Below are 55,299 nucleotides of genomic sequence, written 5' to 3' on the forward strand. Positions count from 1 at the left end.
TAAAACATGTATCTTTCATCAAAGTTTATGATGAGTATTTATGTTATTTGACGTGGCTCTCTGCAATTTCTCCGGATATTTTGGAGGCATTTCTGAACATGGCGCCAATGTAAACTGAGGTTTTTGGATATAAATATGGACTTTATCGAACAAAACATATGTATTGTGTAACATGAAGTCCTATGTGTCATCTGATGAAGATCATCAAAGGTTACTGATTAATTTTATCTGTTTCTGCTTTTTGTGACTCCTGTCTTTGGCTGGGAAAATGACTGTTTTTCTGTGATTTTGCGGTGACCTAACAAAATTGTTTGTGGTGCTTTCGCTGTAAAGCCTATTTGAAATCAGACACTTTGGTGGGATTAACAACAAGATTACCTTTTTAAAATGGTATAAAATACATGTATGTTTGACGAATTTTAATTATGAGTTTTCTGTTTGAATTTGGCGCCCTGCACTTTCACTGGCTGTCATATCATTCCGTTAACAGGATTGCAGCCATAAAAAGTTTTAATCAACCTACCAGGGTGTTTTCAAACACTACAGGAACAAGATCATCCACATGTATTGATCACATCTTTACTAATACTGTAGAACTGTGTTCTAAAGCTGTATCTGTACCCATTGGATGCAGTGATCACAATATAGTGGCTATATCCAGGAAAGCCGAAGTTCCAACAGCCGGGCCTAAAATAGTGTATAAGACATCATACAAAAGATTTTGCTGTGACTCTTATGTGGATGATGTTAAAAATATTTGTTGGTCTGATGTGATTAATGAGGAGCATCCAGACGCTGCACTTGATGAATTTATAATATTGCTTCTTCCAATTTTTGATTAACATGCACTTGTTAAGAAACTGACTGTTAGAACTTTTTAGGCTCCATGGGTTGATGAGGAATTGAAAAACTGAATGGTTGAAAGAGATGGGGCAAAAGGATTGGCTAATACGTCTGTCTGTACATCTGACTGGCTTCATTTCTCAATTTGCAGTAAGTATGTGACAAAACTCAACAAAAATAATAATAAACTTTATTATGAAGCCAAGATCAATTATATAAAGAATGATGGAAAAAACTTTGGCGTACTTTAAATTAAATTATGGGCAGAAGGAACAATTCAATTCCATCTTTCATCGAATCAGATGGCTTAATCATCGCAAAACCATTTGATGTTGCCAATTATTTTACTGATTATTTCATTGGCAAAGTGGGCAAACTTAGGCAGGAAATGCATATGACAAACAGTGAATTATATTCATGCATCACTAAAACAAATAATTAACGATCAATAATGACAAACCTGGTATTGACAACTTAGATGGAAAGCTACTGAGGATGGTGGCTGACTCTATTGCCACTCCTATCTGTCATATTTTTAATCTGAGCCTAGAGGAAAGTCTTTGTCCTCAGGCCTGGAGGGAAGCCAAGGTAATTCCGCTACCCAAAAGTGGTAAAGCGGCCTTTACTGGTTCTAACAGCAGACCTATAAGCTTGCTGACAGCTCTTAGCAAACTGTTGGGGTAAATGGTGTTTGACCAAATACAATGCTGTTTCTCTAAACAAATAAACAAGACTTTCAGCATGCTTATAAAGAAGGGTACTCCACATGTACTGCACTGACACAAATGACTGATGATTGGTTGAAAGAAATTGATAATAAGGTTGTGGGAGCTGTACTGTTAGATCTCAGTGCAGCCTTTGATATTATTGACCATAACCTGTTGAAAGATAAATAGCTCTTAAGTTATCTATTAGAACTCAAAGGGTTTTCTTTAATAGAAGAGTCTCTGTCAAACGTATAAAGTGCTGTGTACCGCAGGGCAGCTCTCTAAGCCCGCTACTCTTTTCACCAATGACCTGGCATTAAACAAAGCATGTGTATGTGACAAATAAAATTTGATTTGATTTGAAGCATGTGTGTCCATGTTATGCTGATGATTCAACCATATATGCATCAGCAACCACAGCTAAGGAAGTCACTGAAACCCTTAACAAAGAGTTGCAGTCTGTTTTGGAATGGTTGGCCAGTGATACAGTGCTCTTAGTTTTAGAGATATTCAGGACCCAGTTTATTTGGTACAAATCATTCCTTAAGTACTAGACCTCAGCTGAATCTGGTAATGAATGGTGTGGCGGTTGAACAAGTTGAGGAGACTAAATTACTTGCCTTAACCTTGGATTGTAAACTGTCATGGTCAAAACATATAGATGCAGTGGTTGCAAAGATGGGGAGAGGTCTAGCCGTAATAAAGAGATGCTCTGCTTTTTTGACATCACACTCCTAAAAGCAAGTTCTGCAGCTCTAGTTTTGTCTATTCTTGATTATTGTCCAGTCGTGTGGTCCATTGCTGCAAGGAAAGACCTAGTTAAGCTGCAGCTGGCCCAGAACAGAGCGGCACGTTTTGCTCTTAATTGTAATCGGAGGGCTAATATTAATACTATGCATTCCAGTCTCTCTTTGCTAAGAGTCAAGGAGAGACTAACTGCATCACTTCATGTGTAAAAAAATCCCTAATTGTTTGCATAGTTAACTTACATGCAGCTCTGACACACACACTTATCCCACCAGACATGCCACCAGGGGTCTTTTCACAGTCCCCAAATCCAGAAGAAATTAAAGAAAATGAACAGTATTATATAGATAGAAGGAAGTTCCATCTTATATTGCTCAAATAAACAGCAAACCTGATTTTTCTTTTTAAACAGATAAAGCAACACCTCGTGGCACAATGCCTCTCCCCTATTTGACCTAGATGGTTTTGTGTATGCATTGATATGTAGGCTACGTGTGCCTTTTTTAAATGTATGTAGTTCTGTTCTTGTCTGATGTTTTGTCTGGACCCCAGGAAGAGTAGCTGCTGCTTTTGCAATGGCTAATGGGGATGCGAATAAAATGCAAAATACCAGTGTGCAAAAACAGTGCAATTGCCACATTCGAACACTTTGGAGAGGTTGAAAGGACACTTGAATGTCTGAGTGAGGTTGATATGGTAGAAAATTGTTTTTATACTGAACTAGCATTTAGGGATTGCAAATATCTAATAGCACTGGAATTTTAATTTACAGACATGCCACTTTGGAGAGGTTTAGGGACTCTTAGCAATGTCTCGTGACCACACCTGACACCACTTACTAAAACATCTGCCCATTTCTAGTTGTTAGGTCTATCAATCCTATTTGTTTTTCTCATATTGTTCACGTGTTGTGGAAGCCATCTGTTTCCAGCTCTGGGCATCAATAATTCACTTAGCTTGTCAATGAAAGAGCACTTTCAACAACAACAAAACGGTTATTTAGTGTGTGCTTCATCTTGTGTATTCTGAACTATGTAACGCCTATCTTCTGATGATTTCCTCATCTCCCAGATGTCGTCTTTCCAAATATACAACGTTTTGGCACGTCAGAATCATGTAATTACACATGAAAAGCAGTTACTTTTGGGTATGTCTATTTAGGCAGAAATCTACATTTTTGACATTACATCGAAGAGGGCCCAGCGCAATCAAAAACTTTATTTTCCTGTGTTTTATACATATTTCCACACTGAGGTTGGAATAATACTGTGTAATTGTACATTGATTTCAGCCTATTTTGGTGGAATGGAATTTTTGGCCTGTCTGGTGACATCACCAGGCGATTTTAAAATAGTTCATAGACCAATAAGAAAGTTTGAAACCTCTGCCAATAACAGCTAGTTTTAAGTTTTCCTCTCCCAACCAGACTACTCCCAAACAGTCCTAGAAAAAACTTTTGCATTAGAAAATGATCTTGGCTAAGAAGCTTTTTGTTTTTCTTTTACCATTTGAATTGAAATCCTAGTAAGGTACTTGTTACCCAGAAATGATTTCATATTGAGATAACCGCTGCATTAGACCTTTTTTAACTACTAAATCATCAAATCATTAGTTTTTGTTTGGCATACATTTTAAAGTGCAAAATCTGAGTCTCCACATCATTCTGTTACTGTGGAATTCCCTGCATATTATCACGGGGGTCACACAGCTGTAAATCAAGGCAGGGGCCCCTGATTTCACGTCCATCTCTCACTCTGAACTCATACACTCCTCCTTTGTCAGTGAGTTAAGCATCAGCAGGTTTGTTCAACAACTGCAGGTCCATAACTTTCTATTTGAATCGAGTGGTTTAATTTGATTTGTTAATTTTGTGTCACTCGTGTACCTTTTTTGGATAATCTGCAATGAGCAGTTTGGAGCAGCTCATGGCTTGTACTATTACTAAGTGTTTGATGCGTATTTCTCTTTCTTGCTGTAGTCCAAAGGGTTCACACACAGACAGTGATGTGAGTTTATGAGTAGTTTGTCTGGTCAGTGGTAACTAGAGGATGGATGTCTGGTCTTTTGTCTCTTGTCGCCATGCGACTGGGAACAGCGAACGGCTGCAATTTACAATGACAAAATACAATGCCCAGCCTGACAGCCAGGGTGTGTGAAAGAGAGCGTGAAGGAGGGGTTTGCCCTCCAACCCATTTGCGCGGGGTTTGCCCTCCAACCCCTTTGCGCGGGGTTTGCCCTCCAACCCCTTTGCGCGGGGTTTGCCCTCCAACCCATTTGCGCGGGGTTTGCCCTCCAACCCCTTTGCGCGGGGTTTGCCCTCCAACCCCTTTGCGCGGGGTTTGCCCTCCAACCCATTTGCGCGGGGTTTGCCCTCCAACCCCTTTGCGCGGGGTTTGCCCTCCAACCCCTTTGCGCGGGGTTTGCCCTCCAACCCATTTGCGCGGGGTTTGCCCTCCAACCCCTTTGCGCGGGGTTTGCCCTCCAACCCCTTTGCGCGGGGTTTGCCCTCCAACCCCTTTGCGCGGGGTTTGCCCTCCAACCCCTTTGCGCGGGGTTTGCCCTCCAACCCCTTTGCGCGGGGTTTGCCCTCCAACCCCTTTGCGCGGGGTTTGCCCTCCAACCCCTTTGCGCGGGGTTTGCCCTCCAACCCCTTTGCGCGGGGTTGACAACATTGGTACTTTACTTGGGGGTATTACAACGTTGATGGTAGAATATGACAAAGATAATCATTCACTGTTCTGATACTTATACACTTTTCTCTTGTTCTGTATGTCTCAGGTGTGGCGGATGGTGTAGGTGGATGGAGGGACTACGGGGTGGACCCGTCCCAGTTCTCTGCCACCCTGATGAGGACGTGTGAGCGGCTGGTGAAGGAGGGCCGCTTCACCCCCAGCAGCCCTGTGGGGATCCTCACGTCAGGCTACTATGAGCTTCTACAGAACAAAGTACCCCTGCTAGGTGAGCAAACATGCTCTCTCACTCACTGACACACACACACACAATAATGCATGGGGGGGTCATACAGTATCTGCTGCATGAGTGTTTATCTGTTGCCTGTGGGTATCCCTTCCCACTCAGCGGCACTCCATCAATCCATCCCAAAATATAATGATACAGAGCTGAAATGCCTTCCCTCCTAAGCATTAGGGCTGGGAATTTCCAGGGATCTTACAATACGATATTATCACCATACTTTGGTGATGATATGTATTACCATTCTATATGTACTGCTTTTTTTCATTTTTTTATGGCGATTTGTTGTTACAAACATATTGTTACCTATATGTCTGCGGCAGAGAGACGAGAGCACATGAGAAAATTAGTTTTGATCAGTCATGGAAATAAGTGTTGAAAACATGTTGGCTCCTAATTTTAAAAAGATTGAGAATAAGCTATAGGATGAAGTTTTGGCACAGGTACAGCCAATTAGCGCTGGTTAATGCAACCTAGCAAAAGGCATATGTTTTTATTGGAGGGGGGGGGGGTTATGTGTGTTTATTTATATATATATATATATAATCTCACACATATACAGTACCAGTCAAAGGTTAGACACACCTACTCATTCAATTAGTAGGTGTTCTAAAACTTTTGACTGGGGGGTGAATGTGTTCTTTTATACATATATTTTTTTTTTTTTACAAATCGATTCTTGGAGTCAGTATCAATATAATATCATCCAAAATGATGTTGCGATATGTGACTGTATTGTTTCCTCCCCCCATCACTACCAATAATCTAATTTAAAAAATATTGTGTAAAATGAAATGTGGTGATATGCCGTATTATATCCAAATAACAGTGATGTAATAATCATATAATTGAAAGGGTGCTGTCCTTCAGTCTGCAACCACCAAGGTCCAGCTCCACAGAAGTCATTGGGACAAACATTTGGCCAAGTCCCTACTCCCACGTGACCATTTCACCCCATTACAGAGCACCTAAAAGGTCAGTGGAAGGAGCAGTAACAGACACTGCTCATGGGTTCACATGTTTTTTTTAAGGCACTGGCATGTGACCGACTGAGGACACATTTCAACTGAGACCCAACACCACAGGCAAGGCTGCCTGCACAGAGCCACCACTATCCACCAAGTCACACTATGTTTGTCTATCAAAAGTGACCCGCTTCTTATTTTGGGATAGGTGGAGAGCAGCTAAGGTCTGTGTTTGACTGTCCCTTCAAGGTCAGGGGCAGTCTAGGAGCTGAAGCAGGGGGAACATGGCATTTGTTTTTGGTCTCTGTGCCAGACTGACTGGTCCAACATGATCTCACGTACTCCTTGCTCACAAGGAGAAAGGATATCAAGTGATGGCTAACCACCATATGTTTTTCTATTCCCTCTCTCTCTTCTCCCCTATCTTCCCCAGGGAGCAGCACAGCCTGTATTGTGGTTTTGGACCGACGGAGCCATCAACTGCACACGTGTAATCTAGGTGACTCTGGTTTCCTGGTGGTGCGAGGGGGAGAAGTGGTGCACCGCTCGGATGAACAGCAGCACTACTTCAACACCCCTTTTCAGCTGTCCATTGCTCCCCCAGGTGCAGAGGGAGTGGTACTCAGTGACAGGTCAGTCCACCGCCCTCACTTCTCTGACCCTCCACCTGGTCGCAAATTACCATTTCTGTTGAGAAAACTGTCTTTAGACCAGGGGTGTCAAACATATAGCCACATTTGACTATTATTATGTTAGCAGCGACGGTTCCACTGTGTTCCAGGAGGAATCGAGTGTCTTATTGCCCAGCCATCAGCTGTCCCTCTGGCGCACAGTCACTTTTGACCTGCTTCCTCCTGATCCTATTTCTGTTTGTGAGGAGACCTATTACTTTCTGATAGCAGCTGTCTAGTGCCCTCTAGCTGGTCCACACTGACAGTCCTGTCCTGTTTGTTTTCTTCGCCAGCCCTGAGGCCGCTGACAGCTCCTCCTTCGACGTCCAGTTGGGTGACATCATCCTGACTGCCTCGGATGGCCTCTTCGACAACATGCCCGACTACATGATCCTGCAAGCGCTCAAAAAGCTCAAGGTAACACATCACAGTACCTCAGAACTGCTGGCACACACTCTTATATCTACACATTCACTTTAGTAAATACCTGCACACATTTCTCCGCTCCTAATGCTAATGCTTGTATTTCTCAGAGTACCAACTATGACAGCATCCAGCAGACCGCACAGAGCATTGCAAAGCAAGCCCATGAACTGGCCTACGACCCCAACTACATGTCCCCTTTTGCTCAGTTTGCCTGTGACAATGGTCTGAATGTAAGAGGTACGTATCAGGTTCTTGGGAAGTCCTTTACGTCCCTAATAACACCTCCAGCACCACTATTTTATGTCCACTGTCAGTTTGAAGATTGGGCAATTCAAAGTTGACTTTGACCTCTGGAAATCTGATTTAATACGTTCTCTTTTGTCTTGTGTCCTGCAGGGGGGAAGCCTGATGACATCACGGTGCTGCTGTCCATTGTGGCAGAATACACAGACTAAGTGTGTGTGATGTTTATTGGAACTGTTCACTTCCTTCCCTCTGTCAGTCTTCCACCTGGCTCCTTCTCAAATGCATTGCTTCGTGTTGGACAGACTGGGGAGGCGCCCCCCCATCCCTTCACTGACCTTTCTATCTCACAGCCACAAAATAGAACACGCACTCCTCACCACAGAATTGGGCTCCATCTCTATTCTTCCATTTTGTTTTGGTACTGTAGTGAGGAGGCAGGCTGCAAGGACTTTCTCATGTTGAACGTGATACAGAACGGCATGTTGGTTACCCACATTCAGACTACGACTGAATGGCAGTCCTGAGTGTAGGCAAGTTTGCTTTTGCAGGGAGTTGTGCTCGGTAGCCCTGAAACAAGCAGTGGTGTTATACATCAAATAAGCCATGCTTTGGAGTTGTTGGGGAGATGTGGTTGTGTTGCCTATACATTTTGATTCTGTCTGTGTTGTAGCTGTGTGACTATCTGTTCCAAGTCGTCTGTGTGTGTGGATGAATACTAAGGCTGTTGAATTGAGAGGGGCTGGGTTGTTGCGGGGTTTAGAGAGGTTACAGTGACTTGTGATCAGAAAGGATGTAGATCAGCGCGTCAGGGTCTTGGATTAGGATACAGGGGTAGCTGGCCAGTATAATGTACTAGCTCAGCTAGCAGAGATCTCTCCAGAGTGCCACTAGTCTGAACTGTTCTGCTGGTGCGCACATCCTCATGGGTTTGTAAATATTGTGTGTCATGTAACAAGGCAGAGAGTGTCTTCACTTTGTCACTGATAAGGATGGTTATTTTGCTGTTGTGCCAGATGTGTACACAAGCATTCACAATCTATAAAGGGTTGAACCTTGAAGTAAATACTCTCAATCCCTCCCTTCCATGGGCCGAAAGAACCACGATGTTGACGTGTTCATACCATGATCATGTTTGACTCGGTAGCCATGAAATGATTGTGTGTGTGTAAAAAGTGGATGTAGGTTCTTGTTTGAATGTCTCTTGTTGATATGTGTTAACTTGCAACGCTAATGGTAGCATCTAGGAATGCTTTCAACCGAAACAATAGGTCAGGTATGAATTATTAAACAAAGTTTTATTTTTATATCTTAATGTTATTAGTTTGATAGCCATTGATGTGACAGTTGAAATATCATCCAACATATGGATTCACCCTGTGATTCTTTTGTGAAGCTATATTTTGCTCCATGGATGGCAATTAAGAATCATGCCATCTTACTATTAAGCAAGAATCCGTCTTTGTGTGGTGGGTGTCATCTCAAAATTGTTTTTGTTCTGTCTCCCAATAACAATTTACCTGCTGCTTTTATTTTGTCAATTAAATGTGTTTAATACTGTACATTATTTGTGTGTGTGTGTGTGCAATTTCATTATTTCATGAAAGCTAGAAGTTGATCATCCTGTTCTGGTCTTAGCATGCTGTTAGTTCTTCATAATAGCAGAATACACACCTGTCTGCATTGTTAGCCAATGTTTGCTCTGTTATGAAGCCAGCGCACCAAAGAGGAAAACGTATTTTCTTTCATGTTTTCATTTGGGTTTGGAGAAATATCTGCACCTATACTGTAAGATAAAATGTATTTTAAAATTGAAAGCATATCAGTTTGACAGTTAACACCCGTCATTCTGCTTGTGGAGAACGATGGCCACTCGTATTTTCGGTGCAAAACAGTCAGAAGACCACTTAGGTGTCTTTTTAGTTGTGCCTAAAATGCAGTGTGACCAGAACGGGTTTGATCGTGTGTGTGTGTGTGGCTCTAGTTATGTGACAGTTAGTATATGAGAAACAAACAGCAATGCAGGTTTTTGAATCCTTAAAGAAACCAAAGAAGGAAAGCCATAGCTTCACAAGCATGACCAGGGTACAGCTTTTTATCTAAACACTGCAGTCAGGCTAACAGTGTGATGGAGACCAATGTTGTCACTATTGATCTAGCTTATTTTAGCATACAAATAATTGAAAAGAACCTCAATTGTTACATTTACATTTGTGGAGTAAATACTATTTAAATTTGTTTTTAAGTATTTTTGTCGGTAGCCTTTGAGACTTAATTTCATGAATTTCATCTGTCCTATGCATTCTGTCTTTGCATGACAAGCTGTCTTTGTCCAAGCTATTTGTACTATTGGAATTTGCTTACCTACAAATGTGCCCCTGTCACACACAGCTTGCCTCGCCTCCAAATGTCTGTCTGATTTGCTCACCTTCATTTTAAGGTTGTCTTTCAAACACTTAAACATGCAATCTTAGTAACACAACTCTAATGTTTTACTCTTTCCGAGAGTGAGGGTTCAGTATGTGTTAATGAATAATTAGCTTAATACCTGATCTGATTTTGAGATGAAGTCATCCTCTATGGTTTAAGGACACTTTTTTCTGTTACATGTGCTGAACCAGGAAGGACGGGGCAGGTTGTAGTGCTGTTTATTGATAATGGTGAGGACCGATTCCGCCTTAACAAATAGATCTGTACCGTCCTATCAAGAGGCCTTGTCTGGCAGTGCAAGCCAGTCTCGTTTCGACTTGTATGTTGCTCAGTGTTCAATTATGTCCCTCTTTTTCTGTCCATGCTCTGAGTTTTTCGGTGGTGCTTCTGCAGTCAAGACAAGTTTATTTATTTTAACTTTATTTGTTCTCTAGTAATCAATGTTTCAGTATGAAAGCTACATGTGTGTTAAGTGTAATAATGCAGAACTAGTTTCTGTAAATGTTTTCAAAGTTGTAAAATATTCAAATAAAGAATCTAGTATTTGTACTAAAATACATGTTTGTGAGTATGTAGATGCTAAAACCGGTTTCCCACAAAACCCTGTTTTTATACAGGAGCACGTTCCCTGTGTTTACCAGTATGAGACAGTCATGAGATTGTGCATTGCTGTTGATTGCAGCATTCCATGTGATGGCATTGCCTGTAACAAATTTCACTGGCAGTGTGAAACATTGCCCAGCCTGCAGATTAACCTCCACTGGTGAGGTCAGCTCTATGAAGCTGAGCTATTTTAGACCTGTGTTGATTGGTAAGGGCTTAATGAGTTTGCTTTACTGTCATGGTCAAACGCTGGTCCCCCTTGCAATATGCTGGCATACCTCCCAAGCATTCATCAAAGGATTTTGGCATAATGTAAGAGCTAACCTGACCCTCAATTGTGTGTCGATCTCCCTTTACGTGGAAGACAGCCTACCAAAGCCACTGGTCCAGATTAGTCACAATTTTATTTTTGTTTCTTGTTTTGGCACATAATTGCAAGGACCATCCACTATCCCCTCTCTGTCATTGTCTCGCGCATCCCTTTTTTGTAATCCTATTTCCACCATGTCCTTCTCTTTCTCATTTAATCTCTATCTTCCTCTTTCACTCACTCTCGCTCTCTTTTTCCACACGTGTCAGACAATATGGCATATGAGCCTGTGTGACCTTGGAACACACTAGTGTGTCACCACCAAAACAGGCCCATATCTGCAGGCTATGTATTGAATATAGATACCAAACCTATTTCCATATCCACCCACATAATGAACAATGCTGCCAGTGGAGGCAGAGTGTGAAAGGAGTGCCCTTAAACCACGAGATGGACACGTGCTAGCCGGCCTATTGTATTTGTGCCAGTGCCATCTCGTGGGTTTTCTCTCCTGCACATTACTAAAGACAGACATCTCAAAATAGAGCCAATCTCATAAGTGAGATGTGTGTAATCTAAACTGGGACAGTGTCCAGGATGATTAGTGATGTTCTAGCCAGACAGCCATGAGCACTAGTGGTGATTTATTATTCATATTAATGATCTATTATTAGCTTTATTTATTAATAAAATGCATTTTCATTATTTTATTCCATCAGGGATTATCAAAGACATTTTTTAAATAATTAACCTTGAAGGAGTATCACATATTTGCCCAAGAGGGCTTTAGTTGATATCAGGTCAGCTATTTGCACAGAAGAGGTTAAATTCTTAAGAGTCTATTGACGCACCTGTCAAAGACTCCAGTCACCCAAGTCATAGACTGTTTTCTCTGTTACTGCACAGCAAACGGTACAGGAGTGTGAAGTCTAGGACCAAAAGGCTCCTTAACAGTTTCTACCCCCAAGCCATAAGACTGCTGAACAATTAATCAAATGACCACAGCATTATTTACATCTTTTTTTTGTAAGGGAGACGACATATACTTTGGCAAACCTGGGCTAAACAGTTTCCCCTACCACCTGCACCAGTCATTTTGGAAGGATTGAAGCCAGACCACAATTTTGAGAGTTCTCCAATGAGTTTGTTATAATTACATTCCTGTGGAACCATTTACCCCAGTGCACTCACAATTAAGTATAGTATTTTACTTTTAGCCCATCTCTTGGAGCAGTACTTTGGGACATGTAGCTAGCTAAATGCATCGGTAGGTGGCAACAAATATAAGTTAAGAGCATGGTAGTCAAAGAACAAAACAGCTGACGCAGCAGTTGAGATTTATGGGCACGTTTCGGCTGATCTTTATTTTAGTCGCGCTGTGCAGAAGATCGCACAACCTCAGGACAAGTGTTTAGCTTGTCCGGAACCACATCCATATGATATGCACAAATCACATGCAGAAAAATTCTTTAACACATTGATGTGGTTTCCGAGAACTAAATGTATCCAATCTTTTTCATACTTTCCAAAATAAGAAACGACCCTGAACGAGGTCTTTGCCTCCATGACAGTCAGCTGATGCTAGCAGCTCTGGAACATCCACCGAAGATATTTATAACTAACCCTAGATCAGTGTAGTTTACAATGAGAGCAAATTAAGTATAGTGGGCAGAACAAGCAAAGAGGTGACTAAAGCCAAGCTAGCGAGAACTTATTGGCCGTTGTAGCATGTATTTGCATATTTCCGTTAGGGAACGCCTCTTCTGTGAAGTGCGCATGTGCATAAAGACAATTCAACCTTGCACTCCTAAACAATGCAATTTAAAAAAACTTTTGCAACGTGTTAAGTCTGTAAACTTACTACACTGCGTTCGTAACAGATTTTAGTTTTGGGAACAGAAAAAGGTATTGTGATCAGATGTTTCATCGATGAGAAAATGAGCAGAATGTCAGCCCAGTTTCACCTAGTTCAATCCTCTCCCACTACCTGCGACTGGACTTCTTCTGACTAGCATATTTGGTGGTGAGAAGATGTTCTAAATGGATGCTTCGGCTTTATAGCCCTGTGATGCTTTCTGGGTGAATTGCTGTCGATGGTTGTTGACGTGGGTTGATCAGAGCTCCAGTATCAATCATTAGTAAACAAACAAGCAAACTTTACTCAGTGGGGAGGCGGTTCGGCATGGCTGTGGTAGGAGATGGTAGTGATGGAGAAGAAAGTGAATCAAGTATGGAGCAGAGCAGTACAAATAAAAGGCGGAGTAGGAAAAAGAAAGCAGGAGAGAAAGGGAGTAGGGGTTTGAAGGGGAGAGAGAGGTTTATGGAGGCAGAGAGAAGACAGAAAATGAAGTTTGAGGAGAGAAACATATTTTCCAAACGCTAGCGGCAGTTCGGGGGTAGAGAATGCAGAGGAAGTGCGAAATAAGTTGCGAGGGGAGCACCAAGGTGAGGAGGAGCATAAAGTGATTCTGAAGTTCAGGGAGGAAGGGGGAGTTGAGGCGATGAGTCCGGTAAGGTTGCCGGCTGTGATAAAAGAGTTGATTGGGGAAATTGTCAATGCTGAAGTGTTAAGAGATGGGACCATGTTGGTGTTCTGTAAGGACATGGCACAGAAGGAAAAAGCTCTGACTGTAGCAAATAGGGAAGTGTAAGGTGGTGTCGAGCAGCTGGACTGATCAAACAGGGAAGCAGTGGATTAAAGGGGTGAGAACAGGAGTGGTGTTGAGCATTTGGACTGATCAAACAGGGAAGCTTGATATTATAGGGGTAGGAGGAAGAACATACAACTGGATAAAGGATTTCCTGTTTGGGAAGTCTATCCAGGTGAGGGTGGGGAAGTCTCTGTCATGTAGCTACCTGCTGGATAACGACACCGCAGGGAAGTGTGAGTAGTCCTCTGTTGTTCTCAGTCATGATCAGTGATGTTAACTCTCAGATATTGGGCGGTCGTTATTTGCAGATGATGTGGCCTTATTAGAGAGGGGAAGAAATGTGCCATACATAGTCAGGAAGATACAGGAAGCAATTGATAAGGTAGAGCTGTGGGCATTAATGTGGGGATTCAGATTCTCTGTAGAGAAAACTCAGACAGTGTCCTTTACCAGGAGGAAGGTGGGAGATGAGGTATGCTTGAGGTTAAATGGGAGAAACTTGGAGAGGGTGGGGTCTTCATGTTCCTTGGGGTATATTTTGACACTAGACTGACCTGGGCAGAACACATTGAGAGAGTGGTGGGAAAGTGTATGAAGGTGCTAAATGTGATGCGCTGTCTGACGGGGAAGGAGTGGGGGGCTGGGCGTTCCTCATTGAGGACCATGTATGTTGCATTGATCCGATCTGTAATAGACTATGGCAGTATAGCGTATGGTTCGGCAGTACGGACCTCATTGGAAAGGCAAGATGTCATACAGGGACAAGGACTCAGAATATGTAGTGGGTCATTTCGGACCTCCCCAGTGGCTGAACTACTGGTGCAGATGGGGGATATGCCATTGCATATTAGGAGACAGCAGCTGGCATGAAATATTGGTTCAACCTACAGGGACATGGGTTGTCTCATCCTGCAGTCCGGGGTCTGGCTGGCTGGGCCACTCAAGGACATTCAGAGACTCGTCCCAAAGCCACTCCTGCGTTGCCTTGGCTGTGTGCTTAGGGTCATTGTCCTGTTGGAAGGTTAACCGTCACCCCAGTAAGAGGTCCTGAATACTCCGGAGCAGGTTTTCATCAAGGATCTCTCTGGACTTTGCTCCGTTCATCTTTGCCTCTATCCTGACTAGTCTCCCTGTCCCTGCCGCTGAAAAACATCCCCACAGCATGATGCTGCCACCACCATGCTTCACTGTAGAGATGGTGCCAAGTTTCCTCCAGATGTGACGCTTGGAATTGAGGCCAAAGAGTTCAATCTTGGTTTCATCAGCCCAGAGAATCTTGTTTCTCATGGTCTGAGAGTCTTTAGGTGCTTTTTGGAAAACTCCAAGTGCCTCTTAGAGATGCAGAGATGGTTGACCTTCTGAAGGTTCTCCCATCACCTAAGAGTAACTCTAGAGCTCTGTCAGAGTGACCATCGGGTTCTTGGTTACATCCCTGACCAAGGCCCTTCTCCCTCGATTGCTCAGTTCGGCCGGGCGGCCAGCTCTAGGAAGAGTCTTGGTGGTTCCAAACTTTTTCTATTTAAGAATGATGGAGGCCACTGTGTTCTTGGGGAACTTCAATACTGCAGAAATGTTTGGTACACTTCCCCACATCTGTGCCTCGACACAATCCTGTCTTGGAGCTCTATCAAATCATATCAAATTGTATTTGTCACACACGCCGAATACAACAGGTGTAGACCTTACATTGAAATGCTTACTTTAAGCCCTTAACCAACAATGCTTTAAGAAGTTAAGATTTCTTTTAAAGTGTTAAGTAAAAAATAGATAAATAGAAAATAAAAGTAACAAATTGTTAAACAGCAGCAGTAAAATAACAAGCAAGGCTAAATACAAGGGGTACTGGTACATAGTCAATGTGCAGGGGCACCGGTTAGTTAAGGTAATTGAGGTAATATATACATGTAGGTGGAGTTAAAGTGACTATGCATAGATTATAAACAGAGCGTATCAGCAGAGTAAAAGAGGGGTCTGGGTAGCCCTTTGATTAGCTGTTCTGGAGTCATATGGCTTGGGGTTAGAAGCTGTTAACAAGCCTTTTGGACCTCGACTTGGCCCCAGTGATGTACTGGGCCGTACGCACTAACCTCTGTAGTGCCTTGAGGTCGGAGGCTGAGCAGTTGCCATACCAGGCAGTGATGCAACCAATCAGGATGCTCTCGATGGTGCAGCTGTAGAACCTTTTGAGGATCTGAGGACCCATGTCAAATCTTTTGAGTCTCCTGAGGAGGAATGGGCTTTGTTGTGCCCTCTTCACGACTGTCTTAGTGTGTTTGGACCATAATAATTTGTTGGTGATGTGGACACCAAGGAACTTGAAGCTCTCAACCTGTTCCACAACAGCCCCGTAGATGGGAATGCTCGATCCTCCCTTTCCTGTTGTCCACAATCATCTCCTTTGTCTTGATATGTTGAGGGAGAGGTTGTTGTCCTGGCACAACATGGCCAGGTCTTTGACCTCCTCCCCACAGGCTGTCTCATCGTTGTCCATGATCAGGCCTACCACTGTTGTGTCATCGGCGAACTTGATGATGGAGTTGGAGTCATGCCTGACCATGCAGTCATGAGTGAACAGGGAGTACAGGAGGGGACTGAGCACGCGCCCCTGAGGGGCCCCTGAGGATCAGCGTGGCGGATGGTTTGTTCCCTACCTTTACCACCTGGGGGCGGCCCGTCAGGAAGTCCAAGATCTAGATGCAGAGGGAGGTGTTAAGTCCCAGGGTCCTTAGCTTAGCTGTAGTCAATGAATAACATTCTCACATAGGTGTTCCTTTTGTCCAGGTGGGAATGGGCAGTATTGAGTGCATCATCTGTGGCTCTGTTGGGACGGTATTCAAATTGGCGTGGGTCTAGGGTTTCTGGGATAATGATGTTGATGTGAGCCATGACCCGCCTTTCAAAGCACTTAATGGCTACAGATGTGAGTGCTACGGGTCGGTAGTCATTTAGGCAGCTTACCTTAGTGTTCTTGGTCACAGGGACTATGGTGGTCTACTTGAAACATATTGGTATTACAGACACAGTCAGGGACAGGTTGAAAATGTCAGTGAAGACACTTGCCAGTTGGTCAGTGCATGCTTGGAGTACACGTCCTGGTAATCCATCTGGCCCTGCGGCCTTGTGGATGTTGACCTGTTTAAAGGTTTTACTCACATCGGCTACGGAGAGCGTGATTACACAGTCATCCGGAACAGCTGGTGCTCTCATGCAATTTTCAGTGTTACTTGCCTCGAAGCGAGCATAGAAGTAATTTATCTCGTCTGGTAGGTTCTTGTCGCTGGGCAGCTCATGGCTGTTTTTCCCTTTGTAGTCTGTAATAGTTTGCAAGCTCTGCCACATCTGACGAGCGTCGGAGCCAGTGTAGTACCATTCAATCTTAGTCCTGTATTGACGCTTTGCCTGTTTGATGGTTCGTCTGAGGGCATAGCTGGATTTCTGATAAGCTTCCGAGTTAGAGTCCCGCTCCTTGAAAGCTCAGTGAGGATGTTGCCTGTAATCCATGGCTTTTGCTTGTGGTATGTACGTACAGTCACTGTAGGGACGACGTCATCGATGCACTTATTGATGAAGCCAGTGACTGATGTGGTGTACTCCTCAATGCCATCGGAAGTATCCCGGAACATATTCCAGTCTGTGCTAGCAAAACAGTCCTGTAGCTTAGCATCTGCTTCATCTGACCACTTTCTTATTGACCGAGTCACTGGTGCTTCCTGCTTTAGTTTTTGCTTGTAAGCAGGAATCAGGAGGATAGAATTATTTTCAGATTTTCCAAATGGAGGGTGAGGGAGAGCTTTGTATACATCCCTGTGTGTGGAGTAAAGGTGGTCTAGAGTTTTTTTCCCTCTGGTTGCACATTTAACATGCTGATAGAAATTAGGTAAAAGTGATTTAAGTTTCCCTGCATTAAAGTCCCCGGCCACTAGGAGCCTCGCCTCTGGATGAGTGTTTTCCTGTATGCTTATGGCCGTATACAGCTCATTGAGTGCTGTCTTAGTGCCAGCATCGGTCTGCGGTGGTATTTGGACAGCTACGAAAAATATAGATGTAAACTCTCTTGGTAAATAGTGTCGTCTACAGCTTATCATGAGATACTCTACCTCAGGTGAGCAAAACCTCAAGACTTCCTTAGATTTCATGCACCAGCTGTTGTTTACACACATAGGCCACCGCCCCTTGTCTTACCAGATGCCGCTGTTCTATCCTGCCAAAAAAGCTTAAAACCCGCCAGCTATATATTAATCATGTCATCGTTCCATCCCGACTCAGTGAAACATAAGATATTACAGTTTTTAATGTCCCGTTGGTAGGATATACGTGCTTGTAGTTTGTCTATTTTATTAGTGATTGATTGTACTTTGGCTAATAGGATCGATGGTGAAGGTAGATTACCCTCTAGACGACGGATCCTTACAATGCACCCGGACCGTCGTCCAAGATATCTCCATCTTTTCCTCCTGTGAATGACGGGGATGAGGGCCTAGTCGGGTGTCTGGAGTAAATCCTTCCCATCCGACTCATTGATGAAGAAGAATTCTTTCAGTATGGGGTGAGTAATCGCTTCCCTGATATCAAGAAGCTCTTTTCGATCATAAGACACAGTGGCAGAAATATTAAGTACAAAATAGGTTATAAATAACGTGAAAAAACATAAACAATAGCACAATTGGTTACGGGATCATAAAACGGCGGCCAACTCCTCCGGGCATCATTATTCACAATCACTCTACAGACAATTCCCTCGACCTCATGGCTTGATTTTCGCTCTGACATGCACTGTCAACTGTGGGACCTTATATAGACAGGTGTGTGCCTTTCCAAATAATGTCCAATCAATTGAATTTACCACAGGTGGACTCCAATCAAGTTGTATTAACATCTCAAGGTCTCATAGCAAAGGGTCTGAATACTTATGTAAATAACATATTTCTGTTTTTTATAAAAAACATTTATAAAAACATGTTTTTGATTTCTCATTATGGTAAATTGTGTGTAGATTGCTGAGGATTTGTATTTATTTAATCCATTTTAAAATAAGGCTGTAATATAACAAAATGTGGAAATAGTCTAGGAGTCTGAATACTTTCTGAATGCACTGTATATTTGGTGAAGCTGATGGCTATACTGTTGGCCTTGCAGTGGACAGAGGAAGTCAAGCCAGAGAGAGTAGTTATTTGCTCTGATTCATGTGCAGTGTTGATGACTCTGCAGTCCTTTAGCACACGTAGCAGACAAGACCTGCTTTATGAGGTACAACAAACCCATGGCAGGATTAGACAAATGGGTATACAGATACAATTGATTGGGTCCCAGCCCATGTGGGGGTGGAGGGGAACGAGGCAGTTGATGTACTGGCTAAACAAACACTTAGTAGTTTTAATGAGCATGGACAGTGATGGTGCAGAGATGGCAGGAGCAGTGGAGTATAGATAATAAGGGCATGCATTTATTTCAAGTACAGGATGGTACAGAAGAGAGGAGACTATTTTTACACGATTAAGGGTGGGACACAGCCGGTTGAATAAGACTTTAAATGTGATAGGAAAGTATCCAACAGGAAAGTGTTATTATTGCCAGGAAACAGAGACCGTGGAGCATGTGTTGCTACAGTGTGGGCAGTATCAGAGGGAAAGAGAGAGGATGAGGAAGATGGAGATACAGGGAATTAGTTTCAAGCATTTATTGAGTAGAACTTCCTTAGATATAGTCTCAAATATGTTGTCTTTTTTAATAGCAACAGGGCTGTCAGGTAGGATTTATTATCTCTCTGTCTTTGGCCCACACTCCAGCAGTTGGTGGCGGTAATGCACCATAACGTTGGATGCCAACCTCTGTTAAAACCCACCGAAGAAGAAGACATGTAGATCTGTGACATATCTGGGTTATCTTTTCTGTCTCTGCATCACCTCTCTTTAGACGTGCCAGTCCTGTGAGAGATTGATTGTCATTTGATTTCAACGGTTTTATCGGGCTGACCAGTCATTAGAAGTATACCAATTTTTGTATTTTGACTTGCGGTGCTGTTGTTGTTAAACAGCTAACGTTAGTGGCATGCTTCTCACTGGCAGTGCTAGCGGTTGGCTAACATAGCCAGTTAGCTATCTAGTTGCCTTTCATTGATTCTGACATTGTTTTTTTATTTTCGGTAACGTTAATTGGTTGGCGAGCTAACGTTTATTAGCGTACTAGTTAGTCGAGATAACTAGCTAGTTGCTTTGATTAAGGCTAGCTAGGTTACTGATTTAACTGCGACGATGCTATGGTCAGCTTATGACAAGATGTTGGACAACCAAAAACTAGCTACCTAGCTAAAGTTACAATTAAATAATGGGAGGTTTAGTTGACTAATTGTATTTGAAGAAGTAAGCTAGAGGGAGCTAGTGGTTTAAATGGCAAAAATAGAACCAGGCAATGGACTTAAGTCAGCAGAGTCCCGCAAAAGTTTGCGGGGCACGACAGAAAGTCTGGCACTGACAGATGGAGAAGGCAACCTCTTCGGCTCAGACTCGGAACTAAATGCCTATACCAGTGAGAGACAGACGGATAAATATGGATTTATTGGGGGTGCACAACAATATTCAGAACAATCGTAAGTATGACCTATCTGTTTAGAATTTTCCATTAAAAAATGACGTCGCTAGCTAGCTCGTTCGTCTGTGGATGACAGACATGACTGTTCTAAATTGTCAAGACGTTGTCATAAGAAGTTTCTTACAGATTAGTCACCTGATTGACCCCTTGTCATCTGACTTCACGCACCACTTTACTGTTTGTTATTTTCTAATATACAATCAACATTTTAATCAGTAGCCTGTTATTTGTTATCCCTGGAGGCCAATATAAACATTTCTTCCTCTTGCTCAGTGTTACACTCCAGGCTGGTCTCAGACTAGACGTAACATAATAAATTTACGTTACGTTTGGTATGGTTACATATTTAAGATTTAAAACGCGAACGTCTAGTAACCCAAAGGTTGCGTGTTCGAATCTCATCACGGACAACTTTAGAATTTTAGCTAATTAACAACAATTTACTACTTTGCAACAATTTAACATGTTAGCGAACCCATCCCCTAACCTTGACCTTTTTAGCTAACCTTTTCCCTAACCTAAACCCTTCAACCTAACTCCTAATCTTAACCCAAACCTTAATCCCTAACTCCTAGAGCTAGTTAGCGTTAGCCGCCTAGCTAACGTTAGCCACAGCAAATTGGAATTTGTAACATATTGTACATAATCTGCTTCCATGGAGACTTGACAGCCTTTGTGTTGTATGGCATTTTCCCTTTCTCATTTTGTTTACCAATGTGTGTTATGTTCGGCTGGGTACTGCTGCCTTGTAAAGTAGAGGTCGACCGATTAATCGGAATCGCAGATTAATTAGAGCCGATTTAAAATGTTCATAACAATCGGTAATCGGCATTTTTGGCCGCCGATTACATTGCATTCCACGAGAACTGCGAGTGCAGCAAGGAGCCAAGGTATGTTGCTAGCTAGCATTAAACTTATCTTATAAAAAATAATCTTCACATAATCACTAGTTAACTACACATGGTTGATGATATTACTAGGTTAACTAGCTTGTCTTGTGTTGCATATAATCAGTGCGGTGCCTGTTCATTTATCAACGAATTTATCATCGAATCACAGCCTATTTCCCAAACGGGTGATGATTTAACAAAAGCTCATTCGCGAAAAAAAGCACAATCGTTGCACGACTGTACCTAACAATAAACATCAATGCCTTTCTTAAAATCAATACACAGAAGTATATATTTTTAAACCTGCATATTTATTTTAAATAAATTGATCTTAGCAGGCAATATTAACTAGGGAAAATGTGTCACTTCATTGCATGCAGAGTCAGGGTATATGCAACAGTTTGGGCAGCCTGGCTCATTGCGAACTAATTTGCCAGAATTTAACATAATTATGACATAGGTTTGCTGTGTGTCAGCGTAGTGTCCAGAGCATGGTGGCGCTACCAGGAGACAGACCAGTACATCAGGAGACGTGGAGGAGGCCGTAGGAGGGCAACAACCCAGCAGCAGGACCGCTACCTCCGCCTTTGTGCAAGGAGGTGCACTGCCAGCGCCCTGTAAAATGACCTCCAGCAGGCCACAAATGTGCATGTGTCTGCTCAAATGGTCAGAAACAGACTCCATGAGGGTGGTATGAGGGCCCGACGTCCACAGGTGGGGGTTGTGCTTACAGCCCAACACCGTGCAGGACGTTTGGCATTTGCCAGAGAACACAAAGATTGGCAAATTCGCCACTGGCGCCCTGTGCTCTTCACAGATGAAAGCAGGTTCACACTGAGCACATGAGCACATGTGACAGACGTGACAGAGTCTGGAGACGCCGTGGAGAACGTTCTGCTGCCTGCAACGTCCTCCAGCATGACCGGTTTGGCGGTGGGTCAGTCATGGTGTGGGGTGGCATTTCTTTGTGGGGCCGCACAGCCCTCCATGTGCTCGCCAGAGGTAGCCTGACTGCCATTAGGTACCGAGATGAGATCCTCAGACCCCTTGTGAGACCATATGCTGACACATGCACATTTGTGGCCTGCTGGAGGTCATTTTGCAGGGCTCTGGCATTGCTCCTCCTTGCACAAAGGCGGAGGTAGCGGTCCTGCTGCTGGGTTGTTGCCCTCCTACGGCCTCCTCCACGTCTCCTGATGTACTGGTCTGTCTCCTGGTAGCGCCACCATGCTCTGGACACTACGCTGGCACACAGCAAACCTACTTGCCACAGCTCGCATTGATGTGCCATCCTGGATGAGCTGCACTACCTGAGCCACTTGTGTGGGTTGTAGACTCCGTCTCATGCTACCACTAGAGTGAGAGCACCGCCAGCATTCAAAAGTGACCAAAACATCAGCCAGGAAGCATAGGAACTGAGAAGTGGTCTGTGGTCACCACCTGCAGAATCACTCCTTTATTCGGGGTGTCATGCTAATTGCCTATAATTTCCACCTTTTGTCTATTCCATTTGCACAACAGCATGTGAAATGTATTGTCAATCAGTGTTGCTTCCTAAGTGGACAGTTTGATTTCACAGAAGTGTGATTGACTTGGAGTTACATTGTGTTTAAGTGTTCCCTTTATTTTTTTGAGCAGTGTATTAAGTTAAAATAAGTGTTCATTGTTCCTTTAGTATTGTTGTAATATATAAATCAATACAAAAAAATGGCCAATTAATCGGTATCGGCTTTTTTGTTCCGCCAATAATCGGTATCGGCGTTGAAAAATAATCGGTCGACCTCTATTGTAAAGTGCTTTTGATTTATTAAAATTGTAAGTGGCGATGACTGAAATCTTTCTTGCCTACTACTTACTAAAACGACATTGCCTACTGTGTACTAATATACTATCTAGAATGTACTGTTTAGTAAAAACGTAGCCTAATGTAGTAAGGAACAAATATGAACATAATGCTCATCCACACTGAGAAGGCATCATCTAATGCGCAATCAAGCTTGTTCATCTGATTATCAACTGTTGTCAAACACGTGTGTGAAAAGACAATTATCTTCCTCAGTAGCGTGCAGAGAATTCCACTTTATGAAAGTCTAACTTAGTAGAACATCCTGGCATTGAAAGGCCCTATGCAGCTGTTTTCATCTCAATATCAAATCATTTCTGATTAACAATTAACGTCTTACGGCTGAAATCCTGTTAACGGGATCGATTTGACAACAGCCAGTGAAAGTGCAGGGTGCCAAATTCAAACAACAGAAATCTCATAATTAAAATTCCTCAAACATACAAGTATTATACACCATTTTAAAGATGAACTGGTTGTTAATCCCACCACAGTGTCCGATTTCAAAAAGGCTTTACGACGAAAGCATACCATGCGATTTATGTTAGGTCAGTGCCTAGTCACATAAAAACACAGCCATTTTTCCAGCCAGAGAGGAGTAACCAAAAGCAGAAATAGAGAGAAAATTAATCACTAACCTTTGATGGTCTTCATCAGATGGCAGTCATAGGACTTCATGTTACACAATACATGTATGTTTTGTTCGATAAAGTTCATATTTATATCCAAAAATCTCAGTTTACATTGGCGCGTTATGTTCAGTAATGTTTTGCTTCCAAAACATCCGGTGATTTTGCAGAGAGCCACATCAATTTATAGAAATACTCATCATAAATGTTGATGAAAATACAAGTGTTATGCATGGAATTAAAGGTACTTCTCCTTAATGCAACCACTGTGTCAGATTTCAAAAAAGCTTTACAGCAAAAGCACACCATGGAATAATCTGAGTACAGAGCTCAGAGACCAAAACAAGCCATACAGATACCCGCCATGTTGTGGAGTCAACAGAAGTCAGAAATAGCATTATAAATATTCACTTACCTTTGATGATCTTCATCGGAATGCACTCCCAGGAATCCCAGTTCCACAAATGTTTGTTTTGTTCGATAAAGTCAATTTATGTCCAAATACCTCCTTTTTGTTCTCGCGTTTAGTTCACAAATCCAAATTCACAAGGCGCGAGCACTAGGTCCAGACGAAAAGTCAAAAACGTTCTATTACAGTTCGTAGAAACATGTCAAACGATGTATAGAATCAATCTTTAGGATGTCTTTATCATAAATCTTCAATAATGTTTCAACCGGACAATTCCTTTGTCTTTAGAAATGAAAAAGAACAGAGGTCGCTCTCACGGCCACGCGCCTGACTTAGCTCATGGCATTCTGCCAGACTCCTTAGTCAAACAGCTCTTATTCGCTCGCCCTTCACAGTAGAAGCCCGAAACAAGGTTTTAAAGACTGTTGACATCTAGTGGAAGCCTTAGGAAGTGCAATCGGACCAAATTTACACTATCTTGGATAGGCAAAGACTTGAAAACCTACAAACCTCAGATTTCCCACTTCCTGGTTGAATACTTTCTCAGGTTTTTGCATGCCATATGAGTTCTGTTATACTCACAGACATCATTCAAACAGTTTTAGAAACTTCAGAGTGTTTTCTATCCAAATGTACTAATAATATGCATATCTTAGCTTCTGGGCCTGAGTAGCCGGCAGTTTACTCTGGGCACGCTTTTCACTTGAACGTGAAAACAGCGCCCCCAGCCATAAGAAGTTAAGTACCTTACTGTTATATTTTTCTATTAAAATCAGTCAAATGCTCCATCAAATATATCTATAAAGCGGGTTTTACATCAGCAATTGCCAGTGCTTATATAGAAACCTATCCTAAAAACCCAAATAGCAAGCAATGCAGCTGTAGAAGCAAGGTGGCTCTGAAAAAACTCCCTAGAAAGGCAGGAATCTAGGAATAAACCAAGAGAGGAACAAGGCTCTGAGGCGTGGCCAGGCCTTTTCTGACTCTGCCGGGTGGAGATTATAGGAGTACATGGCCATTAAGGCCAGATTGTTCTTCAGGATGTTCTAACGTTCAAAGATGACCAGCAGCGTCAAATAATAATCACAGTGGTTATAGAAGGTGCAACAGGTCAGCAACTCAGTAGTAAATGTCAGTTGGCTTTTCATAGGGGGGAGAGAGTGGGTCGAAACAGCAGGTCCGGGACAAGGTAGCACGACCAGTGAGCAGGTCAAGGTTCCATAGCTGCAGGCAGAAACTGGATCAGCAGCACGACCAGGTGGGCTTGGGGTGGTTTTGGTAAATACAGTAGGATAAATGCACATGTAGGTAGTCCATTCAATTCTTTTAAGATTGATTGAGGGAAAAGTAATTTGAAACTTAGTATATTTACTGGTGGCTGAAAGACATTTCTGTTTAAAAATTAACAAAAATAGCTTCTTAGCGAAGCTCTGACTCTCGTCGGATGTGGCAGGGTTTGAAAACTATTGCGGACTACAAAGGGAAACCCAGCCGTGAGCTGCCCAGTGACGCAAGCCTACCAGACAAGCTAAATGCCTTTTATGCTCGAGTCGAGACAAGCAACACACAAGCATGCATGAGAGTACCAGCTGTTCCGGATGACTCTGTAATCACGCTCTCTGTAGCAGATGTGAGCAAGACCTTTAAATCGGTCAACATTTACAAAGCCGAGGGGACAGACGGATTACCCGTACGTGTACTCAAAGCAGACATGTTACCTACATCTTTCAAGAAAACCATCAAAGTCCCTGTGCCCAAGAACGCCAAGGTATTCTGTCTAAATGACTAAAGCCCCGTAGCACTCACATCTGTAGCCATGAAATGCTTTGAAAGACTGGTCATAACTCGCATCAACACCATCCCAGAAACACTAGACCCACTCTAATTTGCATACCGCCCCAACAGATCTACAGATGACACAATCTCTATTGCACTCCACACTGCCTTTTCCCATCTGGACAAAAGGAACACTTATGTGACAATGCTGTTCATTGAGTATAGCTCAGTGTTCAACACCATAGGGTCCTCAAGCTCATCACTACGCTAAGGAGCCTGAGACTGAACACCTGGATCCTAGACCTGACACTCCAACACACACACTACATACGCTTACACACACATGCATATTGACGCCACACACACACACACACACACAGACGTGCACATAAACACACTTTCACACTCCTCAGATACGCTGCTGATACTCTATTATATCTCCTGATTGCCATGTCACTTTTACCCCTACCTACATGTACAATACTGTATTACCTCAACTACCTCGTACACCTGCACATTGACTCGTACTTGTACTCCTTGTGTATAGCCTTTTTATTGTATTACTATTTCCTTTTTTTACATTGCAAATATTTTTCATACATTTTAAAGCTTCATTGTTGGGAATTGGCTCGTAAGTAAGCATTACACGGTAATATCTACACCTGTTGTATTCGGTGCATGTGACCAATAACATTTTATTTGATTTTGATCTCTCTTATTGGTCTATTAACTCCTTTACTGCCTGGTGGTGTCATCAGGCAAGCCAAAGCTCCATTCCATCAAAAAAAGCCTGAAATTTCAGGTGGTCTTTTCAAAACAGCTCTTACATTAAAATGGTATTTGACTGCGCTGGGCCTTTTTAAAGAACTTTCATGCAAAAAAACAACATAGAAAACCACATGTTTTAGGCTTAGTTATAGTGAAACACACATTCTGGGCTTCATTTGGACAGTTAATTTCAAAAGTGATATATTTGGAACTTTTAATAGTAAACCTAGCTTTTTTTTCCCTAGCGCTTCATCTCTTAACCATTTGAAATGGTAATGTAGGAACACTTATGTCATCTCAAGGGAGGGGTTCGGTATGAAATACACTCTCTTCTAGCTGTGCTGGGTGGTACCACCTCAGGTCTTACTATAAAAGCAGGTGACAGTGTGCCTTATTTGGCAATGGACTTGGTAAGTGGACTGTGCCAATATATTTTGCTTGATGCAAAATTCAAAAGGCCAAATTCAAGGTTTTTGCTTACCGTTTCATGCACATCTGAAGGCTATGAGGATTATACGTTTATATTCGTAGCTAGTGAAGGCTGCAGAGGGAAGAACGGCGGCTCATAATAATGGCCTGAACGGAGCAAATGGAATGGCATCAAACACTTGCAAACCATGCGTTTGATGTATTTGATACCATTCCACTGATTCCACTCCAGTCATTACCACAAGCCCGTTCTCCCCAATTAAGGTGCCACCAACCTCCTGTGGTAGCTACATCCATCGTAAAAATAAATGGATGACAGTGGTGGTCATGTTGACTCGTCTTATGTTTTTCCCGACTGGTGGCGCATTCCACTAATTCAATGGTTGTGAGTTCTAATCCCATTATTTACAATATTTATCCCGTGCCCAAACACTTTTAATTCTGAAAAGTGAAGGCATACCTGCGAAAGGGGTAACCCTGGTAGTATTTTTGTATTTTTTTTAACGGTGCCCAAGATCAGTCTGAGTTAATTTGACCATTGGAAAAAGAGCTACTGTGTACTGAAATGCAGGTTGGATTGATTTGAGACACTAATCTTAATTTTCAAGGTGATGATTGCACTTAATTGCATGTGAGTCCACATTTTCAAGGATTTGAACTTATACCACAAGTGGCAATTGATGTGCGGTAACTGTTCAAAGCAGTATTTGCTCACGATGCACATCATTTGATTATTAGAGGGTGCCAGTGGACTTCTGGTATGATTTAGTGAGAAAGTGTTGGAATCAGGTACAACTGTTTACCCACCCCCAATTGTAATATTTATGAGCAATTCCCCCCCACTCACAACTTCTCACCTGAATGCATTTTTTATTTTACTTGAAGGGGTTGGGTAAAGACTGAAATTGGGGTCGAGAGTTACCCTTTAAAGCATACTACATTTTTGAAATGAATATAAAATGTTACATATTTTGAAATAGAAAAGGCCATTCAATACGGTCGAAACCCTTTTCGACATCACCAGCCATTATTGATACATCTATACCTTGTTTTTTATCATATTGTATTAAACTGAAATGTTATTGTATTTGTTTGTCTATTTTTAATATGCCCTGTTTGATATCTATCAAGTCTGGGTAATACTTTTGCCATTCTTATTGCTTATGAGCTTTGTTATTATTTTGTCACAATTTATTAAAGTTATGGGTCTAATCAGCAGAGGACTCTCCAGATTTTCCTTGTTTTAATATAACTTAAATAACTGTTTGATACATGTAACTAGGAAGCACTGGATTGAGTGACGTTTATTGTCATTTGTGTAAATAGGGGCGCTACTTTGTCCCAAAATGTTAAATGGAATTCTCTGGGAAAGTCGTCCTTTCCTGGTGTTTTTCCTCCGCGTTCATTTTTTAACAATGTCTCTGTTTTTATTGATAATTATTTGTCTGCTGATAATTGATTCAGAGTTGTTGAGTCTAAGAAGACTTTAGGATCAGAATAAAATTCCTGCATGCCCAAGAAGCCTACTATTTAGAACACAAGTATGGGTATTCGGACACAGCCATTTTATTTTCTACACTACTATGGCTTTTAGCCACTGAGTTCAAAATGTGCCGCTGGTTCCTTGCAAAACAGAATACCGGCCTGATGTGTCACCACTTGGTCCAAACAAACGTCTTCTGACTCTACATACAACCTATTGTGATGTGCATTTCTCTTGTGTTTAGGCCCCCTGTGAGTGGTTGACAAGCACCAGGAGTAGGAGTGGGGGGGGGGGGGGACAGAACTAGGGGAATGTTCTCAGAGCTTCCTGTTTTCTGTGTGCTTCACAGGCTGTGGCAAGTGTTCCACTGTTTTGTCTGAGGATTCATTTCCTTTGAGGAGTAGGAAGAGATTAGATTCTGCTCCTCCCCCACCAATGACAGGCCCCTCCCCCTAGAGTGCCAAGTTGTGATAAAAAAGCATGCCACATCCCAGCACTCTGAACTGTTTGTATGGTGTTTTGTATTTGAGAGTGATTGCTCAAAATGATAGTATTTGGAACACCTGTCCCTGTTTACCTAGAGCTTCCTAAGATCACCCTCGACACGGGATGACTGTAATCTGATAGTCTGCACTAATTCAGCCAGGCTAATGTCAATCACTGTCTGTCTATGCTGCACTCAGCCCTTTGTACTACCTGGTATTTGTCTACCTTGTAAAGCAGGTGCTTGTGAGGCACTGCTGTTTGCACGGCATGACTGACCCTTTGTCTTTCACTCTGGGGTTTTTATGTCCTAGTATCTGTCATGCCATATGATCTGCTGGAGTTTGAAAGAGAATGCAGGTCTGTGTTCTGCCCATTTTGTTGGATGTAGACTAATGGCTGCAAGGCAGTCCCTAGAATAAATGTAAAAACTCTAAACAAAGCAGACTTGTCAGAGCCTCTTAAGTGAAGAGCTTGTTAGTTTTAGCCTGTCCAAACTGTCTTTTATTATTATTGTAAAGTCCCTTTGTGCATTCTGCAGCAGGCTTTTCTGGCTGTTTTGGTTTGCTCCATTGGAAGGGAAAGGGCATGTTGTCCTTTGACTAATGATGCTACGGCTACCACAGTTGCTGCCACTGTGACAACAGTGGTATCTGTGTGTGCATGGATCTGTGTGTGTTCTATTGCCTTGTATGCGTGATATGACTGAGGTCTGTGCCTCCCCTGAGGATTTATTTATGTAGCCTACAACACACAACCTATTTTCATTCATCGCTGAGAAAAAGGAGAGGCTACATATGAGGACCATGACACAGTATAATTCCAAATCTAATTTTATGTCACATTTTGTAAACCACAGGTGTAACAGTGAAATTCTTACTTAAGAGTATTTTTCCAAGAATGCAGAGATAAAGATATAAAAACAGAGACACAAGGAATAAATACACAGTGAATAACAATCAAAATAACATGGCTATATACAGGGAGTACCAGTACATAGTAGATGTGCAGGGGTATGAGGTAATTGAGGTAGATATGTACATATAGTTAGGGGTAAAGTGACTAGGCAACAGGATAGATAACACAGTAGCAGCAGCAAATGTGGAAAGTGTGTGTGTGGTGTCAATATGCGTGTGGTGTGGGTGTATGTACGGTGTGTGTGTTCATAGTCAGTGCAGGAGAGTTAGTGCAAAAAAGTGTGTTGAATCTGGGCGATATGGAGCTAAAATCCAAATTGCCTGAATTAATACCATTACAATAAATGTACAACAATAAATGTAAACAAAACATTTTTTATGACCCTTTAAACTACTAGTTTTTGAATGTTTGTAGCTACCAATTATCCCGTTAAGTCACCCATATTTCTCTAGTATAGGCTACTTATCATAGTGAACGATATCAGCAAAATGCCCACGATAAGTGGTCGGTATAGTCGTTGTCAATCTTTTTCAGTTTATCGTCTCAGCTTTTGTGTGTATTGGTGTAAGTACGGTATATTTGTGGGCAGAGTCCAGTGTGTGTGTGCATAGTCGAGACAACTGTTGGTGCAAAAAAAGGGTAAATGGAGGTAGCTATTTAGGACTCTTGTTTAGAAGTCTTGTGGCTCGGAGGTAGTGATGTGCAGTTCGCGAATTATTCGTTCTTTTTGAACGACTCTTTGCTGACTCGAGAATCAAGATTCGTTTCTTTTCTGAGTGACTCATTCATTTCACCTGCTGGCCGCAATTAATTTTGCAGCAGGATAAATACATGGTCGTCCGGCTCAGCGCCTCTGGAGACTTGCTCTGACCAGCAACTGTCTATCATGTCCGCTAGGGAAAATCGATCACGCTGCAGGCAGCATAGAGAAGAAAAATACATGTTTAGAACTGATAATTGATCGCATGGTGCAAAAATGAATGCAATTAATTGAATGTTATGATGGACACACCTTTGTAGAACCAAAACATACACAACCTCTGCTCAACAAACTTGAACTCGGTAACGAATCGTTTGGGGGGCTGCAGTTCAAACTATATTGAGCGAATCACTCTCACGGCAGTCCAGCTATGCATTCCGTGTCATCCACAATCTAGTCTGGTTGCGGCCACAACTAGATCTCGTCTCAACTGTATCAAGAAATAATATTATTTGTATGCCTAGCAATCAACAAATGTACATTCTTTAAATCACACTTTTACAAGTCAGTTACAAATGACAGATCAAATTAGCCTCTATGGTGAGTAGGCGGTCCTGCGTGCTCTGGGCATTAATTTGAAAATCAGTAGTCTAACGATTAATTATTTTGATCTAATGACCTAAAAAGATCAAGGTTGGTAAAGAGCTGAACTTCCCATCAGTACTTGGGGTAGAAGCTGTTCAGGGTCCTGCTGGTTCCAGACTTGGTGCACATCACCAACAAACTATCATGGTCCAAACACACCAAGACAGTTGTGAAGAGGGCACTACAACACCTTTTCCCCCTCAGGAGACTGAAAAGATTTGGCATGGGTCCCAGATCCTCAAAGTTCTACAGCTGCACCATCGAGAGCATCCTGACCGGTTGCATTACCGCCTGGTATGGTGGAAACATTACCTACAACAAAAGTAACAACTTGTGGAAAAAAACACAAAATACCAGAATTGGTCAGGAGCCCGTAAGACTGCCATTGCAGCGCCATCTACACAGTTCACCCCTCCTTCCTCCATCCCCCTTGGCTATTTTGACAACAGTCGTTCCAGGTTACTGGGTGTGTCTGTCCGATGGATGCAATAAAGATGCTTTTTCTCAGAGGCCTTCTGAAACACGCAGCCTCTTGAGGGTCCCTTTTGAACCGCCCTCGACTCTACTGTCCTCGCCTCCATCCTCTGCTCTCTCTCTTCCGAGGAAAGGAGCACAATTCCAGCTCTCCTCCTATGCCTCTTGTTTTCATATGGAGAGGCGCTACAATGGCAGACATTGTCCTTGTCTTTTTTATATTTTCTTCAATTTCCGCTCTTGTTTCAACGGACGCTATGATCATATGACTCAACTTTTCTAGCGAAAGAGTTGTTTCTGAAAGAGAAACAATGTAGGCTCCTATGGTCGAATTATTTTAAAAAGCAACAGGAAGCGGCTTGTATTTTTGTTTTTCTCCAAGTCAACTTCCTGTGTGATGGATGGCGCTTCCTGTTTGGCCCCCGGCCCTCCCTCACTCTCCTCTTGTTTCACTGTTGTCTGTGTTGACAATCAAGTCAAATTGTATTTGTCACATTCGCCGAATACAACAGGTGTAGTAGACCTTACCATGAAATGCTTACAAGCCCTTAGCCAACAAAGCAGTTCAAAAAATAGAGTTAAGAAAATATTTACTCAATAAAGTAAAAAAATGTAATCAAAAAGTAACACAAGATTACATAACAGTAACGTGCCAATATACAGAGAGTACCGGTATCAAGTCAATGTGCGGGGGTACAGGTTAGTCAGGTTAATTTGTACATGTAGGTAGGGGTAAAGTGACTGCATAGATAATAAACAGCAAGTAGCAGCAGTGTAAAAACAAAGGGGTGTGGGGTCAATGTAAATAGTCTGGTTGGCCATTTGACTACCTTTTGCTTTTCATGTCTAAAGTAATAAATCCCTGAGTGTTTGTTTAGAGAGACAGATGTATGTGTCTGTAGTGTGACCCTGGGTCGGTCGGTCTGTCTCCCTGACTCCCACAGAGCTGAAAACATCCCTCCTGAGGTGCTGAGGCAGAGGGAGGCCAAATGGCTGGACATGCTCAACAACTGGGACAAGTGGATGGCAAAGAGACACAAGAAGGTAAGTCAGTCAAACACTGGCTGATCTACACAAATCCCATTGCTGACGATAACAGCAAATTCCTGTGTTGGTCTTTTCTAGAAGCATGTTAAGGTAGCCTTGCAAGCTGTTATGTGTCACCCCTTTTACTCCTGTTGAGTGACTGCTTTGGAAACTACAGTATGCACCTGTCAGGTCACAATGCAATCACCACAGCCCACCTGTTTTGCAATGTGTAACTCAGCTGATTTATTATTACACACACAGTGTACACAAACCAGCCTGGAGAAAAGTCCTTAGGTCATGAACTGTAAAAGGAAAGTCATTCAACACATAATTGAACAACCTGTTCCCTTTGCTTGATATTTTAATATATTACACTTATGGAATTCCCATGATTTTTAAACTAATCTGACCGTGCATGATAATGAGTGGCTATAACCATAGCACTAACTCCCTATCCCCAGATGAAGCTGCGCTGTCAGAAGGGCATACCCCCCTCTCTGCGAGGCCGGGCGTGGCTCTACCTGTCTGGAGGAAAGGTGAAGAGGGAGCAGCACAAGGGCACATTTGAGGTTACTCACTACCCTCCACTGTTAATACCAGTTTCTCTCACAAACACACACACTTATACTTTTACACATAGTGTAGCATGTAAATAGCTGTGTTTCTTTTTAAGGAGCTGGACAGCCAGGCAGGAGACCCTAAGTGGGTGGATGTGATAGAGAGGGACCTCCACAGACAGTTCCCCTTCCATGAGATGTTTGTTGCAAGAGGAGGCCATGGGTAAGCAATGTGAAGGGGACGTTGTTTGTTATTGTTTCTGTTGGTGTTACTTGTGCCTTTGTCTCAGTATTTTTCTATGTTTGTTTTTTAGTAACTGAATTGTGCTTACTATGTATTTAGGCAGCAGGACCTGTACCGTGTCCTGAAGGCCTATACTCTGCACCGGCCAGAGGAGGGTTACTGCCAGGCCCAGGCTCCCATTGCTGCTGTGCTGCTAATGCACATGCCTGCTGAGGTGACCCTACACACACACACACACACACACACACACACACACACACACACACACACATACTGTTACTCACACGACAATGTTTTCTGATAATGTTGCATACATACGCCAACCGTCATGTTTAATTTATGTTTGTGCTTTATTGACAGGATGCATTCTGGGGTCTGGTCCAGATTTGTGAGAAGTACCTTCCTGGATACTACAGTGCAGGGCTGGTAAGATGCACGTTACTTCAAACTACATACACATTCTCTCTCCTTCACTCACACTTATCCTCAAAAAGAACACAGACACAAAAATACAATGACCCAAGATCATGTGCTTTAGAGAATTTGCTGACTGTTGGCTGTGACAGGGTGAGGTCTTTTACTAGGGTTTAAAGATCAGGCATACAGGATACAGTTAATTGGGTTAACTCAAAGAGCTTACCTGTCACTAAAATGTCACTAAAATCAAATTAAACATTCATTCAGCATGTTTATCATTGTCAGGAACACCCGTGTCTTGGAAAAGAAAAGCTGTACAATTTTAGGTGACAATCATGTTGAAATGGAGGCTTGCAGTTCATATTATTGGGCCAGCTCCCTAGCTGGCATGTGCTGCTGTCATTGCATACCTGTTGCTTGTTGTCTGTGACCGTGACATGCTAATGACATAATGCCCTGAGTGAGCGGGTGACCAGACAATGTGGTCCAGATAATGCAACTATTAGATTTAACAAAGAGGAAGGAGTCTGTTCTCGTGTCCCCTCACACTCTCTCACACACTCTTTCTTTCTCCCGCTCACCGCTCCCTGCCTCTCTCCCCCTCTGCTCTCCTTTCTGACTGTTGTTCCTGTGTGCTCCTGTAGGAGGCGATCCAGCTGGATGGAGAGATCCTGTTTGCTCTGCTGAAGCGGGTGTCTCCTCTTGCCCACCGCCACCTGAAGAAGCACAAGATGGACCCCATCCTGTACATGACAGAGTGGTTCATGTGTGCTTTCTCCAGAACCCTGCCCTGGGTCTCCGTGCTGCGCGTCTGGGACATGTTCCTCTGTGAGGGTGAGAGAGACATTCCACACAGTAAACATACACACATTAAATTATGTCCACATGAGAGCACTCTGAGGCATGCTCTTTAGACAGACAGAAACATACACACGCCGGCATACTCATCATTACGTACACTACCGTTCAAAAGTTTGGGGTCACTTAGAAATGTCCTTGTTTTTGAAAGAAAAGCACATTTTTTGTCCATTTTAAAATAACATCAAATTGATCAGAAATACAGTGTAGACATTGTTAATGTTAATTGTAGTTGGAAACGGTAGATTTTTTTAATGGAATATCTACATGTGCGTACAGAGGCCCATTATCAGCAACCATCACTCCTGTGTTCAAATGGCACATTGTGTTAGCTAATCCAAGTTTATCATTTTAAAAGGCTAATTGATCATTATAAAACCCTTTTGCAATTATGTTAGCACAGCTTAAAACTTGCCTTCTTTAGACTAGTTGAGTATCTGGAACATCAGCATTTGTGGGTTAGATTACAGGCTCAAAATGGCCAGAAACAAAGAACTTTCTTCTGAAACTCATCAGTCTATTCTTGTTCTAAGAAATGAAGGCTATTCCATGCGAGAAATTGCCATCTGCCGTTTCCAGCTACAATAGTCATTTACAACATTAACAATTTCTACACTGTATTTCTGATCAATTTGTTATTTTAATGGACAAAAAAATGTGCTTTTCTTTCAAAAACAAGGACATTTCTAAGTGACCCCAATCTTTTGAACGGTAGTGTACATCATAGACACATTGAAATATACAAAGGAACACACACACCTGTCTCAGGAGTGTTACAGTTGAAGTCGGAAGTACACCGTAGCCAAATACATTTAAACTCAGTTTTTCACAATTCCTGACATTTAATCCTAGTAAAAATTCCCTGTCTTAGGTCAGTTAGGATCACCAATTTATTTTAAGAATGTGAAATGTCAGAATAATAGTAGAGAATTATTTATTTCAGCTTTTATTTCTTTCATCACATTCTCAGTGGGTCAGAAGTTTGCATACATTCAATTAGTATTTGGTAGTATTGCCTTTAAATTTTTTAACTTGGGTCAAATGTTTCGGATAGCCTTCCACAAGCTTCCCACAATAAGTCAGGTTTGTAGGCGTCCTTGCTCGCACACGCTTTTTCAGTTCTGCCCACAAATTTTCTATGGGATTGAGGTCAGGGCTTTGTGATGGCCACTCCAATACCTTGACTTTGTTGTCCTTAAGCCATTTTGCCACAACTTTGGAAGTATGCTTGGGGTTATTGTCCATTTGGAAGACCCATTTGCGAACAAGCTTTAACTTCCTGACTGATGTCTTGAGATGTTGCTTCAATATGTCTACATAATTTTCCTACCTCATGATGCCATCTATTTTGTGAAGTGCACCAGTCCCTCCTGCAGCAAAGCACCCCCACAACAGGATGCTGACACCCCCATGCTTCACGGTTGGGATGGTGTTCTTCGGCTTGCAAGCATCCCCCTTTTTTCTCCAAACATAACAATGGTCATTATGGCCATTGTTAGTGTATGTAAACTTCTGACCCACTGGAATTGTGATACAGTGAATTATATTTGAAATAATCTGTCTGTAAACAATTGTTGGAAAAATGACTTGTGTCATGCACAAAGTAGATGTCCTAACCGACTTGCCAAAACCTATAGTTTGTTAACAAGAAATTTGTGGAGTGGTTGAAAAACAAGTTTTAATAACTCCAACCTTAGTATATGTAAACTTCCGACTTCAACTGTATCTCAGGACACTCTGTGTGTTGTAAGTTGTAAAATACACCCAGTAAAATAGTACTTAAGTAAAAGTTAATTATGAATTAATTATTTTTAAGTATCAAAAGTAAATGTAATTGTGAAGATATACTTAAGTAAATGTATATAATGCAAACCAGACAGCAGCATTTACATTATTTTTAATTTACGGATAGCCAGGGGCACGCTCCAACACTGAGACATCATTTATAAACGAAGCATGTGTTTAGTGAGTCCATGGTAGGAATGACCAGGGATGTTCTCTTGATAAGTTTGTGAATTAGACCATTTTGTTGTCCTGCTAAGCATTCAATATTTAATAAGTACTTTTGAGTGTCAGGGAAAATGTATGGCATAAAAGGTTACATTTTCTTTAGGAATGTAGTGAAGGAGAAGTTGTCATAAATATAAATTGTAAAGTACAGATACCCTAAAACTACTTTTACTTGAGCACATTACACCACTGCTGTCTGGTGTGTGTTCGTCCAGGAGTGAAGATCATCTTCCGGGTGGGCCTGGTGTTGTTGAAGTGCATGCTGGGCTCCCAGGACAAGCTGAAGACGTGCCAGGGCCAGTATGAGACTATGGAGCTGCTCAAGACCATAGATACACGCTACATGCAGGAGGGGTTTCTAGTGCGGGAGGTACAACCACCCACAGCCATACTTATAGAACAGAAACATCCATTACTGGAGAATGCTCAGTGTCATGTTTTTTAGTCACTTTGAGAATAGCTGAGAATGACGAGACTGTCATGGCCACATTGCATGCAAAGGGCCATGGTGTAAACTGAAAAAAATACCCTGCTGCCACCTATTGATACTTTAATTAAACACTATTAGAGTCATGATTTCTGCTAAGACCACTGGTTAACTACTACTCCTTATGCTCTGTCCCAGATTCTAGAGCTGCCGGTGTCAGAGCGGGACATTGAGAAGGAGCACCTGGCATCAGTGCGGCGCTGGAAGGAGACCCGGGGTGAGTTGCACTGCAAGGCCCTTCCCAGAATGCACGGCGCCAAGGCCATCATGGCTGCCGAGCCGCCCAGTCGCCAAGACCTGAGACAGAACCCCACCATCATAGTTGAGTCGCCCCTGGCAACCAAGAGCAATGGGGAGGACAAGGAAAGGAAAAGGACCAAAGAGGAGAAGAATGGGAAGAAAAACAGCTTTCCGACCCCAGTGGCAGCCTACCTTGAACCCAGCGAGCCCTCCCCCCTCAAAGACACAGCCCTGCTGGGCTCCAATCAGAGCCTGAGCAGCACAGAGCATGACACCTACCTGTAGCAGGTACGGATAGCCATGACACTTGTTTACTGCTCACTGACTCCATATCCCCAGTATACCTTTACCCTCTGACCCATCCCCACCTCTGCCCTGACGATCAGGTCCCACACCTCTTGACTGACCCTTTCCATTATAGCCATTTGCATCCATAGCAAAACACTCTAAAGCAATTGGAAGCCTCTGGCATAGACCCAAGTAGTAGTTGTTTTTCACACATATATGCGAGATGACCATTCAATCAGTTTGGAGAGTGCAGCACTAACCTTCGTTTAGTTGGCCATACGGGTATACATGCACTTGGGCTGAGGGTAGATTGATCTCAGCGGCAGGCTGTATAATCACATCAGTTGATTATCTGAATCTTTTCTCACTGAAGAAGTCTTAGACTGAGTCAATATCAGATGACATAACTATGAAGTCTGCTTAGCCAAGAGATCTGGATCTGGAGGCTGGACCACTGCCTATTTACGTATTCCACCTTATATATACTGTAGTATGAGACACTACATTGCCAACACACACCAATCCAGCAGTGTTAGATTTAGTTCTCAGTCACAGGGAATGTCAATTCAGTTAAATTGTAATCCCAGCAGAATGTTTTGAATCACATAGGTTGCCAACATACTGTATAAATATTAATGCTATTGTCATTCACTCATTGGTGCATCCTTTCTCTCTGGTTGTAGTGGATGTTGATGAACACTAGAGGGCTCTGTGGGGCATTTTCCTGCCCTGACCAATGAAAGAACTTGAATGACGGGTTGAGGGAAAATCAATCATCTGTATATCATCTTCATATTTTTAAATGAAGGAAATTAACATTTGCAGGACAATTCCTGTCACTAGACCAAAGCTTGTTGATTTGATGTTTTGACATATAGTATGTGTTGTAAGAGCCATGTTGTCTGAATTATTCCTGAGTGTGTTTTTGATTCTTTGCTGAGCTCCAGAGAACAGAGTGTGTGTGTGTGGTCATGCAGTGGGAGAAACATGGTAGAATGACAGTCGATAGACCACTCATATCATACTCAGCCATGTTGATTTCATCTAGACGTTTTGAAGAGAAGTATAAGCTATTTGTGTATAGCTGTTTATTAACTCTGCATAATTTCTTTGTATACAATCATCTATGTTTCACAAATGTGTGTCACGGTCAAATATTTGCCTGTAGATAAGATTACAACTGCTGAAGTTGACGTTTCTGAAGGGAACATTTGCATGAAAGAACTGGGTAAAAAAATGATTGTATATTTTTGTATGGTAAAAGGATGATTTCTATAAAAATTGCTGTAGATTTTCACACTTGCACATAGCGTAGTATAAAACTTAATATAGTATAGATTTTTTATTTGTCTAAGATGAAGCACTTTGTCCCTGGTCAATCCCTTTAAGAATTGAATGAACAATAACATTTTGTTTGTCTTCTGTAAAATTGTCCGTGTGTGTATATACACAAAACAAAAATGTAAACGCAACATGTAAAGTGTTGGTTTCATGAGCTGAAATAAAAAATCCCAGAAATGTTCCATAAGCACAAAAAGCTTATTTCTCAATTTTTGCATCCCTTTGTGAGAATTTTTCCTTTGCCAAGATAATCCATCCACCTGATGGTGGCATATTAAGAAGCTGATTAAACCGCATGATCATTACACAGGTGCACCCTGTGCTGGGGACAATAAAAGGCCTCTCTAAAATGTGCAGTTGTCACACAACAGAATGCCACAATTGTCTCAAGTTTTGAGGGAGCGTACAATTGGCATGCTGACTGCAGGAATGTCCACCAGAGCTGTTACCAGAGAATTGAATGTTAATTTCTCTACCATAAGCTGCCTCCAATGTCGTTTTGGAGAATTTGGCAGTATGTCCAACTGGCCTCAACCCCAGACCATGTGTAACCATGCCAGCCCAAGACCTCCACGTCTGGCTTCATCTGCGGGATCCTCTGAGTGGGGTGGGGTATTTTGTCTGTAATAAAGCCCTTTTGTAGGGAAAAGCTAATAATGGTTGGCTGGGACTGGCTGCCAAGTGGGTGGGCCTGTGCCCACCCATGGCTGCACCCCTGCACAGTCATGTGAAATCAATAGATTGGGGTCTAATGAATACATGTATTTCCTTATGTACTGTCAGTAAAATCTTTAATTGTCGCTAGTTGCAGTTATATTTGTGTTTAGTATACAGTGCATTTGGAAAGTATTATGAGCCCTTCCCTTTTTCCACATTTTGTTACATTACAGCTTTATTCTAAAATTGATTCAATTATGATTTTTTTTTCATCAGTTCACACAGAATACTCCATAACGACAAAGCAAAAACAGGTTTTCAAATTTTTTGCAAATGTATTAAAAATAAAAAACATACCTTATTCACAATTATTCAGACCCTTTGCTATGAGCCTCGAAATTGAGCTCAAGTGCATCCTGCTTCCATGAATCATCCTTGAGATGTTTCTACAACTTGATTGGAGTTTACCTGTGGTAAATTCAATTGATTGGACATAATTTGGAAAGGCACACATCTGTCTATATAAGGTCCCACAGTTGACGGTTCATGTCAGAGAAAAAACCAAGCCATTCGGTCGAAGCGTCACATCTGGAGGAAACCTGGCACCATCCCTACGGTGAAGCATGGTGGTGGCAGTGTCATGCTGTGAGGATGTTTTTCAGCAGCAGGGACTGGGCGACTAGTCAGGATCGAGAGAAACATGAACGAAGCAAAGTACAGAGAGATCCTTGATGAAAACCTGCTCAGGACCTCAGACTGGGCGAAGGTTCACCTTCCAACAGGACAATGACCCTAAGCACACAGCCAAGAGTGGCTTTGGGACAAGTCTCTGAAAGTCCTTGAGTGGCCCAGCCAGAGCCCGGACTTGAACCTGATCGAACATCTCTGGAGAGACCTGAAAATAGCTGTGCAGCGACGCTCCCCATCCAACCTGACAGAGCTTGAGAGGATCTGCAAAGAAGAATACAGGTGTGCCAAGCTTGTAGTGCCATACCCAAGAAGATTTGAGGCTGCAATCACTGCCATAGGTGCTTCTACAAAGTACTGAGTAAAGGGTCTGAATACTTATGTAATGTGATATTTCAGATTTTTTATAATCGTTTTTGCTTTGTCATTATGGGGTATTGTGTGCAGATTGATGAGGGGGGGAACAATTTTAATCCATTTTAGAATAAGGCTGAAACGTAACAAAATGTGGAAAAAGTCAAGGCGTCTGAATACTTTCCGAATATAATATATATATATATATATTAGTGGGAAATCTATATCCACCTGAGTTCTGACACATTTTACCAACAATCTGACACAATAGAAGGTGAACGGTGCAGAAGGGTATCTCAGCTCTTTAAATACTAGTGTGTACAGTAGGTGGTACCATTGAGCTTTGTTAAACAGGAAATTCTAGCATGGGTCTAATCCTACTCAAATGTGCTAATGATCCTGGGTCTTGATCCTGGGTCATATTTCTACAACCACGTTAAGTGTGCATGGATTTTGGGGGGGAATAGGGGGTCTGTATGGGAAAACAGTTATAGATTAAGCACATTTGGGAGATTCTCTGTTGCTGGAACTTCATCTGTAAGAAGAATTGTCAATGTTTGGAACCTAAATGCTAACAAATTAGGCATTATGTTGGTCTCATTGTAGGTTATACTTAGCTATATTCTTCTGGTTCCTCCTATCTACTTTCCACATGGCCATGAGTGATGATGATGAGATAGTAAAGGCACTCCATTTTAGTTTTGTTATTAGACTACATCTCCTTGTATCTACCAGCTGTGTATGAACTAAGCCACTCGCATTTACATGAATAAAATGTGATATTCTTGGACTAATCAGTTATGTCTGTTTCTCGTTCAATATAGTAAAACATTTGGTGCAAAAGAGACTGATGGCAGAACAGAAGACGACTGGATAGGAGGGTAATGTGATTTCCGTATACTCCCCCCATCATCCAACCACCCTCACATACGCACATTAACGCACTTCCTTGGACACCTGTTTATCTGGGTCTTTCAGCTCTGAGCGGTAGTTGCATCTCAAAGAAAGTAGATTCCCACAACACGCCTCGCCCCAACTATTTCCCATCACCCGTTAATGAATGTGCAGTGCCTGTTAAATGTGCAACTGCCAAACAATAAGGATAGCCGTATTCCTCACTCTGATGCTTTTATCTAGACAGTCATAATTACCAGAAAAGGCCGTTTCACACTCTCTGTCCGACATCTTACTAATTGCCCTGAGGCCAGGTTCTTTTCTTCAACATAATTTGCATCTAAACATACAGTACCAACATTTTTAGGGGGACTTTCATGTTTCTGTCTCCCTGCCATAGATGCACTGAAACTTAAGGTAACACAGACTTGAGAGATATACGTCTGCTGCTTATTTTGTTGTGTCTCTTCTCCACACACTTCCGATCCTTTGTAACAGAATACATTTTAGGGCCTCTGTGGATTGCTTCTTCCGTTTTTAATTTATTTTTATTATGAACAAATTCTTATTTACAATGACGGCCTCCCGCCCTATGGGACACCCAATCACAGCCGGATGTGATGCAGCCTGGATTCAGACCAGGTACTGCAGTGACGCCTCTTGCGCTGAGATGCAGTGTCTTAGAACTCTGCGCCACTCGGGAGTCCAACAGTTCACCGTTGAGATGAAGGAGAAGATTTATTTACTATACCCCAAGGGAAAGGAGAGAGGGATCCTCACTTCCACAGACGGCCAGAAGACAAGATGATATGAATTTCAGATCAGATGATCGAGTATGTTTCTTTCTCTTTCCTCTGTGTTTGGCATTGATAAGCCGCCCTCATCATTGTGTCTAACAATCAGAGAATACCAGTCATTGGAAGCTATTGCATGGTTTCTCTTGTCTCCTTTTGGCCTTTCTCCTGATTACTGGGGTAAACAATGCATCTCCTTCTGCTCTCCACCTGTCCCCTCTGTTGCTCAGGGACATTCAGACGGGGGCCCAGATTACAGGGAGTGTAATTGGAGACCAGTGAATAGCATCAGAGCTGATCTGTGGAGGACAAGAAACGACCCAGACATGCCTCTAGAACCAAACTAACCTACAGGACATACTGTAACAGTGTAGGTCACTGTAACCACTAGCCGTTCGACTACCGAGCGGCTCCCTGTTTCATCTATTGCTGCTTATTGGACCCTATGATCACTCGGCTACACAGCTGATGCCTGCTGGACTGTTCATTAACACGGTACTTCATTTAGTTTATCTGTCGGCTCCAGTCTCGAACTCAGGCCCTGTGTGTAGCTAACTGACCCTCTCTGCCCATTCATAGCCATTTACCCGTTGTTGTTGTTGTCCTGGCTGTTTACCCGTTGTTGTCTCACCCGTTGTTGTCTTAGCTGTTTACCCGTTGTTGTCTCACCCGTTGTTGTCTTAGCTCTCCCAATCAACACCTGTGATTGCTTGATGCCTTTCTCTAATGTCAATATGCCTTGTATATTGTTGTTTAGGGCAGCTCTCATTGTTTTATTTTACTGCGGAGCCCCTAGTCCTGCTCAACATGCCTTAGATAGCCCCCTTGTCCCACCCCCCACACATGCGGAGACCGCACCTAGCTTAACTGGTGCCTCCAGAGATGCAACCTCTCTCATCGTCACTCAATGCCTAAGTTTACCCCCACTGTACTCGCACCCTACCATACCCTTGTCTATACACTATGCCCTGAATCTATCCTACCACGCCCAGAAATCTGCTCCTTTTATTCTCTGTTCCCAAAGCACTAGACGACCAGTTCTTATAGCCTTTAGCTGTACCCTCATCCTACTCCTCCTCTGTTCCTCTGGTGATGTGGAGGTTAACCCAGGCCCTGTGTGTCCCCAGGCGCTCTCATTTGTTGACTTCTGCAACTGTAAAAGCCTTGGGTTCATGCATGTTAACATCAGAAGCCTCCTCCCTAAGTTTGCTTAATTCACTGCTTTAGCACACCCCGCCAACCCTGATGTCCTAGCCGTGTCTGAATCCTGGCTTAGGAAGGCCACCAAAAATTCAGAAATTTCCATCCCCAATTACAACATTTTCCATCAAGACAGAACAGTTAAAGGGGGCATAATTACAATCTACTGCAGAGATAGCCTGCAGAGTTCTGTCATACTATCCAGGTCTATGCCCAAACAGTTCGAGCTTCTACTTTCAAAGATCCATCTCTTCAGAAATATGTCCCTCACTGTTGCCGCTTGTTGTAGACCCCCCTCAGCTCCCAGCTGTGCCCTGGACACCATATTTGAATTGATTGCCCCCCACCTATCGTCAGAGTTCGTACTGCTAGGTGATCTAAATTGGGATATGCTTAACACCCCTGCCGTCCTACAATCTAAGCTAGATGCCCTCAATCTCACACAAATTATCAAGGAACCTACCAGGTACAACCCCAAATCCGTAAACATGGGCACCCTCATAGATATCATCCTGACCAACTTGCCCTCTAAATGCACCTCTGCTGTTTTCAACCGGGATCTCAGCGATCACTGCCTCATTGCTTGTGTCCGTTATGGGTCTGCGGTCAAACAACCTCCCCTCATCACTGTCAAACGCTCCCTAAAACACTTCTGCGGGCAGGCCTTTCTAACCGATCTGGCCCGGGTATCCTGGAAGGATATTGACCTCATCCCATCAGTAGGGGATGCCTGGTTGTTCTTTAAAAGTTATTTCCTCACCATCTTAAATAAGCATGCCCCCTTCAAAAAATGTAGAACTAAGAACAGATATAGCCCTTTGTTCACTCCAGACCTGACTGCCCTTGACCAGCAAAAAAACACCCTGTGGCGTACTGCACTAGCTTCGAATAGTCCCCAACGATATGCAACTTTTCAGGAAAGTCAGGAACCAATACACACAGTCAGTTAGGAAAGCAAAGGCTAGCTTTTTAAAAAAGAAATTTGCATCCTGCAGCACTAATTACAGAAAGTTTTGGGACACTGTAAAGTCCATGGAGAACAAGAGCACCTCCTCCCAGCTGCCCACTGCACTGAGACTAGGAAACACTGTCACCACTGATAAATCCACGATAATCTAGAATTTCAATAAGCATTTCTCTACGGCTGGCCATGCTTTCCACCTGGCTACCCCAACCCCGGCCAACAACTCTGCACCCCCCCACAGCACCCCACTTCTCCTTCACCCAAATCCAGACAGCAGATGTTCTGAAAGAGCTGCAAAATCTGGATCTCTACAAATCAGCTGGGCTAGACAATCTGGACCCTCTCTTCCTAAAATGATCCGCCATTGTTGCAACCCCTATTACTAGTCTGTTCAACCTCTCTTTCGTATCGTCTGAGATTCCTAAAGATTGGAAAGCGGCCAAAGGGGGAGACACTCCAGACCCAAACTGTTACAGACCTATATCCATCCTACCCTGCCTTTCTAAGGTCTTTGAAAGCCAAGTTAACAAACAGATCACCGACCATTTCGGATCCCACCGTACCTTCTCTACTATGCAATCTGGTTTCCGAGCTGGTCACGGGTGAACCTCAGCCACGCTCAAGGTCCTAAACGATATCATAACTGCCACCGATAAAAGACTGTACACAGCCCATCTGTAAATAGCCCGTCCAATCAACCACCTACCTCATCCCCATATTTGTTTTTGTTTTTCTGCTCTTTTGCATACCAGTATTTCCACTTGCACATCCTCATCTGCACATATCACTCCAGTGTAAATTGCTAAATTGTAATTACTTCGCCACTATTGGCCTATTTATTGCCTTACCTCCTTACTTCATTTGCACACACTGTATACAGATTTTTGTATTGTGTTATTGACTGTACGTTTATTTATCCCATGTGTAACTCTGTGTTGTTGATTTTTGTCGCACTGCTTTGCTTTATCTTGGCCAGGTCTCAGTTGTAAATGAGAACTTGTTCTCAACTGGCATACCTGGTTAAATAAAGGTGAAATAAAAAAATGAATAAACCAGCCAGACACTCCACATTTCCTAGTCATAAAGTATATCCCAGTGAATCAAGGCATCAATACCAGTACACTACTGTTTAATAAGATTAGAATCCTGTGTTATGAATCCCATGCTCATCATCTTTCCATGATGTGTTTGTGCATTATAGCACTTTATAGGGCGTGTGTGTATGTATGTATGTATAGCGGTGTGGAGGAATGATCTCATAGGGCCATATGTGGACAGCGTCCGTCTGGGGGATTGTAGTCTGGTTTAATGAGCCCTAAAGCTCCTCTAAAGCTTTTTGGTGACCGAGGGTCTCCCTCTTCCATTATCCTAGTCAGTCACCCCCTTCTTAGCCCAATGTCTCACTGCCCGTGACGGGCTGCAGAGAGAAGCTAGAGTTCAACGGCACAGGTCAACGTTATTATGACAATCTTATTGTCTTTATTTGATCTAGCATGCAGCATTTGACACTTTTTTCTTGCCTTGGTAGTGAGGATCATCAATATTGTAATGCTTTCTGAAACGTTCAATTATATACAGTATACCAGCCATAAAACACAGCAGCATATAATTGCAGTTGTCGCACGCAAAAGAGTTCAAGGTTATCTTATTTTATCTTTACAAATGTCAAATGGAACACTCCCTCTGAGGGGGTAAGTTTACTGTAACTGTCACTTTGTTAGTCAACGTCTGATTGACCTAAACCAAGTAGTTGAGACTCAATGCCGCCACTAGATTAAATGGAGTTCCCCAACCCATTCATGTGATGTTTCCACGTCCTTCATGTCTGTGGGAAACAGCTTTGATGAAACCAGATTCCAGTAGTCTCCTCCTGAGCGTGTGGGACAGGAAGCTGGTTCAGACTAATAGGGGTCAGGGGTAAAACAGATGCTTTTACAGTAGACCGAGGACAGGAAGTGTATTTGCCTTTTTAATTGTGCTTGATAACAATACGTTCCCCATCCCTCACTTACAGTGCATTCGGAAAGTATTCATACCCCTTGACCACATTTTGTTACGTACAGCCGTATTCTAAAATGGATTAAGTCGTTTTTCCCCCCTCATCATATACACGCAATACACCATAATTACAAAGCAAAAATAGGTTTGTAGAAATGTTTGCAAATGTATTAAAAAATATATATATTCAGACCCTTTACTCAGAACTTTATTGAAGCACCATTGGCAGCGATTACGGCCTCGAGTCTTCTTGGGTATGACGCTACAAGCTTGGCACACCTGTATTTGGGGAGTTTCTCCCATTCTTCTCTGCAGATCCTCTCAAGCTCTGTCAGGTTGGATGGGGAGCGTCACTGCACAGCTATTTTCAGGTCTCTCCAAAGATGTTCGATTGGGTTCAAGTCCGGGCTATGGCTGCGCCACTCAAGGACATTCAGAGACTTGTCCCGAAGACACTCCTGCATTGTCTTGGCTGTGTGCTTAGGGTCGTTGTCCTGTTGGAAGGTGAACCTTCGCCCCAGTCTGAGGTCCTGAGCGTTCTGGAGCAGTTATCATCAAGGATCTCTCTGTATTTTCTCCATTCATATTTCCCTCAACCCTGACTAGTCTCCCAGTCCCTGTCTCTGATAAACATCCCCACAGCATGATGCTGCCACCACCATGCTTCACCGTAGGGATGGTGCCAGGTTTCCTCCACACGTGACACTTGGCATTCAGGCCAAAGAGTTCAATCTTGGTTTCATCAGACCAGAGAATCTTGTTTCTCATGGTCTGAGAGTCCTTTAGGTGCCTTTTGGCAAACTCCAAGCGGGCTGTCATATGCCTTTTTACTGAGGAGTGGCTTCCGTCTGGCCACTCTACCACAAAGGCCTGATTGGTGGAGTGCTGCAGAGATGGTTGTCCTTCTGGAAGGTTCACCTATCTCCACAGAGAAATTCTAGAGCTATGTCAGAGTGACCATCGGGAACTTGGTCACCTCCCTGACCAAGGCCCTTCTCCCCTGATTGCTCAGTTTGGCCGGGTGGCCAGTTCTAGGAAGAGTCTTGGTGGTTCCAAACTTCTTCCATTTAAGAATGATGTAGGTCATGTGTTCTTGGGGACCTTCAATGCTGCAGAATGTTTTGTTATCCTTCCTCAGATCTGTGCCTCGACACAATCCTGTCTCGGACCTCTAATGAAAATTCCTTCGACCTCATGACTTGGTTTTTGGCTATATACACGGGGTGCGAGTCGATGTGGAGGGGTACGAGGTAATTGAGGTAGATATGTACATATACTGTAGGTAGGGATAAAGTGACTAGACAACAGGATAGATAATAGACAGCAAGAGCAGCCTATGTGATGAGTCAAAATAGTTAGGGCAAAAAGGGTCAATGCAAATAGCTATCCGGACTAACTATTTAGCAGTTGTATGGCTTGGGGCTAAAAGCTGTTCAGGGTCCTGTTGTTTCAAGACTTAGTGCATCGTTACCACTTGCCGTGCGGTAGCAGAGAGGACAGTCTATGGCCTCGGTGGCTGGAGTCTTTGACCATTTTTAGGGCCTTCCTCTGACCTCCTGGCAGGGTGCTCGGCCCCAGTGATGTACTGGGTCGTACACATTACCCTAGGTATCGCCTTGCTGTGGGACACCGAGCAGTTGCCATACCAAGCGGTTTTGCAGCAAGTCAAGATGTTCTCAATGTTGCAGCTATAGAACTTTTTGAGGATCTGAGGGCCCAAGCTGAATCTTTTCAGCATCCTAAGGGGGAAGAGGCGTTGTCGTGCCCTCTTCACGACTGTGTTAGTGTGTGTGGACCATGATCATTCCTTAGTGATGCGGACACCAAGGAACTTGAAGATCTTGACCTGCTCTACTACAGCCCGTTGATGTGGATGGGGGCATTCTCTACCCTCCATTTCCTGTAGTCCACGATCAGATCCTTTGTCTTGCTGACATTAAGGGAGAGGTTGTTGTCCAGGCACCACACTGCCAGGTCTCTGACCTCCCTGCAGGCTGTCTCATCATCATCAGTGATCAGGCCTACCACTGTCGTGTCGTCTGCAAATGTAATGATGGTGTGGAGTCGTACCAGTTGTGCGTGAACCGGTAGTACAGGAGGGGACTAAACACACACCCCTCAGGGACACCAGTGTTAAGGGTCAGCGTGACAGACGTGTTGTTGCCTACCCTCACCACCCGGGGTCGGCCTGTCAGGAAGTTCAGGATCCAGTTGCAGAGAGAGGTGTTCAGTCCCAGGGTCCTTAGCTTAGTGATGAGCTTGGAGGGTACTGTGTATTTGAATGCTGACCTGTAGTCAATGAACAACATTCTCACATAGGTGAACCTCTTATCCAGGTGGGAGAGGCCAAAGTGGAGTGCAATAGAGATTGCATCATCTGTGGATCTGTTGAGGCAGTATGTGAATTGGAGTGTGTCTGGGATGATGGTGTTGTGAGCCATGACCAGCCTTTCAAAGCATTTCATGGCTACAGATGTGAGTGCTACTGGGCGATTTAGACAGGTTAACTTGGCATTCTTGGGCAAAGGGACTATGGTAATCTCCTTGAAACGTAGGTATAACAGACTGAGTCACAGAGAGGTTGGAAATGTCTGTGAAGACACTTGCCAGCTGGTCAGCGCATGCTCTGAGTATGCATCCTGGTAATATGTCTGGCCCTGCAGCCTTGTGAATGTTAACCTACTTAAAAGTCTTACAGAGAGCGTGATTACACAGTTGTCTGGAACAGCTGGTGCGTTCATGGATGGGTCAGTGTTGCTTGCCTCGAAGTGAGCATTGAAGGCATTTCGCTCGTCTAGTAGGCTCGCATCACTGGGCAGCTCAGCTCACGGCTGGGTTTCCCTTTGTAATCTGTGATAGGTTGCAAGTGTTGCCACATCCGACAAGCATCAGAGCCGGTGTAGTAGGATTCGATGTTAGTCCTGTATTGACGCTTTGCCTGTTTGATGGTTCGTTGGAGGGCATAGCGGGATTTCTTATAAGCGTCCGGATTAGTGTCCCGCTCCTTGAAAGTGGCAGCTCTAGCCACCTGGATAAGAGGTACACCTATGTGAGAATGTTGTTCACTCTAGCTCAGTGCGGATGTTGCCTGTAATCCATGCCTTCTGGTTGGGATATGTACGTACGGTCACAGTGGGGACGACGTCGTGAATGCCCTTATTAATGAAGCCGGTGATTGATGTGGTAAACTCCTCAATGCCATCAGATGTATCCCGGAACATGTTCCAGTCTGTGCTAGCAAAACAGTCCTGTAGCTAAGCATCCGCTTCATCTGACCACTTCCTGTTAGAGTTTTTGCTTGTAAGCAGGAATCAGGCGGATAGTGTGGTCTTACTGACAGCATCGGTTTATGGTGGTAAATAGACAGCTATGAAAAATATACAGTGGCAAGAAAAAGTATTTGAACCCTTTGGAATTACCTGGATTTCTGCATAAACTGGTCATCATAATTGATCTGATCTTCATCTAAGTTACAACGACGGCTCTGGCGGGTCCGCCAGAGCCGTCGTTGTAACTTAGATAAAGATCAGTCCGCCAGCCAGGACCCGCCAGAGCCATCCGCCAGCCAGGACCCGCCAGAGCCGTCAGCCAGCCAGGACCCGCCAGAGCCGTCCGCCAGCCAGGACCCGCCAGAGCCGTCAGCCAGCCAGGACCCGCCAGAGCCGTCCGCCAGCCAGGACCCGCCAGAGCCGTCCGCCAGCCAGGACCCGCCAGAGCCGTCCGCCAGCCAGGATCCGCCAGAGCCGTCAGCCAGCCAGCCGGGAGCTGCCCCTCAGTCCGGAGCTGCCCCTCAGTCCGGAGCTGCCCCTCAGTCCGGAGCTGCCCCTCAGTCCGGAGCTGCCCCTCAGTCCGGAGCTGCCCCTCCGTCCGGAGCTGCCCCTCCGTCCGGAGCTGCCCCTCCGTCCGGAGCTGCCCCTCCGTCCAGTGGCGCCCTCTGGGATGGTATTCAGTCCGGGACTCGCCGTTCCAGAGGCGCCACAAAAGCGGTTAGTGACTATGGTGGAGGGGGGTCCACGTCCCGCACCCGAGCCGCCACCATAGGAAGGCCCACCCGGACCCTCCCCTTCTGTGTCAGGTTTTGCGGCCGGAGTCCGCACCTTTGGGGGGGGGGGGGGGGGGGGGGGGGGTACTGTCACACCCTGGCCTCTGTTATATTGATTTTCTTTATTAGTTTAGTTAGGTCAGGGTGTGACATGGGATGTTTGTGTGTTTTGTCTAGTTTAGGGTGTTTGTATTGTATAGGGGGTTTTGTTGAGTGTATGGGATTGGGTTTAGTATAGTTGTCTAGGCAAGTCTATGGTTGCCTGAATGGTTCTCAATCAGAGACAGCTGTCATTCATTGTCTCTGATTGGGAGCCATATTTAAGGCAGCCATAGACAGTAGGCTTTCGTGGGTAATTGTCTATGTTGAACGTTAGTAGCTTGTGTGTGCACTTTCGTTTATTAGCTTCACGGTCGTTTATTGTTTTGTTAGTGTTAGTGTTTCGTTTCGTGTTACGTCTTCGTGTAATAAAAGGAAGATGTATTTCTCTCACGCTGCGCCTTGGTCCACTCATTATCCTCAAGACGGTCGTGACAAAATGTCATCATTTATTATAAATAGCATGCAATATATCAAGTATCTCAAGCTGAATTAAGATGTGCAGTGCAACTAGAGTTTCTGTCAGTGATCACCAGTGGTTGGTTCTCACCAGCTTCACCACAAGTGAACATCCCCACAGTCAACATCTACATCTCAACCAGAAATATAAGTTAAAGAATAGGACTAAATCAAACTTTACATGCATTTTACATAAAGTTTGATTTAGTTCTATTCTTTAACTTGGAGTATTGGTTGAGATGGAGACATGAATCCAACATATCAATAATGAATTTGTAGACAAACTGGAATTAAAGCCAGACTAAGTTAGTGGCACGAAAGATAGGCCAACATCTCCTTCAAATGTTGATATTTGCTTGCGTTGACAACCAAACACTATTCAATATCACTTTTGCAATACAGTAGATAATCTATTAACCTGTCGACAAGTTATCAAATTATATATGTTGGATTCATGTCTCCAACTGAACCAAAATTAAAAGTTAAAGAATAGGATTAAACCAGTGGCTCAGATGAAACTATTCAAGCATTAGATATCCTTTCAATGTTGATATTTGGTTGCATTGTCAACCAAACACAATTCCGTATTACTTTTCTAATACAGTAAATAGCCTAAAGTAAAGGCTATTTTACAAACTAATGTAACAGTTTATATTCAACCTTAAAATTAGTAACACATCCATGGCCACATTGAGGTTAGCCTACTATAGATTTATTTGTATGTAATCATAGAACGCGTGCATGTCCAAAATAGCATGCATAGGTGGCAGGTCTGTGGAGATGTTCACAGTTGCTATAATAATCTGCGCAGAATCTTGAACAGTATTGATCACTTGCACTATGTACTTTCAATGTAATCTCAACTGCAATCCAGGTCATTGGGTTGTGCTATTAGATCAATTCATGTTAGTCTATTCCACGTTGGTTCAGCTAAATTTAATTGAAAAAACGTGGACACAATGTTGATTCTACTAGTGTATGCCCACTGGGAACACATTCACCTTTTATTGCAGTGGGCTAAATCAGGGTAACATGGAGGGATTCAAATCTACTTTGAAACAAAAGTATACACCTCACTCGCATAGTTATGGGCTTAAAAAAAATAAAACACCTGTGTACCATGTCAGATTTTGCATTCCAATATACAGTTGAAGTCGTAAGTTTACATACACCTTAGCCAAATACATTTAAACTGACATTTATTCCAAGTAAACATTCCCTGTCTTAGGTCAGTTTGGAGCACCACTTTATTTGAATAATGTGAAATGTCAGAATAATAGTAGAGAGATTTATTTAATCTTTTATTTATTTCATTACATTCCCAGTGGGTCAGAAGTTTACATAAACTCAATTAGTATTTGGTAGCATTGCCTTTAAATTGTTTAACTTGGGTCAAATGTTTCGGGTAGCCTTCCACAAGCTTCCCGCAATAAGTTGGGTGAATTTTGGCCCATTCCTCCTGACAGAGCTGGTGTAACTGAGTCAGGTTTGTAGGCCTTTTGCACGCACACACTTTTCAATTCTGCACACAAATTTTCTATAGGATTGAGGTCAAGGCTTTGTGATGGCCACTCCAATACCTTGACTTTGTTGTCCTTAAGCCATTTTGCCACAACTTTGGAAGTATGCTAGGGGTCCCGTGTGGCTCAGTTGGTAGAGCATGGCGCTTGCAACGCCAGGGTTGTGGGTTCAATTCCCACGGGGGGACCAGGATGTATATGTATGAACTTTCCAATTTGTAAGTCGCTCTGGATAAGAGCGTCTGCTAAATGACGTAAATGTAAATGTAAATTGTTCATTTGGAAGACCCATTTGCGACCAAGCTCTAACTTCCTGACTGATGTCTTGAGATGTTGCTTCAATATATCCACAGAATTTTCCTACCTCATGATGCCATCTATTTTGTGAAGTGCACCAGTCCCTCCTGCAGAAAAGCACGACCACAACATGATGCTGCCACCCCCATTCTTCTTGGCTGGGATGGTGTTCTTCGGCTTGCAAGCCTCCCCCTTTTTCCTCCAAATATAATGATGGGCATTATGGCCAAACAGTTCTATTTTTGTTTCATCAGACCAGAGGACATTTCTCCAAAAAGTACGATCTTTGTCCCAATGTGCAGTTGCAAACCGTAGTCTAGCTTTTTTTATGTTGGGTTTGGAGCAGTGGCTGAGCAGCCTTTCAGGTTATGTGGATATAGATACTTTTGTACCTGTTTTCTCCAGCATCTTCACAAGGTCCTTTGCTGTTGGTCTGGGATTGATTTGCACTTTTTGCACCAAAGTACGTTCATCTCTAGGAGACAGAACGCGCCTCCTTCCTGAGCAGTATGATGGCTGCGTGGTCCCATGGTGTTTATACTTGCATACTATTGTTTGTACAGATGAACGTGGTACCTTCAGGCGTTTGGAAATTGCTCCCAAGGATGAACCAGACTTGTGGAGGTCTACAATTGTTTTTCTGAGGTCTTGGCTGAGTTATTTTGATTTCCCCATGATTTCAAGCAAATAGGTACTGAGTTTGTAGGTAGGCCTTGAAATACATCCACAGGTACACCTCCAATTGACTCAAATGAGAGAGTAAATGGGGAAAAACTCCCCAAATAGAGGTGTGCCAGCCTTGTAGTGTCATACCCTGTAATCTCTGCTAAAGGTGCTTCAACAATGTACTGAATAAAAGGTCTGAATACTTATGTAAACGTGATATTAAAAATAGATAACTGAAATACATTTGCAAAAATTCTAAAAACATGTTTTTGCTTCGTCATTATGTGTAGATTGAGGGAATAAAAACAATTTAATCCATTTTAGAATAAGCCTGTAACCTAACAAAATGTGGGAAAAGTCAAGGGGTCTGAATACTTTCCGAATGCACAGTAAATGCTTTGGACCTTGTATAGAAATTCACCATCATTCTTCCTTGTTTCAGGGAGTTACACTTTATTGATATTATCTTAGGAAGGGTGTTGTACAGTAACAATGTGTGGATGCAGTGTATTTGCACAGAGATTTTTGTGGTACAATATTGTTATTTTGCGTTATTTGTGGAATGAGGAAAGATATATAGTTGAAATGTATTCCATTTTGAGTTTGCAACCCAATATTACACTTTATATACATCAAGGAGAAATATAACAAAACTGCGTGACATAGAAACACCGCATTTACGTTGGTTTAATTTGGTAATTTATTATTAATTATGAAATTATGAAAAATATGAATAACATTCCACCTATGAGGCCAAAGAGGGCGCTTTTGGTTATTGACTGAAGGGAAGGGCTACGTTGTTGTATAAATCAGTGGAGGCTCATCAGAGGAGGAAGGACCATCCTCCTCAGTGAATTTCATAAAAACGAAAATAGTGAAACATTTAAAAAGTTCTTTTTTAGATACAAATATACTAAATATATTCACATCTCACCAAATAATTGATTAAAACACACTGTTTTGCAATTAAGGTCTACAGTAATCTCAACAGCACTCTGTAGGGTAGAACCATGGTGTAGCCAGAGGACAGCTAGTTTCCATCCTCCTGTGGGTACATTGACTTCAATACAAAACATAGGAGGCTCGTGGTTCTCACACCCTTCCATAGACTTACACAGTAATTATGACAACTTCTGGAGGACATCCTCCAACCTATCAGAGCTCTTGCAGCATGAACTGACATGTTGTCCACCCAATCAAAGGATCATAGAATGATTCCAGTACTGAAAGCATAAGAGCTAGCTAGCACTGCAGTGCATAAAATGTGGTGAGGAGTTGACTCAATGAGAGAGAAGACAATAGTTGCACAGTTTTGAACAAATGTATTTAATTAAAAATTAAGGAAGAGCGAGAGTGAGAGAGATAGCTATATTTACAATTTTTTTCAGTTTCACTTCGCTAGTGAATGCAGCCACACTACATAGCCAAAATGATGTGGAGACCTACTCGTCAAACATCTCATTCCAAAATCCTGGGCATTAATATGGAGTTGGTCCCCCATTTTCTTCTAAAACAGCCTCTGCTCTTCTGGGAAGGATTTCCACTAGATGTTGTAACATTGCTACAGGGACTTTTTTCCATTCAGCCACAAGA

At 42.9% G+C, this 55,299-nt stretch overlaps 2 protein-coding genes across 2 annotated transcripts in view; both read left to right on the forward strand.

Moving 5' to 3' along the window:
• LOC129864016 (protein phosphatase PTC7 homolog) overlaps nucleotides 1-8,460 on the forward strand; it is a 14,636-nt gene extending 6,176 nt beyond the window's left edge. Inside the window, exons 2-6 of the mRNA XM_055936543.1 lie at nucleotides 5,076-5,255; nucleotides 6,669-6,867; nucleotides 7,200-7,323; nucleotides 7,440-7,569; nucleotides 7,729-8,460. Coding sequence (XP_055792518.1) covers nucleotides 5,076-5,255; nucleotides 6,669-6,867; nucleotides 7,200-7,323; nucleotides 7,440-7,569; nucleotides 7,729-7,787 — 692 coding nt within the window. The 3' untranslated portion in view covers nucleotides 7,788-8,460. The remainder of the gene's footprint in view (nucleotides 1-5,075; nucleotides 5,256-6,668; nucleotides 6,868-7,199; nucleotides 7,324-7,439; nucleotides 7,570-7,728) is intronic.
• Nucleotides 8,461-19,392: 10,932 nt separating this feature from the next.
• LOC129864018 (TBC1 domain family member 10A-like) lies at nucleotides 19,393-39,285 on the forward strand. Its single transcript, XM_055936545.1, has 9 exons — nucleotides 19,393-20,155; nucleotides 32,549-32,648; nucleotides 33,095-33,202; nucleotides 33,307-33,413; nucleotides 33,534-33,648; nucleotides 33,795-33,860; nucleotides 34,496-34,685; nucleotides 36,935-37,089; nucleotides 37,345-39,285. The coding sequence occupies exons 1-9, from the start codon at nucleotides 19,956-19,958 to the stop codon at nucleotides 37,729-37,731; spliced, it is 1,428 nt and encodes a 475-aa protein (XP_055792520.1). The 5' UTR covers nucleotides 19,393-19,955; the 3' UTR covers nucleotides 37,732-39,285.
• The last annotated feature ends 16,014 nt before the right edge of the window (nucleotides 39,286-55,299 follow it).

Source organism: Salvelinus fontinalis, chromosome 10 (genome assembly GCF_029448725.1).
Source record: "Salvelinus fontinalis isolate EN_2023a chromosome 10, ASM2944872v1, whole genome shotgun sequence".
In the NCBI taxonomy this organism is placed as follows: domain Eukaryota; kingdom Metazoa; phylum Chordata; class Actinopteri; order Salmoniformes; family Salmonidae; genus Salvelinus; species Salvelinus fontinalis.

Bases quoted from the DNA above. Each gene is read 5' to 3' on its own strand.
- LOC129864018 (XM_055936545.1), top strand. From the start codon at position 19,956: ATGGCAAAAATAGAACCAGGCAATGGACTTAAGTCAGCAGAGTCCCGC. The intron at 32,649-33,094 runs GTAAGTCAGTCA...CCCTATCCCCAG, and splicing joins TGGCAAAGAGACACAAGAAG to ATGAAGCTGCGCTGTCAGAA. The intron at 33,649-33,794 runs GTGACCCTACAC...CTTTATTGACAG, and splicing joins TAATGCACATGCCTGCTGAG to GATGCATTCTGGGGTCTGGT.